Source organism: Zootoca vivipara, chromosome 12 (assembly GCF_963506605.1).
Source record: "Zootoca vivipara chromosome 12, rZooViv1.1, whole genome shotgun sequence".
Classification (NCBI taxonomy): Eukaryota; Metazoa; Chordata; class Lepidosauria; order Squamata; family Lacertidae; genus Zootoca; species Zootoca vivipara.
This window is the reverse complement of record NC_083287.1, coordinates 30,934,026-31,006,114: the sequence shown is the minus strand read 5'-3', so window position 1 is coordinate 31,006,114 and position 72,089 is coordinate 30,934,026. Positions and strand designations below refer to the sequence as shown.

The 72,089-nt window shown below is 42.9% G+C and overlaps 1 protein-coding gene across 1 annotated transcript; it reads right to left on the bottom strand.

Annotated features, from left to right (window-relative positions):
* Positions 1-23,033: 23,033 nt before the first annotated feature.
* On the bottom strand, positions 23,034-29,103 carry SEM1 (SEM1 26S proteasome subunit). The gene is made up of 3 exons (XM_060280756.1): positions 28,897-29,103; positions 24,572-24,665; positions 23,034-23,232 (listed from the first exon to the last, which is right to left on the bottom strand). Exons 1-3 carry the CDS (start codon positions 28,973-28,975, stop codon positions 23,190-23,192), a joined length of 216 nt encoding a protein of 71 aa, XP_060136739.1. The 5' UTR covers positions 28,976-29,103; the 3' UTR covers positions 23,034-23,189.
* Between the last annotated feature and the right edge of the window lie 42,986 nt (positions 29,104-72,089).

Here is a 72,089-nt window from a genome sequence, read left to right as displayed (position 1 = left end):
GATGTGAAGTCCTGGGGAGGCTGGTGCAGTGCAAACACGCCAGTTTACCCAATCTGGTACTCCTGATGCTACAGTATTTTCACTGCACCAACCTCCCCACTGCCTTGTCTCTGCCCATCCTGGTAAGCAACAGCAACCCACCTTGCAGGTATAATTGGGGCGAAACCAGGCTTTATTTCACCTGGGTCAAAGACCCAGTTTGACGTACACACACACACACATTTATGGAGGCTTTACCCGGGGCAAACAAACCCAGCTAGCCCCCCCCCAGCTGTGGCACTGGGAGTTGTTGTTGTTGTTGTTTTATTTGTACCCCGCCTACCTAACTGGGTTGCCCCAGCCACCCTATTTGGGGAGCTACTTCTATGTTCCCTATCTTTCTAAGTCCAATCCTTGGCATTTCGAGGTAGGACTGAGAGATACCCTAAAACTCCTGTGAGTTGCTGCCAGTCATTGGTCTCATTCAGTGGTTCCCAGTTGTTGTTGTTGTTATTCTATTTATACCCCGCCCTCCCCGGCCAGGGCCAGGCTCAGGGCAACTAACACCAAATATAAATTACAATAAAACGTAATAGAAAAAGGGGGGGTCTGGGGACTCCAGGGGGTACACAGAACACCCCCAGGGGGTCCGCAGCACCATCCCCTGTCAGGGACTCTTGTTAACTGCACAGTGAAAGCAATAATGATGATCCACAGATCACCCAGTCTCTGCTTGCAACCAGGTCCTGCTTGCTGGCAGGGGAAAAGCTTGTGAAAGAGTTGCTGGGTGGCAAGTGAGCTGGGATTGGGCAAAAAACTCCGACACAGTTCCGAGTTCCCTTGGGCTCTTGGAGGGGGGGGGGAGAGAGAGAGAGAGAGAGAGAGAGAGCGCAAACGGCTTGCTCCACGAGGTAGCTTTTCATTTTTAATAAATGTAAGGGACCCCTTTCCCTTTGCTCTCTACTTTAAAACTGAAAAGAACTTCCAGTTGCTTTCAATGACTAAGTTTAGAGGATTCTCCCACTGTGTTGCACAGCTAACTACCATAGAGTTATCAAAATTTTCAAAAGGAGGGGGTCCATGGCTTGGCTTTTGAAAAATAGGGGGTCCTCAGTAATTAGCTAATTGGGAACCACTGGTCTAGTTCACAGATTAATGCTAAACTCTGAACTATAGTTAAAGCTGAGGTATCTGGCAGACAACTGAGACAAATGAGAATGGTGCCATGGAAGCTGGGAGAATAGGGTGAGGAAAGTAAACTGTTCCTCTCCCTGCAATCCCCTTCTACTGGGGAATTGGTGGCTGGGGAACAGCTGAGAGTGGTGCAAAGGGGGCTGGACAGCAGGGGAAAGTTTATCCTTATCTGCAGTCCTATTCCCTTTTCCTCTGCTTGGCTGATCAATGGGAGAGTATGTTGTGGGCCAAATAAGAAAAGGCAGAAACCCAGAAACATTATAAGGGATCAGATTGCATGTTTCTTGGAAACTTTGCAAACTGACCTGAGAATGTGTATATTGCCTAAAATGTACAAAATTAAGTTGAGATGTGCACATTTCCCAAAACCTGTTGGGGATCATGTATATTGACCAGGAAATGTGCACAATTCCCCCTTCATGGTAGGAGTATTTGCACATTCACCATGAGGGCAGGGAAATGTGCACATTGGCCAGTTGTTATGCACATTAACTGCTCAACTTACATTCCCGGTAATACAAACACACACAGGGCTTCTGGTTCCGCTCTGCCTTAATGGAGGCAGCCCCCATGACAGTGGGAGATCATTGGCAAAGGAAAAACAAGGATGATTGAGGGTTATTATCCTTGCAAATCCCCCCCCTGGGGGGGCGGGCTTCACTTGCAATTTGTCTTGGTACCTGGCTCTCACTCTGACATGGAATGCAAGGGGCAGGGAAGCACTGAGTGTATAAGCACTTCACCTGCCAAAAACCCTCCAATGCCACCATTAAGAAGCAGAGGTTCTTCTGTTAATTAGAACTTAATTGGACTAAAGTACAGGTGCATGCTAGAAGTGATGATATCACAAACTGCAGAACAAAGCAATTGCAAGGACTTTAAGGTTTGAATTTGAGATAAGACTTCATTCAATGCAAAAGACGGTGGGGAGGAGGGGAGTCTGCAGTTTCTTTATTTAAAGTTTTCTTCTCTACATTTATGATTCGGCAACCCTCCTCTGAATGTTAGTTCAAATTATATTTGTATAAGCGAGGATAGAAGAAATTGGATTATAAATATGGAATATAACATCAAACAGAACTGTGTATATAAAAAGGGGGGGAAGGGAGGGAAGCTCTATTTTTCAAAAGGTTTACAATGGAAACTTAGAGCTGACTCTTCCCCATCCTTTATTATTTACATAGTGAACTGAATAACGCTACGAGGACTTGGAATTTAATTTAATTGGAAGTATAATTGTTCATATATCTTCAGTTGAAAGGAAGGATGGATGTGGTGGACTTCCGGGAGGAAAAAGATGGCAAACGGCACTTAGTCAGCATGAGCTCTTTGATTTTAAAGAATTTAAAGATTGTTTTATCTTTTAAAGACTGTTTTATCTTTTAAAAGACGCTTCAGATTGAGTACTCCGCGGACCCGTCTGGAACGGATTAATCCACTTTCCATTACTTTCAATGGGAAAGTTCGCTTCAGTTTATGAGCGCTTCAGTTTAAGTACTCTGCGGACCGTCTGGAACAGATTATCCACTTTCCATTACTTTCAATGGGAAAGTTCGCTTCAGGTTAAGTACGCTTCAGGTTAAGTACAGACTTCCGGAACCAATTGTGTACTTAAACCGATGTACCACTGTCATTGTGAATGATCAAAATGGATAAAGTAAAGGTAAGCAATGTAAGTAATGTGGGGGGAAATGGAAATTAGATAAATGTGTATATAAATTATAAAATATGTAAATATGAAATGTCTGTAAAATACAATGTATTGAACATGGTGCAAAATCAATAAAAATCATATGCCAAAAAAGAGAGAATTCAATAAGATTTTGGAACACAGAAATAAAGAAAATCATCAAACCATCAAATCTAGCACGCGCGGGGGGGCACTTTGTCTGAATTATATAATTCGGTATTTGAACGTTTGGTATCAATAATTGTTTTATAAATGATGTTGTTATAATGATGCTATTATCATGAACACACACAGGTTTGTTGTGTGCATGTATGTGCACACGTGTGTGTTTGTGGAGAGAGGGAAAGAGAGAGAGAATGAGAATGAGAATGAATGTTTAAATTCACATAAGTGGATTCATATGCAGAGAAAGGTCTGGTTCTGTATCATTTGTATACCTATCAATTTTCAAAGCTCATGGAATGCATATAAATAATGTGAATATTTTAATATGGAAAATATTCTTTTTAAGTATTATATAACATTGTAGGGTTTTTTTTGTGGGGTTTTATTTTTACTCTAGTGATACAGATGAACAACAGGCCAAACCAGCAGGAGCTCATTCCTCATTCATATATGCTAATTACATGGTTCCAGCTAGCAAGGGTTCTCTTCTTAAACTGAAAATTCTATTTATTTTTGGTTTTTTTATGCCGGTTATGAGAAAAGAAGGATAGAGAGGATTAACATGCACACCAAGATATGCTGCACATCAACGAAAATTATGTTGTCACCTGAAAGAAGAGAGCCCTGGCATTCCTCCTTGCTTGCCGTTCTGATGGAAGCAATTAAAGCCTAATCCAAAGTTTAATTATGAATCCCAAGATCTGTTTCTCATTACGTTAGGCCGTGCCCCGGTACATCTTGCAGAAGCAGGTTATTCTTAGCAGGATGAGATGGTGGCCCTGGTGCTTCCTCCTCTTATGCCACAATCCCAGTTTCAAGGGAATATGTAGCCAAGTGAAATATGTTTAGGATTGTTAGATGAAGCCTGGGTGCCTTCAGGGGACTTTGAGGGACCACATACACACATGTTCAGCTCTTTTGTTCCTTGTCACTCACGTGCATGGAAGGGGGAGGGGATACTAGTTTCCTGCCCAATTGCATCCTAGAAAAGGGCAACAGAAGGCTCAGTGTCACCCATGTGTCATACCTGGGGATCAGGTTGCTAGAATGACAGGCAGTATGGTGTAGAGCGGTGGATTGGGACCTGGGAAAGCAAGGTTCAAATCCTCACCATAAAGAAGAAGAAGAAGAAGAGGAGAAGGAGTAGTAGTAGTAGTTTGGATTTGATATCCCGCTTTATCACTACTGGAAGGAGTCTCAAAGCGGCTAACATTCTCCTTTCCCTTCCTCCCCCACAACAAACACTCTGTGAGGTGAGTGTAAGAAGAAGGGAGACCATACAGGTGAGAGTATAGTGCAGGGGGGAAGAAGAAGAAGAAGAAGAAGAAGAAGAGTGGGAGGAGTTTGGATTTGATATCCCGCTTTATCACTACTGGAAGGAGTCTCAAAGTGGCTAACATTCTCCTTTCCCTTCCTCCCCCACAACAAACACTCTGTGAGGTGAGTGGGGCTGAGAGATTTCAAAGAAGTGTGACTAGCCGAAGGTCACCCAGCAGCTGCATGCAGTGGTGTAGTAATAGGGGGCGGGGGCGCCGCCCTGGGCAGCAGGCTGGGCGGGGGGCAGCAGGCTGGATGGGGCTGACCACCTCCGACGGCCGCTACCGCTGCTGCGCAATGTGGCCGCCGCCACGGAGGAAGAGCCCCGATGCAACCGAGACTGCCTCACTCCGTGGCTTGCTCACGGGGTTTGCCGCAGTGCATGCCTCCTGTGCGTGCATGCATCATGATGCAGGGTGCCTTCAGGTTTGCCGCCCCGGGCAGCCACACGGCTAGCTACGCCGCTGGCAGCATGTGGAGGAGCGGAGACGCGAACCCGGTTCACCAGATTACGAGTCTACCGCTCTTAACCACTACACCACACTGGTGACCTTGGGCCAACCACTATTTCTCAGCCTACCCTACCTCATAGGGTGTTGCGAGGATAAAACAAGAGATGTTGAGAACCATGTGCACTGCCTTGAGTTCCTTGGAGGAAAGGTAGAGTCAGCGGCGGAGCGGAGAGCAGGCACGCTGCTCCCAGTGACGTGGCACGCATTCTGGAGGCAGGGCGCGGCATGCGTTTTGGGGCAGGGCGCGCCGTGCACAGTGACGTGGCGCGTGTTTTGGGGGCGGGGTGCGCCATGCGCAGTGACGTAGTGGCGCGTTTTGGGGCAGGGCGCGTGTTTTGGGGCAGGGCGGGCAGCAGCGATGGCACCCCTGGGATCACGTCACTCGGGGCGCACCGCCCCTATCTTCCTATGCCCCTGGGTCGGGTATAAATGTCATCATCATCAAATATAGACTTGAGATGCAGGTTTCACAGCCCAAGATTCCTGATGTCTCTTTCTGGATAAGATAATTTAGAACAAAACATAAGATAGTAAATATGAAAAATGCTTCTTGGGTTGCATTTCTGATTACAAGAAATGTCTGCTTGGTGGAGATTTCCAGAGCACATTTATTATGGCATTTCAGAGGTTAGAGCCCCCTTTCTCAGACACATGATGAAGTGCTATCCTCACTTGTCAGGCAGACACACACAAACACATGGATGTAGAAGGGAGGAAGTTAACAGGGGGGTCAAATGTAGTGAAATTCAAAAAGTAGAGACTGCAACAATTAAATTGTATAGATGATATTGAACATTAGTCATAGAGTAGCCCTCTATGAGTTCATTGGCTCTGTTATAACTAAGGTTGGAAGGTAAAAAGAAGAAGAAGAGTACAATGACCATTCACAACCTCAGTAATTGATGACAACACACCTACCCTAGGACTGCTAAATTAGCACCTGTAAATAGACAGGGAACCATCTTTCTCATCCACCCTGAAAGGTATAGAATGAAACATCTCGATAAGTTCTAATTCACTAGTTTCAGGCTGGAGTCTCCCTTTAAAATTCCTTTGTGGGAGACTCAACTTTTACATAAAAAGTGGAATGTCCCGGGAGACTGAAGTGTTCCTCCACTGGTTCCATAATTTGGTGGAGGAGTCAGAACCCTAAGCCTGGTTGTCACCAGTTAAAAGTTAAAAAGCAAAGGGGATGGGAATGGGAATGACATTTATGTGGTGCCAAAATGGTATATGAATGTTCTGGAGAGAGCATTACAAAGTTGGGGCACCACCACTGAGAAGGCCCTCCTTTCTCAGACACATGGCAAAGCCAGGATTTAGGGAGGGGGCAGGCTTCATGTTGGGGGGGAGAACTTCAGTTAGTTAAGTATTTTTAGTGATTTACTTGATGGGGGGGGGAGTTTATCCGAACAGAATTCAGTTAATTACTATATATTTAACATCTTGTTTATTATGTAGAATCTGTGGTCCACATTCTCCTCATGTCCATTCTTGAAATAATCATTGCATATGGGCTCCAGTACTGGAATAAAACCAAAATAATCTCACTGGGGACCTCTGACAGGGAGGAAAAAATACAAATGACTTTTCTAATCTTTGAGCTTTCCGTCCCTTCTCATATGTTTTTTAGAACTTAAATCCTTTCCTCTACAGAGGAAAATATAAAGCAAAGCACTGGGGCCTGCTTATTTAATGAGGATTTATGTCATATCAAGGGTAAGTGCCATTTCCTACATTTCAGAGAAGCACCTGTATTAATTGTATTTCCTGCTTTTGTACTGCTTTGTGGGGAAGAAAAGAAATTCATCTCAGGTGAGTTAACCTTGCTTTTAGAGGGCACCTGCAGTTATCTTAGTGCTTATTGTAAATCAAAACATGTTGAGCCTTTAAAGCAGTGAAATAAAGAGGTGCTGACAAGGGGGTATGCCGATAGGATTAGGAGCCATTCTCCACCACTTGTATTATCAGGATGGGGGGATTGAGACATGCTAAATTACAGGGGGAAGAGATATTCCCAGAAATTCCACAGATGGGAGATTGATTTGCTTCTTCAGTAAGCTTAGGAATAGGAGGAGCATTCAATGTTTTGTGAGGTTTAAGAAAGAAGGAAAGAAAGACGGAAAAGAAGAAAGAAAGACACCTTCCTTTTAGCCTAAGGGTTCTATAATTGACCGAGATTTTTCTACTTGCGATTTGATCCATCCAAACCCTGCTAGAGCGGGAGCCCCCTGACTGAGATCACAGCTGAGGTGAATAAGAATTAGGCAACTCACTCAGACAGGCCGTACATGCATTCCCATCTATTAGGGTAAATGACATGTCGTTCAATTTAAGCCCAGGCAACCGGAGACTGTCATATTTGGGAAATGACAACTGTTATTTATTTATTGAGAATATTTATACAGGTTTTTCCTAGGCATAGAGAATGCATTTTTCAAGCCGCCGTCACCATGTCACCAGTGTATCCGTGTGATTGCAGCAAGGCCCAGGCAAGGCATTGCCACCAGGAGAAAATGAAGGCAGGCAGGCAATAGTAGAAGCCGATTCAGCCTAACGCAAAAGGCAAAAGGCATAAAGAAGCACACCCAAAAGAAAACAAAGCCATTCAAGTTATGGGGGCCTAACTCCTTTCGAAACACACCTTGGTCCCAGTCCTCCTTCAAATGATGTTAATAACGTTCTGCACAAAGGGTCCATTTTCCAATACTGGAAGGTTTTGGCAGTTCCACAAGATTATATATATATACACACACCTTATGTGTAAGTGACAGTATCAAATGTATGAATTATATGACATAAGCTAGAAACGAGCATTGTCATGGATAGTAGAATAAGAACTAAAATGGCCTCTTTCAATGAATCAAAGGTTTAATTCCCTCTGTGTGAGACTAGATTGGAGGATATTGGAACAGGAGAAATCTGCCACACAGACTATTTGCACTAGCGGACGGCATGGCGAGGTGGCAGCACTCGCCTGACCCTCCAAACGTTGAGTCAGTGCTGCTTACTGGGAAGATGAGCAGGAGTTGACATCAACAGGCATGTCAGCATGGTGCAAATGCAGCCAGTAGTTCTGCTGCTCTGTTTGCACCATGCTGACCTCCCCAGGACTTCCCCTCTCCTTGCTGGTAGGTAACAGTGACTCCGCCGACTGGGGTGTGTGTGTCATGTTGAGAGCCACCACAACACAACACTCTCCCATCTGCAGAGGACTGTTTGTCATCTGGCCCAGTATGGTCTGTTCCAGGGATGAGGAATATGTAGCTCTCCAGCTGGCTGCAACTCCCATCCTCTCTGACTGCGTTGGCCATGCTGGCTGGGGCAGATGAGAACTGGAGGGCCTTGGGTTCACGCGTGCCCTGCAACCTGATACATCTAACTGGAAATGCAAGAGACTTGCAAACGTTTAGTCTGGGACAAATACCCTGTATTTCATTTTGCTTAAAGATGCCCAACATGGGTGTAGCCATGATTTTTTTTAGGGGGGCAGAACCAAGATATCTATGATGCAATTGGTCAGTTAAATAGAAATAGTTAACTATTTACTTGATTTAGGGGGGCAGCTGCCTAACACTGTGCTCAATTGTAGAATAATGGTACAGTACAAAGCACCCAGACCCAGTATATTTAATTTAATTTAATTTAATTTATATTCTGCTTTTCTTCCATGGAGCTCAAGGTGGCATACATGGTTCTGCCCATCTCCAGTTTATCTTCACAACCACCCTGTAAGGTAGGATAGGCTAAGAGTGAGTCATTGGCCTAAGGTCTCCCAGTGAGCTTCGTGGCTCTGTAGGGATTTGAACCCTGGTCTCCCGGGTCTTAGTCCAACACTCTAACCACTACACCACCCTGGCTTAATCCCAATAAGGTTAGTACATAGGATGGAAGCCCAAGATTCCCTGAGCAAATCTGAACTCTGTACATTTCCTCTTTCAAATTATCTTTTTGACTCTTACTCTTGCTTCCTCCCCATTAGTTAGTTCATATCTGATCCTTCTTCCATCGTGGAACTCATGGGGGTACATATGCAGCCATGAAGCGGTAATGCATTTTCATTGCAGATTCTGCAGACTTGCCAGTGATCTGAAGCCTCTCTGCAGCATATAAGGACTGCAAATCCTTACAAATCGCAAACCGTGCAACCATTTGCCAATAATTTTGTCATGTCCTCACTCTGCTGATCTTCAGAGTCTAAGGATTGTTTCCCAATCATCATGTAAACGATCCATTATTTGTTCATTCTACTAAGAGTCTGCATTTGGACTTTGGAGAGACGCAGTGAGAAATTAAACTATTGAGGCATTATACATGTTTCCTCTGGGCAGTTACTTATTTGAACAGCTGCTAGAGAGAGAGGTACAAATCAACTTCAGAGCAGAGCCAGGTCTGGAGAATATGTACTTTGGGTTCTATTTTCTTTCTTCCTTTTCCCTCTCTTTAGTTTGAGGAGTGCACATGACCAGCCTGCTTTCTCTTACTGGTAATAATTTCTCTAAATTAAAGGTCGCTGCAGTTTTTCAAACCTGCCAAGGGTCTGTTGTTGTACAGGCCACTACTGCAAGGAATCCAGATTTTCAAATGTTAGTACTTAGTGCCAAATTATACTTGATGCAGGGATCTGAAAGTCATTTGTCAATCTGCAGGCTTTCTTTTGTTGGAGTTACTCATGAGGAGCACAGGTTTCCCCCACTCCCTCAGGTCTTTTGTTTAGACACGGGGAGGAAAATGGTCATTTATTTTCATTCTGATGAAAGCTGACAAAGATGGTTTTTCAGTGGAGCAGCCGATACGCAATGGAATAACATTTTGCTCCAGGGTTTTTCATTTAGCACACTTCTGCTGTTTGCTCCCCTCTTTTAAAGCATAAGGCTCTCAGAAAGTTTGTTGTAGTTGTTAGGGCTGCTGCTTCCACACCCACCCACACCCAAATGGTTAATCAGATGATCTGCAGTTGAGCAATCTATTTGTTCAATTTACATATGGGTTAAAAAATGAGAATAAATTAAATTCACTTCACATTTAAAGGAGAACCCACCTAATTTGCACTTTCTGAAACAATACATGCTCCAAAACACAGCCATCCTTCAACAGGCGTCCTTCTCTGAATTTTGCAATGCTGTTCTCCAGCCATGTAATTAATGTGTGTGGGAAATGTGTATTTCCTAGGGTAAAGGGTGCGTAAAAATGCATGTATTAATGAAAGCAGCATACAAAAATACGTTATGTTAGGGGGGGGGAAATGATTTGCAGAAATGTGTATATTAAGTAAAACTGCATACAAACCTGTGCAAATTAGGATAGATTTGCATTTCAATGCTGGCAAATTTTCACAAGGACTTTAAAAAAATAAAATGAATACAGGCTGATTTGGAAATGTGGAGAACTGAATTTAAGAATGGGAAAATGAGAAATGAGAGAAACCAAAATGGATGCATTCAGTCATCCCTAAGTGGGAAACAATATTTCCAGAACAAGAGTAACAAAACTGTAAGAAGAACCATGAAAAAGCAAATGCTTCCATACCAATTTGTCTGCATGACATGCTCAGGTCATTGGCCGAAGCCCTTCTCTGGATAATACCTGCTCCATCTGAGGTGAGGATTACATCAACAAGGGGGAATGTTTTCCCTCAGAAGTTTCTTCAGCATATGACATCAATTCCTAGGATCTGTGAGTTTATGGAAAACTTACAAGAGTTTCAGCAGAACTGATCAAACAAGTTTGTTTTTTATATACTGTATATATATATATAAAAACACCCAACAAATGTTATGTACTATCTGCTGCTCTTTTGGTGACTTTAATCTTCTGTTTCTTAAATGGGTATCTTCTTCCAAAATGCAATTATTCCTGTCACTTGACACAAAAGTTCATGTTTTCACCATAAACTGGTGTAATTTTTTTCCAAGTGGCTTATTTAAAGAAGGTTGTTTAAGGTAATACCCATTAATTTGGGGTGCTCTGGCATATTGTGCTATCAATATGTTACCATACTTAAATGTACTTGCTAGGTACAAATAGGCCAAATGTAATTGTAGCATAGAGAATTGATCATAATCAGGATGTAATTTATTGTAAACGGTTTGTAATTTGCCTCATCATTTCCCTCTTCAGTTGCCATTTTACAGCCCCCTTGCTTTCCCAAGTAGTTTCAAAGTTTTTATTTCTCATTTTCTCACTCTAGTTTAACCTGTTAGGTCCCACCTGCTTTATATATTTAAAATAGTATCGTATCACTTCCAGCAGTCATGGCTTCCCTCAAAGAATCCTGGAAACTGCTGAGACTTGTTAGGACACCCCTGTTTCCCTCACAGAACAACAATTCCCAGAGTTCCCAAGAAGAAGAATTGATTCCCAAACCACTCTGGGAATTTCTCACAGGAATGCTTTTCTTTTTTTTTTTAAGAAATAGTGGGGTTTACTCATATCTGTATAGGTTAAAGCAAGAATGTGGAACCTGTGGCTCTCTAAATGTTGCTAGACTACAGGTCCCATCATCCCTGACCATGCTGAGAGAGGCTGAGGGTAATTCGAGTCCAACAACATCTGGTGGGCCATAGCTTTCCCTTGAGTTCGAGCATAAAAACAACCCAAACCTGACTTGGAGGACAAACATGCAATATATATTGATATATATATTCACTGATTGGTTGGTTGATTGGTTAACTGACTGACCTTTAAAAACAACAGCATTTTAAAATATTGAATTTGAATCCAGGTTTGTTGATACAACTATTGCTTCCTATATATTCTGAAAAGTATTGAGGCTTATCTATCTGACCAGCTCACACCTATCAGACTGTCTGACTCACTGGCCTTGCTCTGCACCTTCTCCCTGGTGATTTTGGATGTGACAATACATCTTGCTTTCCTGAATGGAGTATGGAGACTACTGTGTGCTTGGCCAGCCCCACTCTTCTGTCCATTTGTGTGGCTCCCCAGAGAGCTAAACTAGGTAGAGTGGCATGAAGGAAGAGACGGAGGCCATCTTGTCACAATATCAAGCTTCTGTTTTCAGCCATGGTAGGGGGAGGACTGGGTTGAAGGAAGAAGAAGAAGAAAGGAAGGGAATATCTTGCTTCAAATGTTGAGTCCAAACCAAGTCAAAGGACAAAGCTGCCTCAACTCCAGAGGGCAGGGCCTAGCTGTTGCCTCCTCAGAGTCTAGCAGCACCTGATCACAAAATGGTGGTCACTACTCTCTGACCTCTTCTAGGAAAATGTGACAATGTCCTAAATTGGCAGACGCCACACAGCAGATGTCATGTATGAAGCAATCATCACTAAGCGGCAAGAGCAAGAAGTACCATGGGTACAGGACACCCGCTTTTGCCTACCACTGGTATGTGGCACCCGCAAGGCTACCCAAGAGGAAATGAGGCCCTGAGGCTGAAAAAGGTTTCTGGCCCTGATCTAAAGAGTCCCTCCCTTGTAAGATCCAGAATCTGAAATGACCTGGTGACATTGCTGAATTTAGATGTTAGCTTTTGGGGTTTCAAAGGGTTATAGTCCAAGTGGGTAGGGTTGACAGCTAGATAGCTAGCATCTGAGGTAAATGCCGAATAAATGTTTGGGTGTCTTTCTGTCTACAGTTGCATCTACAGCTATTTCCAAGGCTGCTGTTGCTTCCCTCCCACCGTCACAAATAAGAAAATTGCCTGGTATACAGGCAGGATGAAGAACAGATAAGCTTAATCGTGACTCCAAGGGAAGTGATTCCTAGAGGAACAGTGTCCAAGTGAACAGCTCTCCACCCACCTTTTTGTGCCTTTCCCCCACCCCCACCTCCGCTCCTGCTCACAGTGTTTTACAAGGCAGGGGGCAACCCAAGGGGATGCTTACTGGACAATTCTCTAACCTTAGGTTATCCACACAAAATACATATTGGGTGCTTTTCCTGCTACAGAGACAGGCAGGCTGGAGTTTCAAGAGTGCTTTGGGTAACCAAAGAGGGTGTGTGTGTGTGTGTGTGTGTGTGTGTGTGTATACACATGCTCTCAATGCGGTAGTGAGCAAATGTGGACTGTGCCCACAGGACTGGTAAGAAAGCACAGAAGTGGGGAAAGAAAACTCACATTTATATGCTTTCTTTTTGAAAACAAAACATACTGTATATGCTTGCTGTTTCTAATGGCTTGAAAGGCTTATTAAGCCAGGTTATGAGTGCAGCTCAGTAGTTATGCAATATTGTAATTTGTTAAACACACACACACACACACACACACACACACACACACACCAGGTCCTTTGTCCAGAAGTCAGAGCTGGGTATATTCAGTTTTTCCCAGCATCCCTCAGCATGGCCCAGTTTGCCTGGACCTCTGGACTGTCACTCCTTTCTGTACAACCTTTCTCCCAGGCCCCCTACCAAAATTTATTTCCCCAGTTCCTCCAGCCAGAAACTGACTGAAATTGTTAGCCATTCTTCGCATGTCTTAGAAGACCATTCACAGGGATGCACATCTGTGAAACTGATATTATAGTCAACATTGGTCTCTGTTTTTTATTTAATTAATCTGGGAATCAGCGTGTTTTTACATGAGTAGAATGTGCCCTTTTATTTAAAATGCATGTCTGGGTTATTTGTGTGGCATAGGGATTCATTCATCCCCCCCCCCAAAAAAAATATAGTCTGGCCCCCCACAAGGTCTGAGGCACAGTGGACTAGCCCCCTGCTGAAAAAGTTTGCTGACCCCTGCATAAGACCTTTCTGCGGCAACAGTGGCCAATACCAGGAAGTCCTAATATCAGTTTCAGGGACGTATTGCAGAGAGAGAGAGTGAAAGAGCTAGGGAACACCTATCACTCCCATAAAGAATGATGGCATGATAAGGGAGGTGGAATTGGAGCAGAATGGCTCCGTTATAAACACCGTATAAAGCAAGAGACTGATGGCTTTCGTGTCAGCTAAATGTGCTGCTGCCACTCTGCTTCCAGGAGCCATCCAGACAATTTCTCTTCCTTCTGGAGGCTGCGAATGGTGGGAGGTTTAATGTGCAATAAAAACAGGAAGCTAGCCAGCTTCTGTTGCTGGAGCAAATGCCTTGAGAGAACGCAGAGCTATACGGACACCATTGTCCTTGGGGGATTTTCCAAGACTATTAACGGCACTGAAGTCATGGCAAGCACAGGATATATACAAGAATTAATTTGGTAAATGGTCCCCAGGCTTGGGCCCAAATCTGTTCAAGTGTACGGATGGGGGAGAAAGATGTTTACGTTTTAACAAGAAACTGCAATTCTCTTAATTATATGGTGCAGTTCTCCAACCAATCAATGTAGCCAAAAAATAAATAAATCATATATTAGGAGGAAATGTGAATACGAGTGACTATGAGTGAATAATGTACAAAAGTGCATTATATTTTGGAAAAGGTGTTTGCAAAATTCCATATACGTATATTCCGTAGATTAGTCAAAACTACATAAGAAATGTGTTTATCAGGAGAAATCGTTAAGATTAAGAATTTTTTGTGGTTTTTTCATAATAAAAAAAATAACTGCAAACTGCTACAGAAATGAGGCAAAGATTGGAAAAATGAGTAACAGAGAGAAACCATTATCTACCAGTATTTGAATGTCAGGCTGAGCCCGGCAACATAAGAAGCAATTGTGGGGAGGGGGGGGGGACTATCTGGATCTCCACAGTGCCTTTTCTTCAACTGACCATAAGCAATACAACCAACCTTCACATCTGAATTAGGAGGAAAGGCCCTAGGTTAAGTGGCTTGAATTCCAGTTTCACTGGAGCTCCAGTGAAGACAATGGCAGACCCTCCAAGTGTCCCTATTTTCCAGGAACGCCCCTGATTTGGAAAAGCCATCCCGGTTTTTTATTTGATCCCAGAATGTCCCACTTTTCCTTAGGGTGCCCTATTTTCATTGGAGAAATGTTGGAGGGTATGGGGTTATCTGTACCCCGAGCCATCTCAATCCTATACAGTGGAACCTCGGTTTATGAACACCTCGGTTTACGAACGCCGCGGACCCATCTGGAACGGATTAATTCACTTTCCATTACTTTTAATGGGAAAGTTCGCTTCAGTTTATGAACGCTTCAGTTTATGAACAGACTTCCGGAACCAATTACACCCATGTTTCAGTTTATGAACGCTTCAGTTTAAGTACTTCATGGACCCGTCTGGAACGGATTAATCCACTTTCCATTACTTTCAATGGAAAAGTTCGCTTCAGTTTATGAACGGTTACTCTGCAGACCGTCTGGAACGGATTAATCCACTTTCCATTACTTTCAATGGGAAAGTTCGCTTCAGTTTATGAACGCTTCAGTTTATGAACAGACTTCCGGAACCAATTGTGTTCATAAACCGAGGTACCACTGTATAGGAAAGTTTTTTTTACAATGTTTAATGTTTTGTTATGTTTTTATATACATTGGAAGCTGCCCAGAGTGGCTGGGGCAACGCAGTAAGATGTGTGGGGTATAAATAGTAAAATTATCCTCATGAAATAGGGGCCAGATAACTCCATACCCTCCAACATTTCTCCAATGAAAATAGGGATGTCCTAAGGAAAAGTGGGACATTCCAGGATCAAATCAGAAACTGGGACAGCTTCTCTAAATACGGGACATCCCTGGAATATAGGGGCACTTGGAGGTTCTGTAAGTTGCAACCCTTTCAAATAAAATGGCACACTGATTAGAACATTAGGAATTGCACAGAATTTGCGCGTTTAAACAACATGTGCTTGGCAGGGGGTGCCAGTGTGGTTTCCGCCAGATGTTGCTGAAATCCTATTTGCATCAGCCTCAGTCAACATGGCCAATTGTCAGGGATGATGGGAGTTGGCCTGGAGGGGACCATGTTGACTATCCCTACCTATGGCATAATGCTTCAAAATTTTCTGAAGTTGTATAGTGGACCCCTTTTTCTGCGCGTAACCACACTTTCTTTTTTTAAAAGTGTTCAACCATGCACAAAAGGAAACAATAAAAACACATTTTTATTGGAAACGTACTCTGAATAGAAAATATGAATATTTCAATAAAATGTTAATACTGTACCCAGAAGTTCTCCCAAAATATAAAACAGTTTAAAAGGAAGAGTTGGAACAGCTACAACCAATTAATATGCTATCATGTCAATGCTATAATGGAACTGGGAGAGGTGCTAACATGCAGTGGGGTAGCATAGAACATGCTCTTCCTTCTCCAAAATAGCTGTGGGGAAGGCTCCCTTTTACTTCTTAAAGCAGCCTAAATGACTGTCCCATTGGCAGACCTTTTTATTTCTTGCTCAGGTGAAATGTTTGAAAAATTGCATGAACGGAGCAATTTTGGCACTTTGGGTAGGAGCACAAAGTGTTAGCAAATTGTTCTGAAAGGCTCTGAAGTGTAACACTGGAATAATATTCTCTATGGTAGTGGATGCATCCGCTTTTTAACCTATTTACATATTCACATAAAAAGCCATTGTGGTTATTGTCTAAAGGGGCCTATTTTCAGGGGGAGGGGGGAACGACGCACACAGTTTGTAAAATCATTTGTCAGGGAGCATACTTTAGCCACAGTAGTCAGAAAGAGCATATCACCACCCGGAGAAGGGTTTGATGGGAAGCTAGGCAAATGCAGTGGGTGGGGGCAAATTGAGAAAGTACAGTAATAGACATTTTGGGTGGTTGAACTTTTCCAGTCATAGAGAAAAGGCATTTGCTCGAAGCCTGTGGTGTATCTATGAACGGTCTAGCCATTCAGGGCACATTTGCTTGAAAATAGGCCCTTTTGATTTCGGCAGAATGTATTTCCAAGTGATTGTGTCACGAGTTGATGAAAAGAGGTGTGAACCCACCCCCAAGATTAATATGTACGAGGATTTCCTGGTTCTCTGTAAAAGGAATGGCTCCCCATACATTAGAATTATCCATTGTGCCTAAGAAAATGGTCCCCTGCTTATAGGAAGCAATTAGGGTGACCACTTAGACATCGCAGACACACGCACAGAGGAAATGCATCACAAAAAAAGTGGATACCTGTTTGCACAAAATTTGCATGGGCTAACATGTATAGATGTTCAGAAATAAAGAAAAGTACAGTACATCTCATTGAAGTGAGGGAGACCAGGTGACCGAGGTTCTAACTGTGGATGGGAAACTTCAAGGCCCCTCTTATTCTCCCTTCTTAAGGTTCCTAACAGTTGCTACTGTTGGAGGCAGAAATGAAAATCAGTCGCTGGAAACAAATCCACAGGAGGGGAGGGTGCTCTTGTGCTCGAATTCTACTTGCTGGTCTCCTACAGGCCAGCCACTGTAAGAACAGGACTGGATGGACCATTGGCCTGATCCAGTAGGCTCTTTTTGTGTTCTTAAATTTGTCCATCTAGTCAGGTAACGGCACTGCCAGCAATGCTACAACATACCCAGCAATGCAATCCACTCATATAAAGCTGTGTTTGTTTGCTTTTAAAGCCAGTTCTTGGGGCTTCCAATGATCAAGAGAAGGAATAGGAACATAGGAAGCTGCTGTAAACAGAATCAGACCACTGGTCCATCTAGGCCAGAATTGTCTGCACTGACTGGCAGGGGGAATCCAGGACTTCAGGCAGGGATTTCTCCCGGCTCTACCTAGAGATGCTGGGGGACAGAATCTGGTGTCTATAGCAGATGCTCTGTGGTTACTACTGAGCTATGGTCCTCCCACAATGAACATGCAATCAGTTATGATACTTGATTAGGGTCTATTCAAATAGCTGCCCCTCCAACCAAATCAGTGGTGTCCGCTCCTCCATAATGTGTATGATTCAATGGCCCTTGCTGTAATAGAGAACTACACACCTCTGGAGTGCATGAGCGATTCCTTTCAATGTCCAGCTCATTATAAAGCTTTGCTCGTTTGAAACGGCAGGGTGGAAATTAGATAGAGAAGCAGGTCTTCTAGCAGTTCTGGCTTATTTTCACCACTTAGGCTTTTTATCACTTTGGACAAATTGAACTGCTGCTCACCATTTGCATTCTACTAAAATAGTTATTCCCCGGGCGACAGATATGTCACAGTTTCCATGAAATCATGCAGATGCCAGGTAGTATTGTGGAAACTCTCTTGTTTTAGAGGGCAGGTCTACTGTTATTTGCTGGCTCTTTCAGTGGGGTGGGACCTGTTAGAGCTGCCTTTTTCATACCTAAACCTAGCTCTCTCTCAGAACTCTCATGACAGGCAGGAAAAGGGGGTGGGTTGACCAAAAAAATAACCCTTCACGGAAGAGTAAGGCAGCAGGTACAGGGACAGGGGTCTGGGCAGGTGCCAGGAAAGGTGTTAGTGGGTGCCAGGGCACCCACAGGCACCATGCTAGAGACCCCAAATTTAAAGCCTTTGGCTCCTCCCCAAGTTACAGCACTGCCTGTGAAGGAATGAGTTCAAATCTTGCCTTCCAAACCCCAGCCTCGTTTTAGAGTAACTCTAAAACTCATTCTTAAACGTCAGGATTAAAACGGGGAAACCTTAAGCACTGTTGAAACTCACAAGCTGGTCACTAGCCAGCCATTCTGGAAAAAGCCAGGCAAGCTGCTGTAGGACTAATGCTCAGATGTCAACTAACTTAACCACATTACTTTCCACATAGTTCAAATGAGTTCTGTCTTCATTTGGGGGCCTATCTAGAAAGGCATGCTTTTTGGAAAGTACCCAGAGAGAGAGAGAGATTGAGAAAGCATGGGGAAGGCGTTGCCACTCAGTGACAGAGCATCTGTTTTGAACGCAGAAAGCCCCAGGTTCAATGCCTGGCATCTCCAGACAGGGCTGGGAATATCCCCAGTTTGAAACCCTGAAGAGATACTGGATAAGGCACCTCCCTGTTTTGCTTGACTGGTCCCCAGATTATAAACACTACAAAACTGGCCAATTCTCCAAGGGACTGATGGGGGGGGGCGGAAGAAACCTATCACCCCTACCCCTTTTATCAACTGCCAGAGCAGCCTTCCTCAATCTGGTGCCCTCCAGATATTCTTGGACTCCAACTCCCAGCAGCCCCGGCTAGCATGACCAACAGTCAGGGATGGTGGGAATGTAGTCCAAATCTGGAGGGCACCTGCTTGGAGGATGTATAATGATGTTTTCTATTTCTCTGTGCTCCTTGAAGCAAGAGGACGAGGTTGTTTTGATGGTGTGCGGGAGATGTAAATATTGGCAATGCTATCAAGCACAGAGCCCTCCATCCCACCCTTAATTGCCCACTTCCCTGTGGCCCAGTTGATTTTAGTCAGATGATACAGGTGTGACTGAAGGCATAGGTTGTTTTACAGTCTTTAAATTGTCAGTACCTTCAGGAAACACAGAGTGGTAATTCTAGAATCAATACTAAGAGACAGGTATTTTACACCTGCTGTGTGTATGTGTAGAGGTGTGTGTGTTTGTTAGTTTAAAGAAAAGCAACAGACACTAAAAAGGTCGTGCTGGGGTGGGGGTGGAAATACTACAACAATTGACAATCATACTTACTCAATCCCTTTCGCTGGGTATATTGACAGATAGCAGGGAATTGCAGCTCAGAGAGTCAGGTAAACCAAGGGAGGTGTAATAAAACCCCAAAAAAACCTGGGTCTAAGTCCAGTGAGAGATGGTGTTTGCGCTGAGATTGAAGCTTCTGTACAGCTTATATGACAGATAACAGACAGCGTTGCCAATCTCAAGCCAATTCATCTTCCATGACAGTGTGTGTGAGGAAGGGGGTGGGGGTGGGGAGTATCTTTGGTGAAAACAACAAGACATCTGCTAAACTAGCATCAGGCAAAATGATAAGCCTTATGACCCAGGGCTCTTAACTGGCGCATCAGTGATCAGTATTTTAAGATTCGGCTCCAAGGAATCAATACATCACCACAACCAGTGACACTTAACAACTGAGATTCAGGGCAGGCAAAAGGGGGGAAATGGTAAAATGCATTCACACAGCACGCAGTTAAGCTATGGAAGAGGTAGCGATGGCCAACAACTTGGAGGGCTTTAAAGACAAATGCAAGGCAAATAAGACTAGCAATCAGGGGCAGACCTACATTTCGGGGGCCCTGAAGCTTGAACTGTAATGCAACGAGGTCTGGGTAACCACTGTTACCTTCTTCAATTGGGTTGTTTACAACAACCTTTACATCTGTGCTACTGACTCTCAAAACTTCAGAATTGTTGAAATATGTGCAACAACAAAAATTATCAATTTCGAGTTGTGTGGCTCAAATTGAGTCTACTAGACTCATTTTTCTAAAAGCGATTTGGACTAAAGTTGCTTCTGGGGCCCCTCCGGGATTAGAGGCCCCTGAAGCTTTAAGCTTCATTAGTTTCATAGCAGATCGACCCTTGCCAGCAATGACTACTAGACATGATATCTGTTCTCTGCATCCACTGCACCTCCGAATGCCCACTGCTGGGAATCCCAGGTGAGAAGGGAGCTGCTATGCTCAGGTCCTGCTGGGCATCCATAGGGCATCTGGTTGGCCTGTGTAAGAAGAAGATGCTGGACTAGATGGGCCTTTATCCTGAGCCAGCATGGCTCTTCTCATGTTCTCATATGCACATCCAGGTGTTGTTGTTTTTGTGCAGGTTGCAAGGAATCCTCACAGCTTTCTTCACCAGCCGACGACACTGTGATGCAATGCTTAAAATAAAAAGCAGACTCTAACTGTATTATCTTGCCCCGTTTATCACCCTTGAAAAACAACTAAAAACATTATGTACCCTTTTCCCCATCGGTGTTCCAGCCCTCGGATCAACTTAGGTTCCCCTTTCTCCAGCCAACAACTTCCTTCCATAATCATACTGTATTTGAAGTATGGCTGCATCATCGATGTATCTAAGAGCACTGCCAATACGGGCAATTGGATTTATAGTCCATAGAATTGTATTCATGTTTTCCTTCCCTCACGCCCCCAAAACCTCTCCATTTGGTCCCGGGGGCTCTTTGCACCACTCCCCAGCCACACCTCTGCTCCCCAGGGCATGCACCTCAATGGCTCTGCTTTCTATCCTCCTCAAGAGCTTTTGCCTGGCTGGTCTGTATCCTTGATGGAGCCTGGAAATACAGGTGAAACTCGGAAAATTAGAATATCATCGAAAAGTGCATTTATTTCAGTAATGCAACTTAAAAGGTGAAACCAATATATGAGATAGATGCATGACATGCAAAGCAAGATATGTCAAGCCTTTATTTGTTGTAATTGTAATTACTTGTCATTGGGAGGGGGGGTCAATTAGAAATGGAATGTAATTAATGAAATGTAATAGCAATGTTTATTTTTGTATTATTGTAACTATTTGTTTTATTACTGTGGAATTTCCAAAAGAAAGCATTTGTAAAAATTAAAATTAAAATAAAAAATAAGTTGCATTAATGAAATAAATGCACTTTTCGACAATATTCTAATTTTCAGAGTTTCACCTGTATAGAGAAGTCATAAATTGTTCATTCTTCATTCCACATATATTATTTTAATCTCCACCTTTTCCTTTCATCACTATTGCTTCACACTGATATATTTTGAGCCAGCAAATTCGGAATATATTTTGTTGCAGGGGAAGCAATCAGATGTCAATGACATGTGTGTACTACAAATACAGCCTGCTTACTTGGAAACCAATTCTACTAAAATCCATGGAATTTCATTCAGAGCAAACATATTTAGGATTAAGGTGACTTTTAGAGTGGAAGGCAGTCAGAAAAAGGGAGCGTTCCAGCATTTAGTCATACAGTTCTTATTGTGAGAAAGTTCTTCCTGATGTTTAGTCAGAATCTCTTTTCTTTTAACTTGAAGCCATTAATTTGGGTCCTACCCTCTGGAGCAGGAGAAAGCAAGCTTGTGCCAACTTCCACACATTCATTTGAGATGACTAAGAGGTGCTTTAGTTAGTCAAAGTTCTATATCTTCTAGTTGACTTTACTTTATGTAATGAAACTGAAAAGGGTCAGGTCAGATTTTCATTCCAACTTTTACTTTCTGTTATTTATAGCCAACATTTTGCTTTCTTCGCAATTCCCAGTGCAATGCCAAAATACTGTGTGAGGAAGAGAACGAAAAAAGCTTAAAGCATTTATATGTTCTTGAGTCAGTTTGTGCGATAGTGAATTTTGCTCTATACTTATTAAATGACTCATGTAGCTTGAGTAATAAATGTATGACTAAGCTATTCAAGTAGTCATTTGCTTTCTTTCCCCAAACCATGGAAAATTGGATAAAGGCGTAACGCTGCTTAAAGGTGAACTATCTAGTTTTGCAAAATAACCAATGTGGCCTATGGGCATTCCCCACCCCCCACTCCCCCAGAACTGGCTTAGGGCAGAAATCATGGTGTCCTGAAAATAACCCTAGCCAGAGCTCACCATGAATTGGCTGACTCAACAAACCCGCCCAAGTGTTTCCCCAGAAGCTGGCAATGTACCATTATCATATTTACCCAATTACATCATGATATTCTCCAAGTTATTTAGCTAAACAAGGTTAAAGAAAGTGTTTCAAGTACTAATATTAGGTTACTCCCACCACTTTCCCTGCTCTACTCTTAAACTGATCTGGCCCTGTAAGACAAGACAGAATAAATGTTTGTCCCTCTTTGTACTCATAAAAAATAGCATTGGGTGGCATGTTCATTCAACATCAGCTGTGTGTTTTATTGCACTTAACTTCAAGGTTAACTAAGGAATACTTTTGTTTTGTTGCTGTAAAGTTTGGAAAGTGTGGCTTCAAGTGTCATCAAGCAGACAATTCTAGAACAGGCAAATCTCTCAGCAGGGAAGGTAAGCTTCCTATCAGGAGCACATCTACGGCTATGACTAAGCATGCAGATTGGACTAAGAAGCTTCCACTTACAACCACCCATCTGTAGGTTGTCTCTCACATGCGAATTCTTTCTTCAGAGGCATTTAACTTGAATGTTTCACTTGTTTAAGCAAAGAAAAGTAGGAAGTATTTCAGTATAGGACTAGTTTATTATTAAACTTCTGTCCTGCCCTTCCTCCCAAAGTGGTAAACAATAACCACAGCAGTTTTTCTCTAGATCTGATATAAAGTGATAAAATGTCACAAACCCTCAATTCACTCTGCTTTAGTGGACTTCAAGTATCATGTAAAGGAAGTCAACATTATAAAGAACCCAGACTTAGTACAGCTGACAATATTATTTTTGAACATACTAGTAATTCAGAAATAAAGTTGAACAATACTGACAATAGAAAACCCTTTAAGATTCAATTTTTTATTCATACAAAACAAAAACAAATTTGGGGTGTAATAAAGGGCATTCTAGTATTTCTTCTTCCAGCTAGCATTCTGTAACATTTCTCTGTTCAATATATAGCAGTCCCATCCCAGACCACAGCATCCCTGAAAGCTATGAGGTTTCCATCTTGTAGCCGTGTTTTTCTAATTCAGCTCTGTAAAGTAAAAACAAAGCACACAAATTATTTAAATCCTGCAAAATGTTAGACACTCAATTCTTGCTTACATTAAAAAAACCACTTGATTGGAACCAGACTAAGTTTCCATTGAGTATTAATGAGGCCCAAGTGCCAGGAAGTGTCTGGGCTCAACCCAACATGTATGTATATAATCTCTCAAAACATATTCTAACTACTCTTCCTTCTACTTCCGAAACAATTAGTATTCTGATGAAAAGTCTAATCACATAATATAAAATACTTTTTATATTGGGTTGGATCCAGATTAAAGTAAGCTGCACTATGTTCCCACTGAAATGACTTCATTCAATCTACAGTCCTATACCCACTTACCTAGAAGGAAGCTTCATGACTGCACTGTCAGTTATAACTAACTTTTCACACTCATTTAAGTAGGATCCATGTGCAACTAACTTAGTCTGGATCCAGCTGTTTATCATATTTCCACCTGCACCAATCAATAGTAAAAGGTTGTTGTAAACAGCTCAATGAAATATGTGTGTTGTTGCTTCAGCTCTCCTATGCTACTTTCTCCAAAACTTTCCTCACCCCTCTACCTGTGGTTGCATCCATTCACCACCCACCCCTGTCCCCTACTGAGTTGCTAAAGCAAACACAAACAGCACAAGCCTTTGAAGTATGTTGTTTCAGTGTGCATGTATCTCCTTCTTTTTTGCCTGAAGAAGCCACAAACCCCTCAAGGCCAAAGGGAGGCAAGGCATTGCTAAGCATGCAGCCAACATAACAAAAAATAAACTATATGCAGAGAAAACACAATCTCAGAACAGGAAGCATTATTTTGCAGATACAGTAGATAAAGGAAAACAGATGAAGCAATTGAAATATGATCCAATCATTAAATGCTTTCTCCTCCTCTTCTTTCTGATGTATCTGCCATGGTTCTTCAGTTTTGGCTATTTTATCGATATCTGCTGTATAAGAAATAATAGTCAGTCCTGCAATTAACTTAAAACTGCTTTTTCAGACTGAAAATAAGTGACAGCAACTCAATTTTCATCTCAAAATTCAGCTAGAGATATTGAGCTTAACCCACTTAGAGCTGCTAGTACCTCAACAGTGATTAATACTAGTTGACACAGCAGCTATTTTATTATGTGCACAATGTGGCTAAATATCAGTAAAGTGATGCAGCTTGAAACTTAAAGCAACTGCTGATGTGTAAAAAGTTCCAAGTTACATATGGGAGCCGCTACCAAATGTTGTTTTGTCCACCATGTCAGATCTGATACTTGTTTGAGGGATTCTAGCCTGCAATTTTTTCACTATTTGTATATACTGAAAACTTTCAGATGACCTTAGCTGATTGGAGAAATCATCTTCCACATTGTCATCGTCCCAATTGTCTTCCCACACATGTGCATCTTCATCTTCATCTAAACCAGCCCAGTCTGAAAAAAGGACACAGGACAAGTTTAGTTTATATATAGTTAAACTGTGAGCAAAACATTTCAGTAACTTGAATATCAGAAAGCTTCATTTAATTGTGTTATAAATAGTTGTTTTAACTGTTTTAACAATAATCTTATTGCTTTATTGGTTGGGAGACTGCTTTGAGGGTGTGTGTTTTTTACAATTAAGCAGTGTATCAATTTTATGAAATGAAATAAATAAATGCAACTTTAAGGATACAATTCAGAGCACAATGTAATTTCATGCCGCTCTTCTGTAAGTATGCAATATTTACTGCAGTTCATGCAGTAATATTAATGACAAAGGTAAAAACAGAAAGTGAACAGTGGCTAAAACATGTATCTTGTATCTACCACGTTCCCAGTATCTTATACACACACTTTATAAGATGACAGAATCTCCATTGGTATGAACTGAGATTATTTTAACGGTTAGATCTGGACCAAAGCCAAGACTCATGGTTTGTAAATGCATGACTGGAGTCAAATGATAGAAGCACTTCACAGACTGATCCCCTTAAAAGGTCTAGCTGGTAATTTCTAGTCACAGATATTCCAAATTTGTAAGGCTGAACAGCTCTGTTCAAGGTGGAGGAAACGAGTAAGGTGAGTCAGTATCAGGCAACCTAGACAACACGCTAGGGTGAGGAAATGAGGCAAAGAGATAAGAGAGCAGCAAACTAGATGCTGCCTGGCCAAAGATCAGGTACTGGCCCAGGAAGCTTTTAAAAAAAGAGAGAGGTTGAACCCAATTAGGGAAAGGGCCCAGAGTTCTGTCTTGCTAGTAAGGAGTATTGAGAGGTCAGTCCCTATTCATATATTTAAACTCCATGGATACTACTTCAATACCAGTTGGGACCCTAATACCAGGGAATTTGAAAAATGACATGTGAATAAGTTGCACATCATATTTCATCACTGCAAAACAAGTGGGAGCTCGGGCTATTAAACCATGTGCTTTTCTCTTGACAGGCTTTCAAGCCATTGACACAAAAGTGTAAGATTTGAGACACACAATGATAGAGGCAGCGATCAAAGACCATGTATTGCCGTACATTTCTGATGCCATCCTTCAGGACATAAAAGTGACCCGTTACAGCAATGCCTTTCTACTGTTTTCCAAAGTAAAAACTGGCTTTTCAAATACATTTCTGATATCTAGAACTCTAACCCACGATGATAAGTAAACCAGTCTTGTGCTTAAACAATACTGTGGCAACCTGATGCAAAAACACAGTAACTATGCTATGACAGTTCACTGGCTTTGTAACCAAAATACTATAAGTTTCATTCACATTTAGGTGATGTTTTTCAAAAGACACAAGATATGAGCATTTCATGGCTTTGGCATTCTAGTTTACTATATACCACATTGAGCTTTCATGCATTAAAAAATATGAATCAAGTTAATCTTTTGATGATTCTGAAACAAGTAAGTAATGCTCCCTGCTAACTAGCCTTGAGATGAGCAGACGCTCATCTTATAGTCTTTCCTCTCCCTGGAGTAAATACCACTCACTCCACTTATTCATGGCTGAGGGGTTTGTTGGCACTTATGTTAACCACTGTCAATTCTAAACATGCATACTATGATTTAGGAATGGAAAAATCCAGGGTACTTAGATATATCTCTGATGTTTTATTCTATGTTTTAAATTTTGCACATTGCAAGTTTTTGTTTTGTGTAAGTTGCTTATTTATTTTTTATAAATAAATAAATGTAACTTACTGCTTAGCATGTTTTTAACCAAGGAGTAGACCTGCTTTGTTTTAACTTGGTTTTTGATAAAAGCTTCTTGCAACTGATATTACTATAATATTAATGAACACAATAATGTCAGCAGAGTGCATTAATTCGTTTTAGATCATAACAGCCTCTGTTCTAACAGCTCAATCTCTGTTGAAACACTAAACATAGCAATGCAAAACATAACTTGCAACATATTCTTATTTCAGTAATTGAAATTATATGGACCACTGGCATCTTTGTAGCTACCATAATTTCTTGAAAGCAAATGGGTTGGGCTGAAATACATGCTCACTAAAATTAATACGGTGTAAAATGCAAAACCCCAAGTGCATCCAGCTGTACAGCAACTCGGTAACACAATAGGTACTGATGGGGGTGGTGGGTAGGAGGCTAACCCCACCCTCAAACATTCCAAACAGACAACTAGTTTCCACATAAAAGTTCTGTGCAACTTGCAGCATTTGGAACATTAGCTGATAAAATGATCACCTCGCTTTGTGTTCCCTCCTGATTAAACTTGCTGCACTATAAGCAGCAGTCATCTTCACAAAAACTGGGACAGAAAGCCTGTAACTATACATTATTCATGCAGCTAAAGGATGTTATTTGCACACTTGCAAATGTAAAATTATCACCCAGTGGTATTATTTTCCTTTCACCAGATAAAATGAAAAAATGGGGATTTGAAAGTACTGTATCATTAATTAACTACAACATGCCCACGTTTCAAAGATCTTAAAACTACTTGTATAACACAGTTGTTAAATTCTTCTACACTGAAAAGCCAACATATACTTTATTTATTGCTCTAGCATACCTAAGTAACTTATTTTTCACACTTCTGTACGATTTCCAAAAAATATTTAGCATGTGATGAATTCTTATAAGGAATACTATACCACAATGAAATGCTTAACAAAAATAGAACAAATCGATTTCAGATGGTTGAATTTGAAAGGTAAGAATAAAATCACCCTTTAAATGGAGGGTGCTTTAATAAAAACATTCTTTGTGGAATGTTTGTTTCTCCCTCATATGTCAATATAACTTTGCATTGTGAAACTCTGTAACTGGAAGGTGCACTTCTGAAGTTTATTTAACACAGAAGTTTACACCTATACTACTAAAATTCTAAAGGCTCTTTCCGTTAGACTGCTGAAATAATATGACAAATCAGCAGCTCAAGATTTTTATACAAAAAAACTTTGCACTTCTCAGTGCTGAGCAAATGCAGCACAGCAAATGCAATTAAAGCAAAATGATAATGGCACTGTTTTTAGTGCAATGTGCAAGGCATCAAACTTTAAAATATATAACAAAGTTCAGCTACAAAGCAGAGATGTTTAAAAACAGAATACTTCTAATAAATTGTATAAAACAGACTTTTAAAAAATCTGCTACATAGTTTTGCTGAGCTATACAATAATACAAAAGCCTTATTTAAGGTCAGCAGTATCCACTGTTTGTGCAGTCCTATTTTACTGTTGAAAAAGCACCACCACCACCACCACCACCACAGCAAATCAGCAACAGTAACGAATCAACCAATCATATTCAAATGTAATAGAAACATTAAAAAGTTGAGCAAGTACTGTCTGAAACCAGAATCTGCATTTCTGGTCATTCAGCAAAGACTGAGGCCCTTGGTTCCCGAGTCTGCCACAATTTACTGGGAGCAAGTTCTACAAATGAACAGGCTATTTCTTCCTGGCTATTAAAGGGGGTAGTAAACATGGTGTTCTGAATACGCACGAGTGACAATTATCAAGCAGCTGTTGCTAAATGTTTTACACACATTGACTGGCCTTCCGTAGCATCTTTGTTAACCAGGTGAGAGACCGTGGTCCTACCAACTCTACCCAGGAAAACAGTCGGATCACATCCCTGTTTAGCCCAAACTGCACAAGCAGAGAGAAATCCTCCGAATGGGACACGCGTTTTAAAGCGGTCCAAAACCTGGCCAGCCACCTGTCACGCCTCAAGCCTACACCTGATGTTTCTTCCACACGAGACGATTCTCGTGTGGAGGGAGGGGGGACGATGCGGGTGAGACAGCCAGCCAGGAACTCGCGCTGCGTAAACACACCGCACACCTAAAGCACATGGCATTCTTACACACACACCCCGCGGGGCCAAGCATCCTGAGAACTATAGTTCGATGCCGGGAACTGCAGTTCTGACGAGTCACGTATGGCGCGTGGGCAGCCTCAGGCGCGAAAGGGATGCTGGGAAATAAGGCCCCGAGGCCGTAGAGGCTCCTACTCGGAAGCAACCAAACCCCAACTGTGAGGGGGGGGCTCTCGCGGGAACAGCGCGCGCGCACACAGAGGCGTGTTTGAGGCCTAGTTTTCAGCCTCTCCAAAAGCCTCCCCGACACCCACCAGGCAACAGCGCGCAGTCACCGTCCTCGTCCCTAAGGCCCCCCCCCACGAGCCGCTCCCCTCCTGGGTTAAAGGCTACCTTCGGCCGGGAACTCCTCGAACTCGTCGTCCTCCTCCAAGAGCCCCAAGTCGACGGGCTGTTTCTTCTCCGACATCATCGGCCTTGCGCCGCTCTAGAGCCCACCAGCGACTCCCACTCTATTGCTTCCCGCTGGGAATGACGGGACGGCGACGGAACCGGGAGGCCGGCCGGCAAGCAAGCGAGCGGGCGTCAGGCGCATGCGCCCTCTCCCGCGCGACCTGGCCGCTCTAGCCGCCGACGTCGCTCGCGAGAGCGTATCGGCGTCATCACCCGCACAACCACGCGCTGCACGCTCTTGGTCCAGCGTCACGGCGGTTTATTTCGCGTCCAGCTCGTTCTTTGTGTTTAGTTACCTCGGCGGGGATGTGCTGCAGGGAGGGAGTTTCGGCGCTTTTCTTCTCGGGGGGAGGGGGCAGAGGCAATGGGGGAAACGAGCCAGGGGGTGAGCAACAAAAGCACGCAATACAACGGCCACTCAATAAACTACATCCTACATCAATAGTGATATTTGTTTGTGCCATTCTTATCCCGCCTTTCTGCCAAACAAGATGGGATGGTGCCCATTGCTCCCCACTTCCATCCTCACAACAACCCTGTGAGGTAGGGTTAGTTAGGCCGAAAGATGCTGGGTAACCCATCTTGGCTGTGAGTCTTGGAAGACCTTGCAGGCCTTTCCCCACATAGTCCAGAAAGGCCTTGAATGACTCCAGCTACAAAAGTTTATATTAATTTCTTAGTACCTTGCAGTTCGAAAGCACGTCAAAATGCAAGTAGATAAATAGGAACCGCTACAGCGGGAAGGTAAACGGCGTTTCCATGTGCTGCTCTGGTTTGCCAGAAGCGGCTTTGTCATGCTGGCCACATGACCTGGAAGCTATACGCCGGCTCCCTCGGCCAATAATGCGAGATGAGCGCGCAACCCCAGAGTCGGTCACGACTGGGCCTAATGGTCAGGGGTCCCTTTACCTTTACCTTTACCTTGATTTTTAGACATTATTTAATTGTTGGTTGGGTTGTGTGCAATTGTGAAGGAGTTGGGTATGTTTAGCCTGGAAAATAGGAGATAAAATAATAGCCGTTTCCAAATCACTTTAAGGCTTGTTTTCTCCTGCTCAAGAGGCTAGGACTCGAACCAAGGGCTCCAAGTTACAAGAAAGGAAGATTCCGACTAAACATCAGGAAGAACTTTTCTGACAGGACAAGCTGTTTGACAGTGGAATGGACTCAATCAGAAGGTGATTGACTCTCTTTCACTGGAGGTTTCTAAGCAGAAGTTGGATGGCCATCTGTCATGAATGCTTTAGTTGAGATTCCAGCATTTCAGGGAGTTGGACTAAATGATATTCGGAGTGCCTTCCAACTCTACAATTCTGTGCGTCTCTGAAACTATATTCTTACAGATTCAAGATAAAGGAAGGAACTCAGCCCTCCTTTGCATGTAGTCACCCCCTTTCTGTTTCCCCCCCTTCTTCTTATCACTTTAGAAAGAAACCTGAACAACAACAACAATGAAACAGTTTTACTACGACTGATGTATTTCTGAAGATTTAGTTGCAACAACGATGTGGATATAAATCAGTTGAAGAACATTGTACTAAAATGTAACTGCTATTCAAGTACTGTACCTGATTATGTATACAAGCCACATAACACAGCAAAGCAAAACATTTTCCTTGAAGATTTTTCTGCATCCCACACAACTGAGCTTTCTCTCTCTCTCTGTTGGCATGACACAATGAACATGTATTGCCAAAATATAGGGGAATAAAGGATGGCTTCAGATGGCCTATTGACAGTAATTAGATAGCACGCTCACAACACTATCCCCTTCTTAAGGATGGTCTGCTCCTCAGAGCTTTTGGAGATGGAGCAGAGCAATCCTAAGCATTTTTGCTCAGAAATATTATGGGACTTAGTACAGTGGTACCTCGGGTTACAAACGTTTCAGGTTACAAACGCTTCAGGTTACAAACTCCGCTAACCCTAAGTACCTTAGGTTAAGAACTTTGCTTCAGGATGAGAAAAGAAATCGTGCTCTGGCAGCGCGGCGGCAGCAGGAGGCCCCATTAGCTAAAGTGGTGCTTCAGGTTAAGAACAGTTTCAGGTTAAGAACGGACCTCCAGAACGAATTGAGTTCTTAACCAGAGGTGCCACTATACTCAGAAAGTGTGTTTCAGTTGGATTACAGCCTCAAAGGGAACACAGCTTTCCCTTGTATCTTGGGTTCATTTCCACCCTCTAATACCCACTTTTAAGGCCCTTTGTGGAAAACCATACTGACTCTCCCACAGCATTTACAGTAATCTGTAAATGTAATCTTTTATGATGACTTTAATTTTCTATAATCTATGTAAAATCTAGTGCTCCCATCCTCCTTTGCCAGGAGAGGTCCAAAGGCTGCTGGAAGGTTCAATTATTTCCTGCTGGATTTCATGGTTTGCTGGCAAAGCTCTTTCTGATTTGCAACAAGCAGCCTGTAGGGCACATGTTTTACAGAGTGGTTTTTCCTTCATTTCTTTTGCTTTCAAAATTAGTTTACAAAAGAGTTTACAATATAAAGAGGCGGGGAAAACAGCAAGGAACGACCTTGTAATATTAAGGAATATAGTAGACTAGATAAACAAAAATGAAATCATCAAGATTAAAACACATACCAAAAGAAAGAAAGAAAGAAAGAAAGAAAGAAAGAAAGAAAGAAAGAAAGAAAAGAACTCACAAGATGAGAACTGTCATTGGACAGAATGGTTTTATTTATTTTTTGCTAATTTTCTCAATTACAATTCATAGAGACCCCAAAAATGGTTAACATTATAAATTATCTCCCATTATTTTTCATTCCTTTTTTAAAGAAGAAGCTCATTCTTGATTGAATCCTTTAAAAACTTTTTTCTTCTTGCTTTACTCGTAAAATCAAAGGTATCTTGTTCAGTGTTGCAAAATCCTCCATTTTGATTTGCCATATTTAATATTCTATATTATTTTAATGAATGTTTATTCTATTCTATATTCCAAATTCATTTGACAATTCATGAAATCTGCCAATAACTCTTTGACCCAGAACTGGTCCAATTTGCTGCTATTATAGATCCTAAATCATCTAGTCCAGTGGTTCCCAATTAGCTAAGTATTTCAAAAAACCCTTTTCCCCAAAAAGCCAAGCCTACTTTTGAAAATTTTGATATCTCTATTGTAGTTTTGATCCCCTTCATGGATCAATGCCTTGTCGTGGCGAAGGGGCTTGAATAACTCAGAGAAGCTATGAGCTATGCCATGCAGGGCCACCCAAGATGGACAGGTCATAGTGGAGAGTTTTGACTAAACGTGATCCACCTGGAGAAGGAACTGGCAAGCCACTCCAGTATCCCTGCCAAGAAAACTCCATGGACAAAGACAACAGGCATATAAAAGTTATGACGCTGGAAGATGAGCCCCTCAGGTCGGAAGGCGTCCAACATGCTACTGAGGAAGAGCGGAGGACAAGTACAAGTAGATTCAGAGCTGATGAAGCGGCTGGGCCAAAGCCGAAAGGACGCTCAGTCGCGGATATGCCTGGAAGCGAAAGGAAAGTCCGATGCTGTAAAGAAAAATATTGCATAGGAACCTGGAATGTAAGAACCATGAGTGGAGGTAAGCTGGATGTGGTCAAAAATGAGATGACAAGAATAAATATCGACATCCTGGGCATCAGTGAACTAAAATGGAAGGGAATGGGCGAATTCAGTTCGGGTGACTATCATATCTACTACTGTGGGCAAGAATCCCGTAGTAGAAATGGAGTGGCCCTCATAGTCAACAAAAGAGTGGCAAAAGCTGTAATGGGATGCAATCTCAAAAATGACAGAATGATCTCGATACGAATCCAAGGCAGACCTTTTAACATCACAGTAATCCAAGTTTATGCACCAACTACCGGTGCTGAAGAAAGTGAAATTGACCAATTCTATGAAGACCTACAACAACTTCTAGAAATGACACCAAAGAAGGATGTTCTTCTCATTACAGGGGATTGGAATGCTAAAGTAGGGAATCAAGAGATAAAAGGAACAACTGGCAAGTTTGGCCTTGGAGTTCAAAATGAAGCAGGGCAAAGGCTAATAGAGTTCTGTCAAGAGAACAAGCTGGTCATCACAAACACTCTCTTCCAACAACACAAGAGACGACTCTACACATGGATATCACCAAATGGGCAGCATCGAAATCAGATTGATTATATTCTCTGCAGCCAAAGATGGAGAAGCTCTATACAGTCAGCAAAAACAAGACCTGGAGCTGACTGTAACTCAGATCATCAGCTTCTTATAGCAAAATTCCAGCTTAAACTGAAGAAAGTAGGAAAAACCACTGGGCCAGTAAGATACAATCTGGATCAAATCCCTTATGAATACACAGTGGAAGTGAGGAACAGGTTTAAGGATTTAGATTTGGTGGACAGAGTGCCTGAAGAACTATGGATGGAGGCTCGTAACATTATACAGGAGGCAGCAACGAAAACCATCCCAAGGAAAAGGAAATGCAAGAAAGCAAAATGGCTATCCAACGAGGCCTTACAAATAGCGGAGGAGAGGAGGCAAGCAAAATGCAAGGGAGATAGGGAAAGATACAGGAAACTGAATGCAGATTTCCAAAAAACAGCAAGGAGAGACAAGAGGGTCTTCTTAAATGAGCAATGCAAAGAAATAGAGGAAAACAATAGAATGGGGAAAACCAGAGATCTGTTCAAGAAAATTGGAGATATGAAAGGAACATTTCGTACAAAGATTACCATAATCAAGGACAAAAGTGGTAAGGACCTAACAGAAGCAGAAGACATCAAGAAGAGGTGGCAAGAATACACAGAGGAATTATACCAGAAAGATATGGAGGTCTCGTACACCCCAGGTAGTGTGGTTGCTGACCTTGAGCCAGACATCTTGGAGAGTGAAGTCAAATGGGCCTTAGAAAGCACTGCTAATAACAAGGCCAGTGGAAGTGATGATATTCCAGCTGAACTATTTAAAATTTTAAAAGATGATGCTGTTAAAGTGCTACACCCAATATGCCAGCAAGTTTGGAAAACTCAGCAATGGCCAGAGGATTGGAGAAGATCAGTCTACATCCCAATTCCAAAGAAGGGCAGTGCCAAAGAATGCTCCAACTACCGCACAATTGCGCTCATTTCACACGCTAGCAAGGTTATGCTTAAAATTCTACAAGGCAGGCTTAGGCAGTATGTGGATCGAGAACTCCCAGAAGTGCAAGCTGGATTTCGAAAGGGCAGAGGAACCAGAGACCAAATAGCAAACATGCGCTGGATTATGGAGAAAGCTAGAGAGTTCCAGAAAAACGTCTACTTCTGCTTCATTGACTATGCAAAAGCCTTTGACTGTGTCGACCACAGCAAACTATGGCAAGTTCTTAAAGAAATGGGAGTGCCTGATCACCTCATCTGTCTCCTGAGAAATCTCTATGTGGGACAAGAAGCTACAGTTAGAACTGGATATGGAACAACTGATTGGTTCAAAATTGGGAAAGGAGTACGACAAGGTTGTATATTGTCTCCCTGCTTATTTAACTTATATGCAGAATTCATCATGCGAAAGGCTGGACTAGATGAATCCCAAGACGGAATTAAGATTGCCGGAAGAAATATCAACAACCTCAGATATGCAGATGACACAACCTTGATGGCAGAAAGTGAGGAGGAATTAAAGAACCTTTTAATGAGGGTGAAAGAGGAGAGCGCAAAATATGGTCTGAAGCTCAACATCAAAAAAACCAAGATCATGGCCACTGGTCCCATCACCTCCTGGCAAATAGAAGGGGAAGAAATGGAGGCAGTGAGAGATTTTACTTTCTTGGGCTCCTTGATCACTGCAGATGGTGACAGCAGTCACGAAATTAAAAGACGTCTGCTTCTTGGGAGAAAAGCAATGACAAACCTAGACAGCATCTTAAAAAGCAGAGACATCACCTTGCCGACAAAGGTCCGTATAGTTAAAGCTATGGTTTTCCCAGTAGTGATGTATGGAAGTGAGAGCTGGACCATAAAGAAGGCTGATCGCCGAAGAATTGATGCTTTTGAATTGTGGTGCTGGAGGAGACTCTTGAGAGTCCCATGGACTGCAAGAAGATCAAACCTATCCATTCTTAAGGAAATCAGCCCTGAGTGCTCCCTGGAAGGACAGATCGTGAAGCTGAGGCTCCAATACTTTGGCCACCTCATGAGAAGAGAAGAATCCTTGGAAAAGACCTTGATGCTGGGAAAGATGGAGGGCACAAGGAGAAGGGGACGACAGAGGACAAGATGGTTGGACAGTGTTCTCGAAGCTACGAACATGAGTTTGACCAAACTGCGGGAGGCAGTGCAAGACAGGAGTGCCTGGCGTGCTATGGTCCATGGGGTCACGAAGAGTCGGACACGACTAAACGACTAAACAACAACAAAATTGTAGTTTTGTTATGTGGATGGTGTCACAGACCCCCTGGGTGGGTTACATAGCTGCCAAGTTTTCCCTTTTCTCGTGAGGAAGCCTATTCAGCATAATGGAAAATCCCTTAAAAAAGGGGATAACTTGGCAGATATGGTGGGTTATGTGTACCCCCTGGGGTCCGTGGGCCAACAATTGGGAACCCCTTGTCTAATAGATTAAGTACCAATCTTCCCTTAAAATTAAGAATGTTGTGGATTCCTTAATACTTGACCAAGTTTATTGTCACATATCAGCAGAAATTGCTTTTCCAGTCATTCCCATTTTTCAAGTAAAACTCTACTCTATAAAAAGGTGGAGGAGGGGGTGGATATGAAAAGCGTGGTGCACGTTTTGGGGCAGGGTGCATTGCGCGCAGGGGCGGGGCGAGCATTTTGGGGTGAGCAGCAGCGATGGTGCCCCTGGGATCGCGTCGCTCAGGGCGCATCACCCCCACCGCCCCTATCTTCCTTCGCCCCTGATTTCAGGGGTTCCAGGCGCTTACCTCCAGGTATAGGGTGGTATATAAATTCAATAAATAAATAATAACAATACCCAGGTTTCGTGTTTCCTTCAGAACGAGGTGCAGCATATGTCTTTTTGTTATATGGTTTATTTACACATACATACAACCTGAGCCTACAATGGAGGGCTTCACAGCATTAACACTCCAAGAGGGTCTTGCTTCTCCCATAGCCACAGCGTTGGATTCTATGAGAAATCAGGCATGGCTCTGACTCCCTGGCTTCCCAACCTGCAGCTTGCTTCCAGCTTCCAGCTGACATTTGCATGGCAAGGAGCCGGACCCCAAGCTTCCCCAGAATAAAACACACGAAAACAAGTATATTGGGTTAATGGGATAAATAAGGCCACAACTTTATTGGTTACAGATGTGAGCGGCATTGGCTTAGGCAATTTGGTGAAGCAAGACTATAACCTGACTCCTGAATGCCTGCAGGAAGTCTCTTTGAAGGGTTAACCACCCGAAGGGGGGGAGCCCTCTGATGTACATCAAATGAGCCCCCCCCCCGGTCACCATTAGGGATGTGTCTTGGCCCTAGCCCACGCCCAGGCTTTGGACAGGAACCACACACCCAGATCCCTTTAACAGGATACCCTTACCATGGAGGGGCAGGCGGAGGCAACAACCTCCCCTCCCATAAAAGCTTACCCAATGCCTAACCTCACAATGTTTTGACGATTCCTACTAGGTAGGCAATTGGATAGAGCCAATTATGCCAAGTGGAAAAATTCCTACCCAGCCCCAACAACCAGGCGGCCAACATAAGTCATAGCACGGTCATAGTCGAACCACGAAAAGGAGGGTGGCCGGGCTGGGAGATCCGATGCCTGGAAACAGAAAAGGCAGCATCCCCAGCCGCGCCAACATTTAAGCAGGCGAAGCCATGCCCCTATGCAAGCCCAATTGGTTGGGCTGAAGGAGACGCGGCCGGGCACCCTGCTGACATGGGTGGCTTACCTCCGCCCACTCCACGGTCGCTATGGAGACCTGGTTCCCACCAGCAAAGCAGCCCCTCCCTATTGGGGAGCTGACATCTCAACTCTCCCCTCTGCCCTTTGTCTTTCTAACAACATACAATTAAGACAATTAAGGAAGGGAGGTCCAGCCACCCACACTTAGGCCAGTTCATCACCAGGAAGCTAGCTTGGCTATTCCAGGAATTGCTTACATTTTAACACTTGCTGAATCTAGGAATTAGAAGGACCTTGGCATACAGCCTAGCCCCACAAAACTCAATAGCATTGAATATCCATGTCTGAAAAAGAATGGGAATGTGTGACAATCAATATGTTAAAAATGCACAGCTGGGAAAGTCAATTTTTTAATGAATCCTTTGGAGTATAAAGCCACCATCTGGAATCACCCTAGACTTATTGCTCTCGGTCTCAGCATCAGAATATCATTTTTGTTAAGATTTTTAGATATCTTTATTGTCATTGTCCCCTTGCGGGAACAACGAAATTACTCGGTTGCTACATCCACTCAGATAAAGCATTCCGCATAATCCAAAATTACAAAACCTAGTTAAAAACAGTAAATATAATACAAATAACAAGTAAAATAAGATGACTTCAAAGTCCAGGCTTTCCATTTAAGGCCAAAATTGCTCTAGAGAAGAAACTGTTCCTGAGACGGCTCGTTCTTGCCTGCATAGTTCTATATCTCCGTCCCGATGGCAGGAGCTGAAAGAAATGGTGACCAGGGTGCGTTGGATCTCTTGATATGTCAAGTGCTTTTCTATGGCACCTGGTGGTATAGATTTGTTCTAAGGTGGAGAGTGAGCAGCCAATAATGCTCTCTGCTGTTTTAATAATTCTACACAGCCCTGCTCTGTCCTGAGAAGTACAGCTTCCGTACCACACACATAAACTGTACGTGAGCACGCTCTGTATGGCACAGTTATAGAAGGCAAGCAGCAGCTTTTGTGGAAGATGGTTTTTCCTTAAAATTCTCAAAAAATACAGTCTCTGCTGCGCCTTCTTCACAAGCCCCCTTGTATTAACACTCCAGGACAGATCCTCCTGTAACTCAATGCCTAGAAATCTAAACGTTGTTACCCTCTCCACACAAATGCCGTCAATCAAAAGTGGCTGGACCTCGTTCTTCTGTCTCCTAAAGTCCACCACAAGCTCCTTTGTTTTCTTTGTATTTATGAGCAAGTTATTACCTCTGCACCACTCTGTCATCCGCTCCACCTCATCTCTATAGTCCGTTTCACCCTCCTTATCAGAGATGAGCCCGATCACGGTTGTGTCATCTGCAAATTTGACAACCCTATTTCTAGGGTGGGCAGCGACACAATCATAGGTATAAAGAGTATAAAGGAGCGGACTAAGCACACATCCTTGTGGTGTTCCTGTGTTAGTCCTGAGCATGTTAGACATATAAAGGCCCAACCGGACCCTCTGGGAGCGATCTGAAAGAAAGTCCAGTATCCACCCACAGAGTGATAGTGGGAGCCCCAGATTTCCCAATTTAGTTATCAGACGTCGCGGTAGAATGGTATTGAATGCCGAGCTGAAATCCACAAAAAGCAGTCTGGCATAGCTCCCCCACGGCATCCTCTATTGATCTTTTCATTTTGTAGGCAAATTGGAATGTGTCCAATCCCTCTGGTAGGCAGGCAATGACATAATTTCGTACCAGCTTTTCAAAGCACTTCATAATTATGGGTGTAAGTGCTACTGAACGAAAGTCATTCAGATTCTCCGGATTGGATTTTTTTGGTACTGGAACAATAATAGAAGACTTCAGGCAAGATGGGACAGTAGCCTGGGCTAGGGATCAATTTAAAATCCCAGTGAAGACTCCTGCTAGTTGGTCTGCGCAGTCTCTCAAGAACCTTCCAGCTACTCCATCTGGCCCTGTAGCCTTCCTTGAGTTGATTCCCTTCAGCACCTTCCTCATCTCTCCTTCCTCCATGTTGAATACCACATTCCTTTGCACCGATGATGGCGACGATGGTGATGGTGGCCTAGCCTCCACAGGTGTCGCTGCAGATGTTGCTTCAAAGCGGGCAAAAAAGACATTCAACTCCTCTGCGAGGGATGCCCCTCCCTCGTCCACCAAGGAATCTTTGGATTTTTGCCCCGTCAATTCCTGTACACCTTGCCACACCTGCCTGGTGTTATTGCTCTGTAGGTGATCCCCCAGCCGCTGTCTGTACGCCTCTTTGGCCACCCGGATACCTCTCTTTAAATCTGCTCTGGCTGAGCTGTACAGCATCCTGTTTCCACTTCTAAAAGCAGTATTTCTTGCCTTTAGCAGCCCCTGTACCTCCCTTGTCATCCAGGGCTTCCTGTTTGGGTAGATCTTTATCCGGCGCCTCTGTGTTACATTGTCAGTGCAGAACCTGATGTAGTCCAACACTTCCCCAGTAAGAGTCTCTACGTCCTGTTGGTTAAACACCTCCCAGTCTGTGTCATGAAAACAGTCCTGTAGCTGTTGAGATGCTTCAGCCGGCCATATTGTAATACTCCTCTTTGTTGTTGGAATCCGTTTCCTCAGTGGAATGTATACAGGAGTCAGGAGCAGGGACACGTGATCAGATTGACCTAGGTGTGCCAGCGGTTCAGGTTTATAGGCTTGCTTGACATTTGTGTACAACCATTTGTCTTTGAACAGTGGTGGCTGTGGCTTGTTAAGTGTGGTTGGGCAGTGGTATCCTTCCTGCAGCGGTGGAACTGCATTTTTGGGAGGGCGTGGGGCAAAGTTAGGGAATCTCCAGGTTTGCAGTGGCGGCCCTATAACTCTGAACACCCCAAACCTTGCTGCCTTGCCCCACCCCATCCCAACAAGTCAATTGAGAAGATAGCGCTACTCTAAGGATTTTTATTCAAAGAATCTGGGGACACTTTTTTTTTTGAAAAAAGAAAAAAAGTTATTTTAAAAATGTTTATTTTTATTTTTAAAGTAATACCTTCTCTTCTGTGGTCTCCTCTGTCGTGCGGCCTTCCTCTGGGCCCCGGCCTGCTCTCTTGGAGCGCTAGCCGGCGTGGAGTAGGCTCAGGTTGGGCCTGGGCTCGGTCACATGCCCTTGAACTCCCAGTGCTCTGCTACCTCTCCTCAGTGGCGGCAGTGGCGCAGCAAGGGCGGTGCTCCCCTCTTTTTTCACCTTCCTCTTTCTCTATCTCCCTTCTCCCTCTCCTCTCCTCCTTCTCCCTGCATCGGCTCCGGGGTTTTTACTGACCCCGGAGCACCACTGGGCAGTCGGCTGGGTGGCCAGGTGCTCTCGCTCTTTGCTCCATTTGGGTCACGGGGGGGGGTGTCAGTGGTTTCCCCAGTTGACGTGCTGGGCATCCCCAGTTCCCCTTCGGCGGTGGCAGCGGAAGTCTCAGCAGCCCGGAGCCAGCCTGGTAGCGCAGTTGGCTCTGGCTGGCTTCAGGAGCTGCTCGCTACTGTGAGGCCCACCATTTTGCCTCACTGGAAGTCCCCCTATGATGTGTCTTGTGCCGTTGAACCAATCACGCAACATTCGTTCCCTACTAATAAATCTACAACACTTAAAATAGAAATCCGGGGACATTAAATGAAATCCGGGGACATTCCGGGGACGGATTTCGTCCGGGGACAGATTTGTAAATCCAGGGACTTGTCCCCAGGTAATGGGGACGTCTGGCAACCATACACTACTCACATCACAAGCCACTGCTGCTTTTAAATGTTTTGTGATAGTGAATGACATTCATTTAGCATTATATTGTAATATAATTGCTATTTCTTAGCTTTTACATTGTTTCCCGGTTTTATTTGGTTGGGAGTTGCTTCCCTTTGTTGCCCTGGTTCTGTATCCTAATGCCAATCTGCTACAATGTGAAGTTGAGCCATGGTGACTAATTTTATTTTTGGCTTCTGCAATCACAGTGCTTGCCAGGGAGCACGAGCTAAATCCACACAAGAGGTTAGCAACAGAAGGGGTCATCAGATGTCAAATGTATCTATAGCCGTATCACTCTCACTTTTCATAAATGTATTCTACAGTTACAAAACCAGAGGGTAAATGATTGGATCTGGTCAGCTACCTACTTGTGGTGCCTGCAGTGAATGAGATTTATCACTTTAAAATGAAGTTGGATTCTGCAGGAGTTTGTTGAATTGGAGCGCTGAAGAAAGGAAGCCTATTTTGCAACAACTTTCTATATGCTTGAAGGCGCTTAAAGTGAATGCTTGCTTCGGAAATAATTGAGACTCTCCATACTACTTCATAAAGAAACATGCCTTGCATTTTCTGGCGCGGGACATACATTATAGCTTTTGTTTCTTTTTCAAATTCTGTCCCACTGATTAAACTGAATGGGACCTGGGATCTTCTAACTGTACAGGGTCAGCTGTGTACATTGAGAACCAAAGGTGAGAAGGTTTTGATTGGCAAAACAGAAGAGTTAAATCTGTGCACAAGCATGCAGCATAAAGACCTTGGCTTAGGGTACTAACACCCAAAATTTATTAATATAAAAACCCCTATTCCAGGATATATTTTGCTAGCAGCCTTGAAGAATATGATGTAAGGCAGGGATGGGTAAGACTTGTGAGATCTACTCTGGTTTCTTTCTCTTTTTAATTTTTTTACTAAAACCCCCAAGTTTTTACACTTAGAATTAAATAGCCCTTGGCTCAGGAATTTGAGTATCTGAACTGAACTGAGCTCATAGTCCTTCCATAAAAAATACACACTTTGATACCTCCCCAGAACCAGCAGTGGGTTTTTTGGTTTTTTTCCAATTTGGCACATAGTGCCAAGTTATCCCTTTTTTACAGGGATTTTCCCTTATGCTGAATAGGCTTCCTTGCGAGAAAAGTGAAAACTTGGCAGCTATGATTTGGCAATATGCTTTATGGCAGGGAAACTCATTTTGTTGTTGCCATTCTTACAAAAAATATAAAAAATAGTGTGTCAGAAATTCTTGCTAATATACTTCAAATCACCCAGACATCTATCAGTGAATCCCAATTTACATTCTGCCCATCCCTGATCTAAGGCATCAAGGACACATAGAATTGTGTGAATTTAAAGATATTAACGTCAGTCAACACAAACCCTTCGGAGTGCGTAGCCCTAGAATGACTTGATATATACATATAATCACTTGTTTTCTTTTTAACGCACACAAAATGCATTTATCAGTTGAATGTTATGCTTGCTCATCAGTTGTTTATTACTTTATTTATTCATTATTATTTTTAAAGGCACACAACACCTAAAGAGCACTGTAAAGTCACATTTATTCAGGTTAATTCTGCATTCAGCTGGTGAGTCAGAGTAACACAGAGTGCAGTGTGTACAGGGCAGAACAAGTTTGTGCCTGTGGAGGCTGTGATGTGTTCTCGCTAGGCAGTTACTTCCCTTGCCTTATAACAGAGCTGCCAGGTTGCCAGTTCTTTTCCTTGAACACCAAGAGGTTGATTCATGAGTCGATGACTTGCACAGCTGGCTTCCTCTGTGTCCTGGTTTTAAAGTAGGGGGGAATATGCAAGACCCACATTGATAATGTTTCAGACTTGCTCCTGCGTGTTCCCTATATGATCAGAGGCTGGGCAATGGTGGAAAAGGAAATAAGGGCCTTAAACCTGTTTGAGCTTTGTAATTTCTGGAAGATTTGAATAACTGTGGACATAAGTTAATTTTATGAGACAGAACAGCCAGCAATGAGCCCCATAGGACTCTTCCCCACTACTTCTGCCCATTAACGTATTAATACCAAGAAATAAACTGCAAAGCTGTTAGAGTTTGACTACGTGGTCCATTGGAAAGAGCAGGAGCGGGGAACCTTTGGCTTGCCAGATGTTGCTGCACCCGAAACCCCATCAGCCCCGGCAAGCCAGGGATGATGGGAGTTACAATTCAGCTACATCTGGAGACCAAAGTTTCCCCACACCTGGGCAGGGGCGGAGGAACGGAGTCATGGGGGCGGGTCTCCCAGGGTGTCACCTCTGAGGTGGGTGACAAAATGCCAGGCAGCACTCACCACAGGGCCTACAGCATACCTGAGCCACACATCTCTCCTGGGAGTGACACGGTGGCTTGGGCACCGGCAGGCTCTGCGCTGCCCCAAATGGTCCACCCACTGTCTCCACCTCAGCTGTAGGGCGACTGAGTGGGAGGAGGCAGGCAGGCTGCTCAGAGGCCCCGCAGTGTCCTGCCCCAGCTGGCCCCACCCCCGTGGGCGGCTGGCCCCACCCCTGCAGGCACAGGGCACGCGCGCCACCCCAGGTGCCCGATTGGCTTGCACCGCTGCTGCACCAGGGATAGAGTGTTAAACTCGAAACTTGATTTCAACCAGGGTACCAGGCAGAGGGCCTTCTCGGTAGTGGCACCCACCCTGTGGAATGCCCTCCCACCAGAGGTCAAAGAGAACAACAATCACCAGACCTTTAGAAGGCATTTCAAGGCATCCCTGTTTAGGGAAGCTTTTAATGTTTGTTTTCTGTATTTTAATGTTTTGTTGGAAGCCGTCCAGAGTGGCTGGGGGAACCCGGCCAGATGGGCAGGGTATAAATAATAAATTGTTGTTGTTGTTGTTGTTGTTGTTGTTGTTGTTGTTGTTGTTGTTGTTGTTATCTTTGTTTGGTCATAAACTTGTTGGCCGATAATTGATGCACAGTTGTTTCTCAATAGTCCCATCAGCCCTGCCTCATACTGAGTGCAGGCATCCATAGAGCTATGGAATCAGCTGCGGATGTCCTAACTGCTGGTGTTCTGATTTCATGGGCTTCACAATCACAACTTTGAACCATGGGAGAAATGGTAGGGGGGCCTTTAATGAAGTGCAAAAGCCCTGACTCCCACCCAGGCCTGTGCAAAGCTTGTCTGGGGCCTGGGGTGGGAGTATTGTTCTTGGTATGACAGCGTAAAAGTCCGGCAGGCCCCTGCTAGGGGTCCCCGGCCAACTTAGCCCTCTGAGGCCTGGGGCAAGTGTACCTGGCCCCCCTCCACCCTGCACGGGCCTGCTACCACCAACTTCAGCCAAGCTCCTTCCTCTGGTTTTCTAAAAGCTTTTGTTAAGGAACCCAGCCTTGCTCTGTGGGGGGGGGGCACACACCCAAAAAACTGAGCACTGTTCTCCCAAAGACCTTTCTGGCCCCAATGGCTCAGACAGCAAACGGGGTGGGGGTGATTTAATTTTTTAAAAAAGTCTTGTACTTGTTAGTACACCACTTGAGGTGGTAGATGGTGTTTATCTAAGATGTTTGGTTGCCACATCTGCTTAGAACTGAAGAATTCTAGTTGCAAGCAAATCTATGGGTCATTTAGATGAATCCACCCTAGCAGCAAGATTCCTGATAACTATATAGATGAGAAAAGAAACATAGCGGAAGCATGTATGGAATAAAACCAGTATATATTATATTCTCAAATTCTTCAGATGACTCATCATGTAATTTTCTTTCAAGACTCTTACAAATTTGTACTAGTACATGGTTGAATTGGACACATTTTTTCAGTAGAGTTTATTTAATATTAATCTATTCATTTTGGGGTAAATGAAGAGTTTAATGGTTAAGATGTAACCAGAATGTATTCTCAAGTGTCGTGTTAGGTTTATCAATCAAGTAAAAATTATGCTCTTGAATAAAAGACCCCATTGGCTACCATGTGATCCACTCCAGCTGGGTTAATTGGAAATCATTTTCTCCATCCTGTTATCCACCCTTGAACAATGCTGTCTGAACCACACCATAGTATGTCGCTATTTCCCTTTGTAGGCGCTATGAGAACTATATGCCTCTGGCTGAAGAGCAGCCCATCCAACCAAGGTGTAGGATGTGTGTGTCTGAAAATGCTCCAGCCAGTCGTGCCTCTTGGATCTGTAAGGAAGATAATGAGCGTAAATCTCTTCTGTCTGTTAAAAACATAGCATAAATTATGCCAATAATAAGCTTGGCAGGACTGTATCTCTTGATCAAGTTACGTTGCATACTAAATTATGGGAAACTGGTCTGCAAGGGAGGCGGAAAATAAAATAAAATCCATGGGGAATGTCTCAAGGGAGCCAACTACCAACCGCGTCAGAATTCATCATTCCTTCCCCCAAAGCCCCCTTATTGAAATAAATGAAGGTTCCATACACTACTCACATCACCCCTTTTTCACTCTGCCCTTTTCCTTTTTCTCTCTTGAAACTCTTGAAAGTACGTGTAGACCGAAGGTGTTTTCTGCCATCATAATCTCCTCCAGCAGCTGCCTCATTCTTTACATGCTCATTCCTTCTCCATGGTTTAATCAAGGATCTGATTGTTTAAATAAACGAATCCCAAATTCCGCTAGCCTCATTGTAATTTTTGGACCTAAAAGGGCTACAAGTTACACAACAGGTGGAATATTTCCTCCCTGCCAGGAGGCTGAAGACCATCAACAAAGAGACCTGCTGCATCAGACCTGTCTAGCTCAGCATCCTGTCTCCCACAGTGGCCCAACAGATGCTTGTGATAAGCCCACAAGCAAGATATAAGGGCAACCATGCTCTCCCAGTGTGGATCCCCAGCAAGTGACGGCTGTTCATAGGCATGGTGCCTCTCTGAACCTCAACGCCAGTATGTAGCCATCATGACTAGTAGCAGCCACTGACGGCTTTATGCTCCATGAACTTATCTAATCCCCTTTCAAAGCCAGAAAGCTTGCTTGCCACTTCTGTGTGGCCCAGATGAACATTTCGATGTGTGAGTAATCAAAAAAAGGCAGGTGCGGCTACAATGGCTGCATAGGTCAAAGCCTGCTTCTGCCAGTGGAGGTCCTTTGCTGGATCAGGGTGTGGGAATGAATCCAATTTAGTTACAAGATATAAACACAGAACTGGGGTATATGGTTCCAACCATCATCATGGCTTTTTTTCAGCTGGAGCTCCCTGGGGCTCAGCTCCAGCACCTCTCAGGTGGGTGCCATTGCCATTCTAAGAGAACAAGGGAGAAGTTCGCTGTGAGCTCCAGCACCTCGTTTTCTAGAAAAATAGCACTGATGATAATAAGTTTTTGATTTGCTGCTGCTAATGCTACTTACCCAATCATTCCACAATATTTTTCAGCAGTCAAAGTTCTTATTTCCTTAATTTATTAATTACATTTTTGTATCCCCTTAATTTATTTCAGCTTAATCTAGTCCTGGAGAAATTGGCGTGATGCCTGTGCAGGGTTTTGTCCTGGCTTTTCAAAACCTTGCCCCTGTGCTTTTCCTTTGGTTTTTAAGATCATGCAACCTGCTTTTGGTAGGCAGACACAAAATCTAAACAGAATAAATAGATCTATGGGTTAATGGTAACATCTGTGCTGGAGAATAAAACTGATCATCTGATTTTACACACAATTACTGAGAAACGGTTTCTCCTGAAATCCCTCGATACATATTTTCTCCCCAAATACGGTAAATGTGTTATAGATCAGGATCCCAATGCAAAATAAAAAATAAAACCATAGGCAGGTATTATTATTCTTGTTTCTGGAAGAAGGGGAAAGAAACCAGTGTTTCACAGTATTTGAAAACACACTGTTTTCTTTGTTATGATGAAAAGGTTGCAGGTACAGTAGGGAGACAGAGCGAATCAGATCTGAGAGCTAGTAAAGACTTGTTATGCAATGAAGAACTTGCCTTTTACAGCTCTTGCGTTCTTCAGCTAAAAGCAGATCGTTGCCATAAAGAAGTATTTACCAATTTTAAAAGGTCTTGGCCCATCATAGCTAGTGTTAGATTTCGAATATAGCTTTTGTTGCCAAGGTGACAAACACTTATAAATACAACACCTCGTCGAATGTGCTTTTATCCCAGTATTTTTATGGCTTTTAAATAAGATACCATTAGCAAATATATTAGGTAATTTTGCTGAAAGATGATTTTTCCACTAACACCTTTTTTGTTACATTTCCCCCAGGTATTTGAGTAAATGTCTGTTGTGACATTTCAGTCCTGCTAGGCTTCTGCTGCACGATGGTAAGAGGGTACCAATAGTATACCTGGTGAAGATTAGCCCATTACCTTTTGGTCTTATTTTTATTGATAATTGCAAAATGTTAACATGACCACATCCCCCCAAACCACACACCCCAAAGTCTTTATTCAAGAGGTTACACATTTAGGGGAGCAGCCTTTATTGCCTAGAGAATGATGGTGAGATTGACCAAACACTTGTTTAATTCATTTATTTCTACAAGATTATCCCCTTGTAAGAATCACAATAATGCAGCTTAAAGCACAGTGGAAAAAATGTATAAAATCTATATTAAGGCTTCACACACATTTTCTCCTACTTACCAAACAAACAAACAAACAAACAAAGCATTACCCAAGTGGTTTCACTAAAGCAGAGAAAAGAGATACTTAAATGTGGAACAATAACTTTATTACCGGTCCAACTCCATGTAGCGGAACCAAATGTATTTTTAAGGAGGGAAAAGAATGCAAACTGGCCCAGCCAGCAAGCTCTGCTGTTGGTGCCCAGTGATGTTTAGACTTGGAATTTGAAGGAAAGTGACTGGTTTACACTGTGAACATATTTGGTAGCAATCAGAGAATTGGCATCAAAAGGCAGGCATTAATTCCAAATATTTGTAGTTTCCTTACCAGACAGCAACTGTGGCGGAAAACATTACACAGCAGGATGTTCTGCAACCACCGAAGGATGGTGTTTCACTTTGGTAGTATTTGAGCTGGATGAAAAAGTAAATTATAACCTGGGCAGCCCAATTCACAACCCACTTTAAGTTGGAGTTCTTGGATTTAAGCTAATTTGCTTCCACTGGTGCGTGTAAATGGGGACAGTAGTTGCTGGAATTAAACTACCACAGCGCAATGTAACTCAGTCGTAGATCGGGCTATGAAGAATATACAGCATTGCAGACTTTCATTCTGTGCATTTCGGATACATTGGTTAGAGACCACCTCCTCCATTATGGCGGGAGCTGTTGCGGGCTTTTAGAACCACAGAGAATCCTCTTAATTACTTCATTTGTGAGCCAAGCCCATTCAGGGGAGGATGCACAGAAAACAGTCTTGGTGACCGGCTGGCAAACACATGTGGTACTCCTTTGCCAATTCATACATTATGGTTGTGTCAAATCTGTGGACCAGTGGTTTTCAAACGAGCATGGTTCGGCAGGAGAGCACCTGCTTTGCATGCAGAAGCTTTTGGGTTGAGTCCTTGGTATCTTCAAGGTAGGAAAGGGAGAGAAACCCTGCAGAGCTGCTGACAGTTCCGGTAGAGAATGCTGAACTAAATAGCCTTGGTACAAGACAGATTCCTATGTTTCCAAAACTGTGTTCCTATAACTAATGGCATGGAGTCTCAGAATGAAGGATGGGGTTGGAAAACTCAACAGTGTACAGATTTGGGCACAGACCTCTTTGAATGCAGTCACGTTTTTTTGATGGGCTAATTGCCATGGAATGTGTATCAAGGCCTCAGATGCTTAGGGGGGGGGGTGTATGGAAGAAAGTGGTCTCTTTAAGGTACCTAGTTCTCAAGTCATTTAGGGCTTTAAAAGCCCAAACCAGCACCTTGAATTGAGCCTGGAAACAAACTAGTAACCAGTGTAGATAAAACAAAATGGGCACCACATCTTCTCAACATCTAGTTCCAGTCAACTCGTTGGCAGTAGCATTTTGCACCAATTGCTGTTTCTGAATACATTTCGAGGAGAGCCCCTTAAAGGGTGCATGGCAGTAGTCTAATCAGAAAGCAACAGGGGCATGAATAACTGTAGCAACAGCTGATTTTATCAGGCAAGACTGTAACGGATGTGTCAACCAAAGCTGGAAAAATGCACTCCTCACCACTAAATGCTACCTGCATATCCAACAGAAGCACTGAGTCAAGAAGGCCCCTTGACCCCCTAGCTATGAGCCTGATCTTTTAGGAAGACTGCAGCCTCATCCAAAATATTCTGCAGACCCAACCCTGAATCATATGGGCCATCCACCAACACCTTGCCCATTTTAGATCTATATAAAGAGAGAGGGCAATAGAGCATTCATTGGTCAAGAGACAAAACGTGCACATCAGTAGACACTTGTTGGAGTCTCCAACTTTCTACCTTTCCTTTTGATCTGTCTTTGCCGTGATTGTGGCTACATTTCCTTGCTCTTCACCTTATTTCTCCTGATGCTTTTGGGATGTCCTTGGCCATTGTCTCTCTGTAGGAATGATTTTAGGATCGTGTTGGCAAACCACACAAAAGCATAATTAATAGTATTGCACTGGCAGGCCATGCAATACATTAATATAAAAGTACAGGTTTCTGGAAAGAGGTTGAAGGGACATAGCAGGGCAGGAGGTCATGACAGATCCAGGGATAGCTGAGTGGGACTTGTCAGATCTGGAAGAAACGGGTTTGAGCAAGGGAAGCAGGACAGAACCAGAGGGGCCATACCCAAGTCAGAGGGAGAACAATGGAAAGGTGGAAAAACACCAAGAGTCACAAGATGGAGAGGAGGGGGATGTTTAAGGAGTAGGCATGTGACAGGGAGAGGTCTGAGGAGTATGTGAGGACCAGGCACTTCCTGTATGGCGGAGTTTGAGGGTGTTGGCAGGATGTGACATATGTAAGGAGACCACCTCTTTGGGGCTTGACCGATTGTCATTGGATGAAAGATGCACCTCTAGTTAATCATTGATAGTTCTGAAAATTTACAATAAAAGGGGGTGCCTGATTTTGTTCTGGGCGACCTTCTGGATATACATTCTGTCTCCCGCTGTGTTCTTTATTGCACGCTCCCCACATCTCTCTATCTGTGGATTTCTTGATATATACTGGCTCCTGGGGAATATCAATGAAAATGATTGCTTTGGTGGCCCATCCTGTCCCGCTACTTGAGGGGAAATGGGAAGATGCTGTCCACCACCACCACCACCCTGCCTCCCCACCATTGAAGCCTTGTTTGTTGGGGTTGCATGGTGGCAGCAGCGGTGAGATCTCATGGGAGGTCCACAAGATCATGTGAAATCTCACCAGAAGCCACCAGAGTGTTTTTCTCACTTCTCCAATGGCAGTGGCAGGGGTGGGTCGCCTCACAGAATTTTGCCACCCAAGGCAATTGCCTCAGTCTGCCTCATGGGCAGGCTGGTCCTGCTTTTGGACATGAACCCCAGGAGAGGATAAAATAGCCTCTATGTCTTAGGAACATAGGCAACTACCAGGATTGGCATGACCATCGGGCAGAGGGAGGTGGTAGCCTTGGGTGGCAGAAGCTGAGGGACAGCACCCCCATCACCTCCTTGGCTGTTTCCCTCTGTTGGAGGGCAGAAGCAGGAATTCCCTGCACACCCCCGCTCCCACGAAGTAGTGAAAAGCCCTTGAGTATGCTGGGGAACGCTGCTACCCTCTTGCCAGTATTGAAATTTGAGACCGCCCTCAGTCCAATCGCCATGGAATTAGGGGCGCCATCTTATCCTTTGCCTCAGGCAGAAAAATATCCCAGGTCAGCTATGGAAGTTGCATTATACTGAGTCAGGCAGTTGGCCCACCTAGCTTAATATTTCCTACACTTCAGGCAAGGGGCGCTCACAAACATACCGTACTTGAAAAATGCCTGGGACACCTGAGTTGTGGCTGTGCCTTTTTTCAATCCTGCTGTTCCTGAACAGCAGAAGCACCAAAGTAATGCTGAGGGAGAGTGAGAATCTTTGTTTTGCTTTGCTTCAGCTGCGGCTAGATCAAAGACCTGCCTTGGGCATCCATTGAAGGTTGCTTTTCCATGAAAACCCAGCCGTGGCAAGATAAAAAAAAAGCATCATGTCCCTTATAATCCTGGGCATTTTGATGTGGCAAATCCTCAGGTTGGCACTGGTGTTAACAAAGCACTTGTCTGCCTGTATTTCAAGACATGATTATACATATTGCACTTTTTTTAAAAAAAAAACAGAGACCTGAAAATGATTTAACCACAAACAATTGTTGGGAGAAGTGCCCAGAAGTCAAGACTCCCATTTTTGGTCTGTAAGATAGATGGTATCTAGTAAAACGGCTGCCTCTTTAGGTAAGTGTGTGTGTGTGTGTGTGTGTGTGTGTGTGTGTGTGTGAGAGAGAGAGAGAGAGAGAGAGAGAGAGAGAGAGAGAGAGAGAGAGAGAGAGAGAGAGAGAGAGCATGTTTAGGGCTTGGCAGAGCTGGGAACGAGCTGAAACTGGCTACATACCTGAGGCAGCTGTTACTCTCTTGGCGCCTGGATTCTTCTTTCTCAGACACAGCGCTGGCTCCCCTCATCTTTCTCCTCCCTCGCTCTGCCCCACAAATTTTTCCCTTTTTTTTAGCCTTTTCAAGGGAGCTTCATTCCAGCCTTCCCATGCTCCTGGGATCGCAGCCTAGTCTTACAGTCTGGCATTCAAGCGCTGTCTACCTGGGTGATGATCACAAGCTGGCCCCGGCCTGGAGGCTTTAGAATAACCCAACAGTCATCACTCTTATCTTTTCTTTCTTTCTTTCTTTCTTTCTTTCTTTCTTTCTTTCTTTCTTTCTTTCTTTCTCTCTCCTTTTTCATTTTTTGATTTCTGATTGAGATTAGGCATCGTCATGGCAACTGGAGAAAGTGACAGCAGCAAACTAAGCATACCTTTCTCGCCCCCCCACCCCTTCCTCTTCTTTCCTTGTTCTTTTCTAGTGCCTAAGGCTTGATCCTTGCCTTCTGGCTCCATCAACAGACAATTGTCAACTTGACCTGCCAGTCTCCATTAATTAAGACAAGGGCTCAATGTATTTCATGGATCCATCTCAGTTTCCTAGCGGGGAAAGTTTGGTGACGGGAGGCAGATCCGCTCGGTAGAAATGAGAGTCAGTGTTTTTATTTCAAGGGTGGTGTATGAATTTAGGCAATAAATAAATCAGCATTTTTATTCATTCAGGTTTATGTAGGTGATCTACATAATTCTTCTCTATGCCCAATTCATGTTAGCAAAGTCACTTAAATGGCACCATCTGTGTCATTTAAGTGCCTTTGCTAAAATGAATTGGTCCAGAGAGAAAAGTAATGATAATAGTTTACTGATCAAACTGAACAAAATACAGGGTATAATTAAAGGAGAAAGGAACAGAGAAGTCTCGTTTTTCCTAATTTAGGCTTTAGACATATCAGGGAAACTTTTGCCAGTTAACCAAACACACAGAAGAAAACTCCCTGTGAACTACACAGCCAATAGGCACACATACCACTGCTTGGTTGCTAAGCAACACCTCCATCCACCCCACTCAGGGCTAGTTGACTTCAAAGTTGCTATTTGCACTTCCCTTAAGTTTATTTTATGTTAAAGTGAAAATGGCTGACCACAGGTCTCCTGTGCCTTGCCAGTTTTTGCCTTCAATAATTATGCTAATAATTAGACAATGACTACATTTATAAAGTACACACACAATAATTACATTAATAATGCACTTGGTAATTATGTCCTAATTTCCCTGGAGCTCTGTTTCTATAAGCATACCTCAGCAAGCTTTTCTGGCTCCATTTTACTCAATGATGTAAGGTGACTAGTGATATCCTATGTGGTTTTAGAGAGATGTGGAGGCAGAAAGCCTCAAGAAAGAGGAGAACAGTTATTTATGGAAGCCATTTTTATTTCATTCCCATAGCTTGGAAAAGAAGAACCTCCAAGGATTATGAGCATATATTTTTGGGGTAACATTTTATTAATTTCCCCCCCAAAAAAACAAAAAATTAAAAATTAAAAATAACAGCACCAATGCATAAAAGAAAAGAACAAAAAAAATCCATAAACTTTTTTTATAAAAAAAACAACAACAACAACCCAAAAACACCATGATTTTGCTTGACTTCCCTCTTGGTTCCGTTGTTTAATACTCATTCATGCACACCCTTAAGGCCTTATTTCTTAATAATCCAATTTTAAACCTTCATCTTATTACAAGGGACTTTTTTTAAAAAAAAGTTATACTAATGTAATAATCTATACACAAAGCTTAAAAGATATGCATTAAACATTTGCCCCCTTTTTAATGGATGAATTATGAGCATATTAAAAAGTGTTTTTCAAAAGTGAAGTGGCATGTCGACTAGGGTTTAAAGAATTAACAACTCCAGCACCGGCCCTGCCATTAGGCAGAATGAGGTGGTTGCCTTAGGCAGCTGATGCTGGGGATGGTGACATGGAGTTGAAGGCAAAAGCTCTGTGAGACACAGGTGTGGTGAAGAATGCTGTACCATCAGTGGTGCTGAAGTCAGATTCAGCATCCATTACGGTCAGTTTCTGTATGTGGAATGAGGTGCAAGGTACCATTTTGTCCTTCGGCTCAAGCAGCAAACTGTGTTGGGCCGCATTCATAACTACACACATTTAAAGCACTATGATGCGCCTTTAAACATTCATGGTTTCCCCCTAATGATTCTGGGGGCTGTAGTTTGTGAGGGTGGTGATAGTTATTAGGGAACCACGGTTCCCCTCAAAGAGTTGCAATGTTCAGAGTGGTTCAACAGTCAATTGCGCTTCTCAGGGAAATCTGGGAATTGTAGCTCTGGGAATAGGTGGCTCAAAACAACTCCCAGCATGTTTTAACATCCAATAGCTCCCAGAATGCTTTGGGTGAAGCCATGACTATTTACAGTGGTATCTTAGGGATTGAAATGTATGGCCTTGGGCTGACTGTGAACAACTCTCCCTACCCCTCACAACACATTCTTTATTTAGACCCCCAAAGAGAAATCGGTTTCATGACTGTTTATTGTATTTAGGTTGTTACCCCTGTTTTTAAGACTTTACGTTTCTTTGCTGCAGGAGAATACACACACACACACACACACACACACTGATTTCAGAGTTTATTTGCTAAAAATTTAAATTGTTTGCGGGAGTCAGACAAATCAAACAACCTTCAGGAGATACTTATCTGCTGACAAAGGTTTTAGTGTTGATACTTTATGTTTAAAGGAAAAGCAGGGAAAAGGGAACCCTTTACATGTGTGTGTGTGTGCACTCCCCCTCCTATAGTGGTTCTCTAGTGGTCTTTTCATTCAACAAAGTTATCTGTCAAGAAGAATTTAAGTTTCATATTTTCGTCTGTCAGTTGTCAAAAAGGCCTGTCAGCTGAGCCTTACACTATACTTTGCCAAGAGGCCTATAGCCCAGAGTGACAATACAATCTTATATTTGTGCTTCCAGGCTCCAGATAATCCTCTCACTTTCCTCCTCAGCACCCCAGTTATGATCAGGCTTAAGTTGCATATTTCGGGAGGTTTTTATCCAGATTTTGCTGATAAATGCTATCAGCGGGAATGAAATGAAATACAGCCAAGTTTAGCTCTTGTTACCAGACCAGACCTGGCTGGAGACATTTCTATGTTCTATAGAGACAGTATTCATATTAAACAGTTTAATGCCTATATTCCCAGAAACGAAAAACCAGGAATGCAAATATTCTCTTTTATCTAACCTTGTCATTTTGCCAAGTCCAAAGCAGGCAAGCGTGTAAATAAATATATAAATGGGAATTCTTAATTTTTTAATGGCCGTTTTCCCAGTGTGTTTCTTTCACCAGATTTATGTTCTCATATATAAGGGAACGTAACAATACACAATGCATCATTCAAAATCATATCCCTTTTGTGAAAGTCAATGAGTCTTTATGTGGCTTTGCAAAGTGCGCTTTTAAAACAGGACTCTCAATTTCTCTGTGGTGGTGATTAAAAAAAGGGGGGGAGTAACCATAACCTTCCAGGCTAGGCATGTGATTATTTTTAATACATGTCTATTTTTTAAATAGATTACCCTATTGCAATTCCATTTTGAGGGAGGGATGGGAGCTCTGAAGTAGAGCACATCCTTTGCATGCAGAAGGTCTCAGGGTCAATCCCCGAAAAAGAATCCAATAGTATCAAGTAGGGATGGGGAAGAAATTCCATTAGTGGAGCAGTACTCAGTAGCGTCTTCCCCTGAGAAAGTTCCAGAAGTCAGTCTGGAAGAGGAGGCAGAGAGGAGTTGCTCCATAGGAGTTCAGAGGAGGCCTGTATCATTTTAAACTTGTTTTCAAAAGTTAACAAATTTATCCGGGTTCCTGATTCTAGTGCCAGATATTGTTGTGGGATGCAGCATGGAATAGGTACAAGGAACTGTGAGCTTTATACCCTGATCAGAACATGTGCTTGGCACTTTGAAATCTCTTGAACCATATAGTTTAATCTTTGGACCCAGGTGAATCTCTCTTTATTCCAAAAGGCCTCTAGGAACTGACTGGAAAGGGTTAGTGCTGTGATCCTTGTTGTTATCTGTATTTTTCAATAGCTCTGTTTATGTTGTTTTATCATTGCTTTCATTCCGTTGGTGATTAATTACTTTTTAATGACTATCTTCTCTATGTTTTTTGCTTATTCTGTTTTACTTGCAAGCCACCTTGAGTCCTGGCCTTAGGGGAAAATGGGATATAAATAAATATAATCATCTTCAAATTGCTTCCCACCCCCTCTTTCCTTTGTCCAGTGGAAGATGCTGTACAACCCTGCTTGATATATATTCTCTCATCTATCTATCTATCTATCTATCTATCTATCTATCTATCTATCTATCTATCTATCATCTAATGTTTTCTTCATTGTATGGGCTAGTGCAGGCATCCCCAAACTTCGGCCCTCCAGATGTTTTGGACTACAATTCCCTTCATCCCTGACCCATGGTCCTGTAAGCTAGGGATCATGGGAGTTGTAGGCCAAAACATCTGGAGGGCTGCAGTTTGGGGGTGCCTGGGCTAGTGCAACCATGGATGGGAGGACCCACTGTCCAGATTAGACTGAACCTGCCTACAGTTGATGAATAATGGTTACATATTGATGAGGCATGGCAAAAAAGATGCAAGGCCTCTCTGGCAGCACTACAAAAGTAAGGGAGAGGAAGAATATCTCCATTTCCTTTTTGGAAGCTTTTAGCAACTTCTTGCCATCTGTACCAGATGGAGGTTTACGGCATTTTGTGCTGCTGTCACACCTAAGATGAGTCGGGTGTTTTGTTTTTTTCCTTGGCTGTAAAGGCAAGAGGCTCCTGCTAAAGAAATTTGACATAGGCTCCACACACACTCCCAGAGTGCTTAGGAATTTCGAACAACTCCATCCACACAGCATCCTTTTGCTAGAATAGTGCATGGATTTTCCTACTGATAAAATTTATAGCTGCTACAAATGCCAAAAGTATTATTTTGGATTCTGGCCTAGTAGATGCCCTTACCCTGTTAGAACAAAGCTTTTGTTTGGGGCAGGACACGGTCTGCAGTTACCGTATATTCAAATTCTGTAAACATGTGTTTTTTGGTAAAAAGGCCAAAAACCTGTTTGCTACAGTTCTCACTCAATCAAGTTCTCTTTCAAGAATCCAGCAATATATGAGAACTGCTTATGTTTATCTGGGCACAGCAACATTGCTCTGTTTCTTCTGTAATTATAATTAAACTCTCATTTTCTAACTCAATAAATACCACATCTTGAGACTTCTTTCCCATTTAAATCGGTGTTTATTTACACTATTTCAACTATCCACCTCTGGAAAAAGCTACAGGTTCATTGCATTTGGAAAGGATTTATTTATAAACTGCAAGCGTACAATTAAATAAGCAGTAGGGAGTTGTTAAATTATAGCACATGAATAGGAATTAAAACCGTAGGCCTTTAATTGTTAAATATTCCTAGTATCTTGTAAACGATGGTCAGGTTTCTTTAAAAAAGGCAAAACAAAATTTAAAAATGAATAATGGATTTTAATGATGCAGTCCTCAGAACTGTCATGTGATTGCTTACACATGACTCTTGGAATGTTATAAACTGCTATGTACAGGCAATAGACTTCAGGGCTGTGTATGAACAGAGATGGTGCTGTAGTTTAGTGGTTAGAGCATCTGTTTTGCTTGCAGTAGGTCCCAGATTCAATCTCTGGCATCTCCTGGTAGGCCTGGGGATGTCCCCTGTCAGAAACCCTGGAAGGCCGCTGCTGCCGTATGGACAATACTTAGCAAGACGAGCTACTGGCACGCCTCACCTATTCAAAACATGAACAGGAGTCCACATGGTTTGGGGCCTTCTTAAAAATGACCTGTCTGTTCGGTCAATGCTTATTTTCACTTGATATTTTTCCTCTCCCTACCTCCCCTCTCCTACATTTTACATTATATATTTAAATCATCAGACAGTGTTGGTGACACTATTTTGTATTTTAAAAGCAATTGCTTCTTTTTCAACTGAAAATCTGCCCTATGGAGAATGGGAGGTGAGTTTCATGACATCACAGAAGCTCAGCCAATCAGCACATACTGACCGTAGCATTAAATTTGACTAGTCCAGTAACTGCTTCTAATTTTGTTGTGTCAAATGTTCAACTGCAATGACTTGGTTGAGGCTAGGGCCCCGTCTGCACTGCGCATTTAAAGCAGTATGATACCACTTTAAACAGTTTTGGCTTTCCACAAAGAATCCTGGAGCTTTAATTTGTTAAGGGTGCTTGCAATTTGCTTGTATTTATAAATATAGGGTTGAATTCAGACAGTGAGTTGTATCCAAAGTGGTGCTAAGTCACTTAGAGGTATACTTGCTCCACTAGTCCAGTGATTTGCACCTGCAGGGAATGCGCAAACAAACTACTAGTGAATTTGTTGCATGATAGATTGGGCAATTTGTTGTACAACAAATTTCCAGTAGTGCAACTGTTACACTGGATTCCTCCATTGAGCAACATTGAAACTCATCTGCCTGCTACTTCAGCAAAGAACATGGGATACAGCTCTAAGTTAGTTGCATTTAGGACCTACTGAAATCAATGTGAAAAGCTGGTAGTAGCTTAAATTCCATCGATTTCAAAGGAAACTAAGTGCAGCTAATTTAGACTGCAATCCTAAACAGATTTATGAGGGAGCAAACCCCACTGAACGTAGTGGGGCTGCCTTCTGAGTAAGCATTCTTATTCGTATTCTTATTATTTTACTGTCATAAATTTTTTACCGTTATCACTTTTTAGACATTCATCTCAAGGCGCTGTACAATAAAAACATTTTTTAAAACCCGCTTAAAAAGAAAAAAAGAAAAAAAGCAGCTACATTTAAAACAAAATGAAAACCATACAAAATATATGCTGATGGCAAAACCCAATTTATCCACCTGGGAAAGACGGTCAGAACAAAAATGCCCTCAGTTGTTTCTGGAAAGTGCAGATAGTTGGTACCTGTTGTATCTCGGCAGAAATACTGTTCCACTCAACAAGGGCAGCCATACTAAAAGCCCTGCTCTGATTTACTGCAGAGTGGACTTCTGAGATCTTTGGAACTTGCAGGAAAAGCTCTTTTGCAGACTGCATGAACCTGCTGGGTCACACGATATGGTGGTCTCTTGAGGTACCTGGTCCTGAGCCTGTATAGGGCTTTATATGTTAGTACCAACACTTTAAATTTGGCCTGGTAGCAGACTGACAGCGAGTGCAAATCCTGAAAATCCAGGTGGCGCTGTGGTTAAACCACTGAGCCTAGGGCTTGCTGATCAGAAGGTCGGCGGTTCGAATCCCTGTGACGGGGTGAGCTCCTGCTGCTTGGTCCCAGATCCTGCCAACCTAGCAGTTCGAAAGCACGTCAAAATACAAGTAGATAAATAGGAACCGCTACAGCGGGAAGGTAAACGGTGTTTCCATGTGCTGCTCTGGTTTGCCAGAAGTGGCTTTGTCATGCTGGCCACATGACCTGGAAGCTATACGCCGGCTCCCTCGGCCAATAGTGCGAGATGAGTGCGCAACCCCAGAGTCGGTCACGACTGGACCTAATGGTCAGGGGTCCCTTTACCTTTACCTTTACCAACACTTTAAATTTGGCCTGGTAGCAGACTGACAGCGAGTGCAAATCCTGAAAGCAGGCTGTCAAATGCTGGCGGTGATTTGCCCCCACAACCAGCTTGGCCCCCACATTCTGCACCAGCTGCAGCCTCCAGGGGTAGCTCCACATAGAGTGTATTGCAGTAAGACCTGGGAGGCGCGGAGGACGCAGCCACAGGCTCGCGTTCCCGGCGCGACTCTGGAGCTTCGCGCCGGGAGTGGGAGCCTGGGGCCGCCTCCTCCGAAGACCTGGGAGGCGCAGGCCACGTGGCCCCGCCCACATTCCCGCGGTGGCCCCTCCCCTCCCGCCCCTTGCCCCGCCCCTTGCCCCCCCTAATTTTGATCCTGGCTACGCCCCTGGCATGGAGAATTGTGGTCAAGCTCTCCCGATCCAGGAAAGGCCAGAGCTGTCTTACTAGAGAGAAAAATTCATTCCAGTAGCACCTTAGAGACCAACTAAGTAGCACCTTAGAGACCAACTAAGTTTGTCATTGGTATGAGCTTTTGTGTGCATGCACACTTCTTCAGATACCTTTTTTTATCCTTTGTAGTACGGTTTGGCCTGTTTGTCCAATATATAGAGCTGAAGGGCACTGTTGGCATTTTACCAGAGAAAGTTAGTAAAAGGCACTCCTAGCCACTGAAGGCTCCTCCAGCCACAGTTAGATCCAAGAGCATCTTCAAACTATACACTTGCTCCTTCAGGGAGAGTGCAGTCCCATTTAGGACTGCAGTGCCATAGGCAGAGCAGGCACTGGCCTATGGCCCCACACCTTTTAGGGGTCCCCTGACAGCAGATCAAAATAATATTGATTTGACCTTGAAAGAAAAAAACATATCAGATATAATTTGTGAGACCCCCCACCCCCCCACCCCGAGATCTTGACTGCCTAGAGGCCTTCACAGGGTTTAATTCTGAGTCTGTAGGGCCAGCAATTTACCAGCTTCCCAGACCTTGTTCACAGAGCCTTTGTCTTGCTAGGGTTCAGACACAGTTTATTGGCCCTTGTCCAGCCCACCATTGCATCCAGACACTGGTCTAGCGTCTTCTAAGCCATTTCTGACGCTCAAGCCAGGGGACCATTGAGTAGCACTCATCTATGCATACGATTGTCATGTACATCTAGATCCAACTAATAGGGTCTACATTTGTATGCAATCAGGAAAACTGAGTAAAATCAAGGCATAAAACTCTATAGATGTGGGTTTGTGGGAATAGCTAGCTTGACATTTCCAGTTTGAATATTAGTCTGCATCTATAGAGTTTTATATGGGACGCGGGTGGCGCTGTGGTCTAAACCACAGAGCCTAAGGCTTGCTGATCAGAAGGTTGGCGGTTCGAATCCCGTGACGGGGTGAGCTCCCGTTGTTCGCTCCCAGCTCCTGCCCACCTAGCAGTTCGAAAGCACGCCAAAGTGCAAGTAGATAAATAGGTACAGCTCTGGCGGGAAGCTAAACGGCGTTTCCGTGCACTGCCCTGGTTCCCCAGAAGGGGCTTAGTCATGCTGGCCGCATGACCTGGAAGCTGCCTGTGGACAAATTCCAGCTCCCTCGGCCTATAGAGCGAAATGAGCACGCAACCCCAGAGACCTCCGCGATTGGACCTAATGGTCAGGGGTACCTTTACCTATAGAGTTTTATGCCTTGGTTTGGGTCTGTTTTCCTGATTCTGAGTAAATATTCAAATTCAAAATGTCAAACTATTTATTCCAAACGAAACCCAGTTCGGAACCAATTCACGGATGCAAAAATAAATAAAGCTATTGACTTTTTTCTTTTTCTTTTTGCTTACACCTGAAGTACAGGATAAGCAATTCCCATGAAGTACACAGGGAGCAGATCATTCAAATGCTGGCTTTAAAATCTTCAAAATACTTTGGGTCATGTGAAGTACATTACAGTTCACCCTTGGTATATTTCACTTCTCTGGGGGCAGATAGAGAAATAAGCAAAATGTCCTATGCACACAAATGGTAATATATATTTCCAACACTCATTATGGCCTATTCAGGGGAAACTGCTGTACTGATAACTCCAGCTATATTCCTTCATCTGCCAGTTGACCTGGAAATATATATATATATATATATATATATATATATATATATATATATATATATATATATATATATATATATAAAATCTGTGGGGACTTCCCCCCCTCCCTGAGACACCTATAGAAAAGAGAAGGGATTTCCCCTTACGCCAATTAAAAATAAAACCTCACCTCTTCTTTCTTCCCCCTCAAGAAGTTAACCCCTGCTGAGCTTTCCCCCCAAGGCATCTACAAAGCCACACAGGTGAGGCTGCTGCAGCTTTAATGAGAAAGAATCAGCTCTGATTTTCTGGGAGATAAACACAAATCTTTTATTCCAGCCACCTGGTCTTTGACCTAACCAAGAAGAAAACACAGCTTAGGACTGCCTGCAGAATTGTATAGCTGGAGAATGGTTCTTGGAAAGGTGCCCCCCATTTTTTTTAAAAAAAAAACCCTGAAAACAAATGCAAAGTCTGAAACACACAAAATACTTTTGCTCTCTGTTGTTGCTGTTAATGCAGAGTAAAGTATATCCCTGAAGGATTCCTCCCAGATACAACCCACCTTCTAGTATACAAGACATCTATCTTAAGAGTTGGGAGTTCTCTATGCATCTGAACATTATCAAATCAATTGTTTGTGGGCTGCCTCTTCCCAGATAATTGCTGCCAGCTCCCATGCCCGTTTGGGTTCTTGCTTTCCAGAAATGGATATAGATATAGGAAGGAGACCATAAGTATGCCACCATGTTATTTATTTATTGCTGCTTGTCTTTCACCACAGGAGCCACCTCATAGAGGCTGAGGGGGCTTTGCCTGCCCCAGTAAAATATTTGAGGGGGCTGCCCCCCCAAAGATAAGGGGTATTGCTATTCAAATGGTGTGTGTGCACTGTGGCATGTGATTGATTGTGCAGGGTGGTGCTTACTTGGGGCCCCCAATATTTTATTCAATTTGGCACCCCTGTCTTTGACTAAAAGGGGAAGGAGGGTAGGGAAGAGGGAAGGGAAATTGTGTCTTCCTCAGAGATAAAAACCACCATTTTGACCAAATAATATGCAACAATCCTGGGTTGTTGTTATGCTACATAATGTTTTCTTTGGTATTTAACACTCTCTCTAAAATTCACTTGATGGCTTAATTGCTTAGATCCTGGCATGGATCCCAAGAAGGGACATGCAAGCAGGCAAGAGAATTCTCCATGAGCAAAGCTCGGGCTCCAGATACTGTCCTCCCACAAATAGTTCCTGCTCTCTGTCAAAGAGACAAACCACTCTAAAAGAATGATGATAAGGTGGCTTGCCTCTTCGCCCCTGCCTCTGTGCAAAGAGCTGCATTGGGTCCTTTACCTGTGGCTGCCTACCACCATACTTTTAAAGCACACTTGAAGCACAGAACTGGTTGTAAGTAAGAAGGCAGGCAGGTAGGGACTGGCTAAGGGCAGACTGAAGTTGGCAGGGCACTGGACCTGCAACAAAAAGTGGCCATATGGAGTTCCCTGATCAGGGCTCCAGCCAGCCACACACTTTCCCAACATAGTCAATTCCATTTCCCCTTCCTTTCACTTCTCCACACACACACACACCCTACCAATAGATACTCTACTTCCTGTGCCCATTGAGAATACTTGGTCCACATTGGACTGTTTTGAATATATATATATTTTTGCACGCCTGAAAATCTCGGGCTCACCCTGAACATCCTGCTACCTGCTTTTTGATGCTCAGTGGTTTTGTTTTGCCTATAGTCTTGGTGGACTCATTGGCTGAGGTGGCTACTGGAAGGAGTGCTACTTTGCAAATGTAGAAACAGAAAACTGCTAATTGTTTTAAAATGTGTAACAGAATGCTGCTGAGGATCAAACAGAGTTCTAAAGAATGCCAGATATTAACAGGGTTTAACTTCTTACACATAGGGTCAAGTGGTTTTTGTCTTGTTTTTTCAAATGTAGACTTCATTGTTTTCCTTTGGAGAATCACTTTGCAAAGAATGTAACCCTCGGATAATCTGTATCTTTTCCCATCATCATCCTTTCATTCTTCTCCTTTCCCCCCTAAGACACAAGGTGACATATCCAAGTGCTTGTCCTTCATCAATTCTTCAGTGAGCAATAGAGCAGAAAGCCCTAATATCTATTCATTTGTAATCTGTCATTCTTAAAGTATTAAGGACAATTGACTTCACATGTCTCAGATAATTAGAATAGTCTTCCTTTGCTCCAGATTTTTTAAAGCAAGTTTCTCCCACTACTAATCAGTAGATTTATTGATGTCTTTCAACATATCTGAATCTCTTGTCAACTGTGTATTAGCTTTAAGCAAATAACACTGGATAGAGTTCCATCTGAGAAAATTATAAAAAAGAAAGGCTTTTCCCTCTGATTCTGCTCTTGGAAAGGAAACAGAATCAAACATATTAGTCACAATTAAAAATAGTTTTATCTTGCAAGGAAAGGATGTGGAAATGCGATGTAAAAGCATGCACATAAAAGCATTAGTTGACAATCATTCAAGAGAGTATTGAATTAACCAGGATCCAAAAAAGCTCAGAGTATTTGTGGGGGGGGGGGGGAATAATTACAAGAGGGTTCAAACCCCAATCCAGGAAATGTCTGTTTGACACAGTAGCTTCTTCAGAAAGCATAGTTAAAGCTAACCTCAGTTTACCCTGGTTTGGATGTAGCAACAAACCATGCTTCTGATTTCCTCCTCATGGTCATGCCAGAGGAGGAGATGTGGAGAGTGGGGCTGAAGGGTTGTGCTCAATGATAATTTAGTGTTATGTTCACCAACTCAATGGGTGGTATTCAAGTTAGCTTTATTCAAAGTAGATCCACGGAAACTAATGAACATGGCTAAGTTGGGGGAGAGGAAGAAGCCCTGGGCAGATGGCAGAGCAAGCCATATCCAGGGCCAGTGGTTTCCCTAACCCTATTATATAACATGACTGCTTCCAAATAGGGCTCAAGGCCAAGCAGGTGTCACCTGAAGGCAACCCAACTGGAGGAAAGGACTTATGGCCTGGAACAATGACGGACCGAAATTGCAGTTGAGCTGGACTGAAATGACTTCCTACTCCTCTGTGGGTGCTTGACCTGTCAGTATTTTGGGGGAGGGATCCAAGCTCATTCCAGAACTTTGTCTGTGTACTTAAAGTGGGCTACATGGCTCTGCTGCCCTAGCACAGGGGTGGGAAACATTTTTAGCCCAGTGGGCCAGATTGTTATCTCCCGTCCCTCACCCAGTTTGACAGGCAAAGTTTGACAGGTGGGGATATGACCGTAACTCAGATCTAGTTGCTTATATTTGACCTGTCCTGGATGAGCAACAAGAAGCTCACCCTTCATTGTGGTACCCTAAACTGTGGTGGAATTCCAGTTTTCTGGTGGGGAATGCATCACAGAACAGAGAATTAGACATTTGGTTTAGTTACAGTCATACCTCGGGTTAAGTACACTTCAGGTTGAGTACTTTCAGGTTAAGTACTCCGCGGACCCAGAAATGTTTACTTCCAGGTTCCGCTGCACGCACATGCGCAAAAGTGTTCTGCGCGCTTCGCACATGCGTGCTATCGCCGCTCAAGTTAAGTACTTTTCGGGGTGCGAATGGCACCCCGGAACCAATTAAGTACTTAACCTGAGGTACCACTGTTAATGTTAATTTTTTTCATCTACAATACTGTCTTATTTATTTTATAGTACAGTACATTGATTATTGCCTTCATTTTATGGATCAATGGTCTCGTTGGACTGTAAAATTCGTGTTAAATTGCTGTTCTAGGGGGTATTTTTCATCTTCTGGAACGGATTAATCCACTTTCCATTACTTTCAATGGGAAAGTTTGCTTCAGGTTAAGTAGGCTTCAGGTTAAGTACGGACTTCCGAAACCAATTAAGTACTTAACCTGAGGTACCACTATATTTAAAAAAGCATCTAAGTAACAATTGTAGGAAAAATCAGGACTCCACACTCTTGACCCATTTTTCTGTTCTCTTTCAATTATTTAGCCCCACCTAAACCAGGGGGCTCATTTGCACGTCAAAATGCAAGTAGATAATTAGGAACCGCTACAGCGGGAAGGTAAATGGCGTTTCCATGTGCTGCTCTGGTTTGCCAGAAGCGGCTTTGTCATGCTGGCCACATGACCTGGAAGCTATATGCCGGCTCCCTCGGCCAATAATGCGAGCGCCGCAACCCCAGAGTCGGTCACGACTGGACCTAATGGTCAGGGGTCCCTTTACCTTTACCTTTAAACCAGGGGGTGTCCTACTAACATAGATTGAAATAATGCAAGGAAATTCTATTGTGCTTCACAATAAATCTATGTTTTATTTCATTTTTTAATTTTAAAATGTAATTTTATGTTTTAGTATTGTTTTTATTTTGAATCACATATGGGGGAAAACCCTTATATTTTTTAGTGCTTAGGGTCTCTAAAGTTCTTAATCTGGCCCTGGATGTACCTCTTTTGTAGAGACTTGCCCAACATTGTCCTGGCGCAGCCAAACCCTTTTGTTGATCCTGTCGCTCTATTTATAACCTCAGTTGACATATGTTAACTCTGATAGAGGAAGTGGGGAGGTCAGAAGGAGAGGTCAAGGTTGAGATGGTAGAAGCCACTCTCTTAGGACATCCGATTGGGCAAGGACACCTTTGACTTGTGTCTGTTTAGGCAAAAGCCATTGCAATTATCCCGCTCTCAAAATACAGAGACAAAGAGGCTCATAGTATATCAAGGAACTTTTTGTATTTTGTACCATATCCCTCTCAGCAGCTTCAAGTTCCTGGGCCTTTCAAATCCTTCCTTGTCTGTCCACAAGCATTTCTATATCACTCAGCAACCCAAGCTCTCTGGTCAATTGCTCAAAACCATAAAATAAATTTTAAAAATGCACATGTTTAAATCCAGCAGTCAATGCACAAGCAGAATGAGAGTTCCATCGTTCTCAGTGTCTCTCCGAATCTACTCCAGAGGGCTGAGGAAAAGTCCAGAGCATATTTGGCAGATACAAAGGGCAGGCAGGCAGGCAGGCAGGAGGAGAGGGAAGACATGTTCTGTTGTGCAAGCAGAAGTTGTTCCACTCATGCAATGACTTTGTGGGGTTTTAGGAACCCACAGGCTCCTAAAATAAGCTCAGGAATTTCACAGAAGGGCCATCCACATGCCCTTCCAAACGCTGGGGGCAGGGAGTATTCCCCACACTCCATTGTTCAGGTGAGCATCCCAAATCTCCTGAGAGATTCCTAGTGTGCCGCAAAAAGAAGGAAAGGATGCAGAACTTGCTTCCTGTGGACTTCCTTAAGTTAACTTGTCTTGGAATCCAAGCAATACACATGAGATCTATAACAGGCACATAATATAAAACCTAATTTTTTCACAATTATGTGAAAATGAGTTCTGTTGATTTAAAGTAGGGATGGGAAACTTGAATTGAAGTGTGAACTGAACTGGTTTGTTTTGTAAAGGGACAACCCTGAACTGGAAATTATTCGTTTTTGACATGTTGAACCTGGACTAGAACTTATTTCTTTTTGATGCAAACTTTCCAAGCTCTGATAGTTCTAAATGTGTATTTCGTCATTTGAACTTAGGTACTTGAGAACTTCGAAAAGGCAAGTACGCCCTGACTCATAGCATTGTAGCCAACAAACATCTGCTCAGAGTTGACTCATTGAAGTTTATGGACCTATGTTAGCCATGTTCATTAATGTGAATGGGACTTCTCTGAGTGTGACTATAATTGAACACAACCCAAAGTATATAGTAGTTGTGGGGGCACCTTTCCACCCTCCTCTTGGCCAACCTTCTGTAGACTGCACAGCCCACTGGTGGGTGTGGCCAGAAGCAAAAGTAGGTGGAGCAAGAGATGTAGCTCCTATCTTTGTATAGTCAACAACAACAACAACAACAATAAAGTTTATTGTGAGGACTAAGCCTTTGCACAAATATCTACATGTTAAAATTCATTACATATAACCTTAGCAATGACTTCATCCCATAAAAGAAAAGAAAATACAATAAGAACAGATTATGGAGACGATAGAGGGGTCTTTTCCTTGTCCGCCAAGAATTTTCCCCTAGCTTTCATGGCATTCATCACATACCGGTAGACCGCCACCACGTGGGAAATCTGTGGATTGGCATCAACTAATAAAAATTTTACGCGATCTTTGGGGTTATTTATTGAGTTGGGTATGATTTGCAGAATTCCACCTCTCAAGCTCGAATAAAGAGGGCAGTAAAGAAGGTAATGTATAAGGTCCTCTTTAGTTCTCATGGGGCAAGGGCACAGGCGGTGCTCTACTGGAATTCTGGCAAATTCCAGCCAGCCAAGTATGCAGTAGGAACATAGTAAAAGCTCTCCGAAGAGTGGGATCAGTGATGTCCGCCAAGTAGTTGGCACAGACCTTGACTGCTTTTAATCGGGGAAACCAGTAAGAAAACCCAGAGTTTTTCATCTTCATGATGTCTAAAGAGGCGTCCCGGTCAATATCTTTGTATAGTCATCTGCATCCCAGCTATTAAAAAAAGCCACAGGTTTCTACAAACACACACATTATCAGAGTTCCATGAGACATACCAACTGGGCAAAAGAGCCCAAGGAGAGTGCAGCGCAGAAGCAGCAGTGGGCATGTCCTGCTGGGAATATGGGCATGTGACTTAGGGAGAGCTGCAAGGGCCAGATAAAGAGACTGTTTTGCCCACAGAGGTTCCCCACACCAGGACCCAAGTGCATAGCTTTTGATAGTTATGAAATAATTCAATCCACTGCATATCTGAAGCAGAAGATGTAATTAAATCTGGGAAAAAGTTTCAGATCAGGGTTTCATTAGTCTTGCAATTGAAGTGATCTTAAAGTAAAAGTATTCTCTCTCTCTCTCTCTCTCCCTCTCTCTCTCTCTTGCACTTTGCTCCTTCTTTGTCTTAGGCAACAAATTGATCCTGCACATAGATAATGCTTTTTTCTTTTCTTAGCAAAAATAAAAAAGGAAAAGGAAAAAAATTACACAAGATTGAACAATTAGAATTGAATGTCAGGTTAAAGAGCAGTAGATGTATACTTGCCTCCCACTGAATCATTTTAGCCACTTTTTAAAGGCTTGACTCCCAGGTTACAGAACCATTTGAAGTGTGGTATTTAACCTTCATTTCCCTCATTTTATTTTTATATTAGAATATGTAGAGAGGAATTTATGTGTTTTTGCAGCCTCGAGGGCCCGATTTCCTCACAATCTAACACAATAGACTGGGCAGGCCATACTCAGAGTAGACTCACTGAAAGGAATGGAAATGGCTCCTGCTGGTCTGTTAATCCAATGGGTCTACTCTGAGTAAAACTGCATTGCTGCAACCCACTGTGCTATATAGACCTAAGCATCGCCAGTGCTCAAAAGTAAATCCATGGGTTCAATACCACAAATTTAATCTAGACAAGACTAAAGAACTGTGAGTGGGTGGTTCCCTAGACCAGATGGATAGGATGTGGTCAGCTTTTGATGGAGTTACACTCCCTCATAAGGAGTAGGCACATAGCTTGGGGATACTTCCGAATCTATGATTATCACTTGAAACTCATGTGACCTTGGTAACCTTGATACCTTCCTTCAGCTTTGACTGTTGGCCCAGCTACACCCCTATGTGGACAGGGACAACCTAACTTCTTTTGTCTGTACTCTGGTAACATGTAGATTGGACAACTGTGATGTATTATATGTTGGGCCTAGTGTTCGGAGACTGCAGCTGATGCAAAATTCAGTAGCCAGACTGTTCACCAGGATAGGATGGTCTGAACATCTCATACCGATTCTGACACAACTGCCCTGGCTAGCAATTAGTTCTAGCCTTCTCAATTCAGTCGAAAGTGCCAGGTCTTTTTTGCGCTTCCCAATTAAAGAAAAAGCAGGTTGCCTTTTTTTGCACGCCGCTGCCAAAACAGGTGCTTCTTCTCTTGGCCGCTAGCGCCTCTGGTCGCCATTGCGTCAAGGCAGTTTGTCCTTTCAATGACTGCTTTAATGTATTTTTCATCTCCTGTTGGAAGCCGCCCAGAGTGGCTGGAGAAACTCAGCCAGATGGGTGGGGTATAAGTAATATATTATTATTATTATTATTATTATTATTATTATTATTATTATTATTATTATTTCTGAGCTCAATGGTTTTGATCTATAAAGCCTTATGTGACTCAGGACCCCAATGCCTCGAGGACCACTTCTTCCCCCAATGAATGGACCCCGACTCTTCGATCATCACCTGAGGCCCTTCTCATGCTTCCTTCCATGGGAGCTTTGGTGAGTAGCAACACAAAAACTGGCCTTTTCACAATATTTCTCAGGTAGGCACATGCGGAGTCATATTTATCTATCTTCAGGCGCAATGCAAAGGCTTCTCTTCACCCAGGTTTTTGGTCCTTAATTTGAATGATGTCATGGTGGCCTCTTTCTGTGGGGCGGGATTTATTAGTCTTTTCTTTTGATTGTATAATTGTGTTTTTAGGGTGTTTTTTTTTTGTTGTCTTTGATTTTTTTAATGTACTGCAAGTCACTTTGGGTCACTCTGTGAGAAAAGAGTCTAACCATTATTAATATTAATAGAATGCGTGTTACTGTTTGGTAATACACGATGAAGAAAATCAAAGACTTGAGAAAGTGGGCAAATGTGGATTATTTTATATTTGGGGCTAAAGGTTTTAGCTGACACATACAGTTGCACATAGTCATGTGGATTAGATTACGGGAAGATAGTCAATTTATTCATGAAATGCAAACATGCCTCTGGAAGAAAAAAGAAATCATTTCTTTTTACCCCAGATAGAATACACATGTAGTGCTTAAATGGAAATGTGTGTGTGTGTGTCACATTAATTACTGACACTAAGTGATTTCCCATGAACAATTAGCATGAATCATATAATCAGCTGTAAAGATTTGAAATGGAAAAGACCTATTAGGCCATTAGTTTGTCGTTATACTACAAATGTAGGAATATCCCTGTCTGTGCATGAATCATGAAGACAGTTAATTGGGCAAGAAAACTTTAACATTGACAGTCTTGGGATAAAATGCAAGTTTGCTAATATCTCTCATATTCAGAGGCACAGATATGAAGACTGATTGGGTGATTTCATCTGAGTTTTGCTGGTGTCAGATCTAAGCCTTTGGTAATCCAGAGGGAACATTAGCAGCAAACAAGACCTAGAGTAATGTGAGAGTATTACTTTGCTGAGGGAAGACATAAAAGCACTTCGCAGCAAGCAATTTTCCCCCCAGGGACAAATGAATTTCCCATTGATTGAAGATATTTTTAATTCTGCTCTGGACTATCTCCAGGAAATCGGTAATAATTACTAATTGTATTTTTGTAAGCTGAATGAAAGGATTCATTCTCTCTTGAAATTCCCCTTTAGTTTTTGCAATTAATTATGTTGCTCCTTTATGTGATTAAGTGAAATTGTAACACAAAGGCAAGAATTAACCAATTAACCCTTACGAGAGGATCTTAAAATTAGTATCAACGTCTTTCTGCTGTGCTGAGGATTAAATGCATTATCCATTCTCATATTTATTGTGAATGGGAATTAAATAATTGTAATGAGGGACTCCCAGTGGAAAGTTTACAGATAATGTGTGTTGTGTTTTTGTTTATTCTAGCTGTGTGGTCTTTAGTATGTGACAACAGGAATAGGGGTGTTGTTTTTTCCTTCTCCAAACAAGCCCCTATACCGGTATTAACATTTTGTTACATATAATATATGGATGCTGGAATGGAGAAAAACTAATGAATCAAGTCACATACTGGAAGATAACTGATCCTTTATTCATTTACCGGTATGTTTACGTATTGTTAACAAGGCCTTTATACTATTATTAGGGGTCCTTCTTAAGAAGACATTAAAAAGTCATGGCAGTAGAATGGGGTCATTTTTACTTGGCAGATTAGCATGGCTGTTTAGGGTGTGCTGTGTGCAGTATCTCAGGCACAATAGGGATGCATAGGATTAGGCTATAGCTTCCAACATCACCAGTTACTGAAATTCTATTGTTACTGGCGACTCCCAGTTTCTGCCGAGTGGTGGCAAAAGATGCGAGGGGTCTTGGCACTTGAACCAGGGTTGTGTTTCCATTGGGAAATCAAAGTGCAGCAGAGACTAGTGTCTTTAAGAAATACGGTTTATTGCCACATATTTATCCCAGAGTTTTATGGAGGGAGACTTCAAAGCATTTACAATAAATGCCACGGAACGATCACTCCAACCCTAAATCCCTCATCACTGTCGTTTTGGCTCTCCAAATCCCCTCAACAGGAATCCAACTACTGATCTGGTTTACTGGACATTTTCAGTCAATCATTCCCCTTCGCAGACACCTCTGCAATGATTAGATGGCATTAAAATACCCTGTTCTTCAATAATATTAATATAGAAGAAGAAGACCAAATTGTGTCAAAAGGTATCTTTTTGGGAAATGCCTTTGATTATTCGCCGATGATACGTGAGGCATTCCAATAGAGCAATGCTCCAGATGTTATTAACCCAAGCCTCTCTTGGTATACCAGAGGCTTCCTTCCATCGTTGGGCAATAAAAAGTCTGTTTTCTAATGGGGAGTGTACCACACACCCAGGGACATGGAGACAGAGGAAGTGGCTGGATCTTTTTGACTTCCCTAGATAGCTGAGAGTCTTTTATAAAACAACAGAGGGCTGCTGCACACTAGCCTACTGCTATTTTTAACCCGAACTGACATGTGTTAACCATGTAGAGGAAGTGGAGAGGTCAGAAGGAAGGTCAAGGTTGAGGAGGCAGAAGCAACTCTCCTAGGACACCCAATTGAGAGAGAATACGTTTGATTATGAGTCCACCGGCAGAAGCCTTGGCAATTACTGGCACCGTGCCTCCAGTTTCCTGAAAGTTTTCTTCCCTTGCAAAATGGGGCTTCCATTTCTCTCTCTCTCATTCTCAGGGCTCTAAAAAAATTTCTCCAGAATTTTGGTGGGTGGTTGAGGGTGGCAGTGTGCTCTCCTTTCCATAAAACATCTTTACAGAGCTCTGGGATGAGTTACCTCATGACATCATCTTCCCCTGAGCAGGACATCGGGGAGTTTGCCTTCTGCATGCCTGAGATTTGTGTTGCTGCTGCTTTTCTTTTTAAGAGAGATCCTTTTACCTCTTTTGTTAAAAAATGTTCTGCACTAAAGACTTTGCTTAGAAGCAGAACTTCAAAATGGTTTTCCAAACCCGCCTCTGACAACTTGCCCTCAAAGCAATGAGAATGTGCCTTGGTCTAAGATACAGAAGTCCAGAAATAAATAAAAAAAAATAAAGATTTTTCTGCTGACATTTCTAGTGTGAAGATTTCATTTGTTCCATTTTTAAAAATTTTTGAAAGCTTGTACTTTTTCCACTGAAAGGCCATTCATAGTTTTATGGCAAAAC

Coding starts and splice junctions, on each gene's coding strand:
- SEM1 (XM_060280756.1), bottom strand. CDS start 28,975: ATGATGTCGGAGAAGAAACAGCCCGTCGACTTGGGGCTCTTGGAGGAG. Junction 24,666..28,896: donor CGAGGAGTTCCCGGCCGAAG/GTAGCCTTTAAC, acceptor TCCTTTTTTCAG/ACTGGGCTGGTTTAGATGAA. Junction 23,233..24,571: donor GATTTCTCCAATCAGCTAAG/GTCATCTGAAAG, acceptor TTTACTTTACAG/AGCTGAATTAGAAAAACACG.